General features: G+C 32.5%; 4 protein-coding genes across 22 annotated transcripts; 2 read left to right on the top strand and 2 right to left on the bottom strand.

Annotated features, from left to right (window-relative positions):
• The first annotated feature begins 19,620 nt into the window (after positions 1-19,620).
• LOC107405825 (pentatricopeptide repeat-containing protein At5g11310, mitochondrial) lies at positions 19,621-28,540 on the top strand. 14 transcript variants are annotated; one of them, XM_060815767.1, is made up of 7 exons: positions 19,631-19,770; positions 20,395-20,459; positions 20,547-20,654; positions 21,528-22,305; positions 22,735-24,565; positions 26,994-27,044; positions 28,207-28,540. In XM_060815767.1, exons 4-5 carry the CDS (start codon positions 21,672-21,674, stop codon positions 23,952-23,954), a joined length of 1,854 nt encoding a protein of 617 aa, XP_060671750.1. In that variant the 5' UTR covers positions 19,631-19,770; positions 20,395-20,459; positions 20,547-20,654; positions 21,528-21,671; the 3' UTR covers positions 23,955-24,565; positions 26,994-27,044; positions 28,207-28,540. The 14 variants fall into 14 exon arrangements, with proteins under 14 accessions (XP_060671756.1, XP_060671755.1, XP_060671750.1 ...); XM_060815774.1 differs by having other exon boundaries at positions 20,541-20,654; XM_060815771.1 differs by having other exon boundaries at positions 19,655-19,849.
• A 13,044-nt stretch (positions 28,541-41,584) lies between these two features.
• On the bottom strand, positions 41,585-42,778 carry LOC132803253 (uncharacterized). Its single transcript, XM_060815831.1, has 4 exons — positions 42,632-42,778; positions 42,264-42,345; positions 42,120-42,203; positions 41,585-42,024 (listed from the first exon to the last, which is right to left on the bottom strand). Exons 1-4 carry the CDS (start codon positions 42,776-42,778, stop codon positions 41,585-41,587), a joined length of 753 nt encoding a protein of 250 aa, XP_060671814.1.
• A 4,314-nt stretch (positions 42,779-47,092) lies between these two features.
• LOC107421836 (uncharacterized) lies at positions 47,093-58,079 on the top strand. Of its 6 annotated transcripts, none has more exons than XM_016031169.4 (11): positions 47,094-47,260; positions 47,594-47,827; positions 49,792-49,890; positions 52,265-52,368; positions 53,302-54,110; positions 54,220-54,342; positions 54,485-54,573; positions 54,650-54,850; positions 55,253-55,654; positions 56,544-56,627; positions 58,030-58,079. In XM_016031169.4, the coding sequence occupies exons 2-11, from the start codon at positions 47,684-47,686 to the stop codon at positions 58,069-58,071; spliced, it is 2,097 nt and encodes a 698-aa protein (XP_015886655.3). In that variant the 5' UTR covers positions 47,094-47,260; positions 47,594-47,683; the 3' UTR covers positions 58,072-58,079. The 6 variants fall into 6 exon arrangements, with proteins under 6 accessions (XP_048333447.2, XP_015886656.3, XP_015886655.3 ...); XM_048477489.2 differs by having other exon boundaries at positions 47,585-47,827; XM_048477490.2 differs by lacking the exon at positions 56,544-56,627 and having other exon boundaries at positions 47,093-47,260.
• A 1,378-nt stretch (positions 58,080-59,457) lies between these two features.
• On the bottom strand, positions 59,458-64,637 carry LOC107421837 (probable peroxidase 26). Its single transcript, XM_048477672.2, has 4 exons — positions 64,355-64,637; positions 62,105-62,284; positions 61,041-61,200; positions 59,458-60,358 (listed from the first exon to the last, which is right to left on the bottom strand). The coding sequence occupies exons 1-4, from the start codon at positions 64,610-64,612 to the stop codon at positions 59,928-59,930; spliced, it is 1,029 nt and encodes a 342-aa protein (XP_048333629.1). The 5' UTR covers positions 64,613-64,637; the 3' UTR covers positions 59,458-59,927.
• Between the last annotated feature and the right edge of the window lie 7,452 nt (positions 64,638-72,089).

The raw sequence follows: 72,089 nt of genomic DNA, 5'->3' as shown, positions 1-72,089 counted from the left end.
TGCGTGCTCGAGGTAAGTGACCCACCTTCAAAATTATTTTGGGATGTTAAAATATATATATTTTGTGTTAATTGGTTATTTGAAGAATATGTTTTATGTGTTGAATATTTAGTAAATTTATATTTGGAATTTTGATGCCAAAATTGAATGAATTATAATTATTTCTGCATCAAGAAATATTTTGATTTCAAGAATTTTATGGATATGGGATTTTGTTAATAATTGTTAAATTTTATTGTTGGAATATTGTGTAATTAGAAATGCTTTCATGTGAATTTTAATATATGTTTAATATTTGAAGAAATTTCCATTTAAGTTTACAATGCCGATTTATGACGGTTTTAATATATGTGTTGTTGCCAAAAATATATTTGGGATTTTAAAGGAATTATGGTTTAAGGTTTTTAATTAATTATTGCTGAGTTTGATGTTGATTTTATGATGCATAATAAATGCATTTACATAATTTTAAGAATATATGAATTTCATGTGGTTTTAATATTATTTTTGATATGATTTGATTTTAAAGATTTCAAGAAAAATATTGATTTAAGTTATGGTGCTTTCAAAATATATATTTATGTACTTGAAATATTACCTGGTGGATTTTATGATATGGAAAAAATTATATATTATCGATGGATTTATGCTGGTGATATTAAAGAAAAATGTGAGATTGTGAATTGGAAAAGTGGTATGATTCCCACGGTGAATTTTGGAAAATTTGATATTTTAATAATTAATATAGTAATTGATTTTAGATGCACTCATACAATACTGGTATTCTGTACTGTATATGTGGATAAGTGCGTAAGTTGTAATGTCTCCCGTGAGTTACCATCGGACCGAGGGCAAGCAAGTTTGATATTGGCCATAGCCGCTCTCCTCCATGGTCGGGATGACGGTTTAAGCAGCAGCACTGTCGGGACGCCAAAGCGACCGTATGTAAGTTTCTCCCGTTAACCTCCCGCTAAACGGTGCTCGAGACGCTGGATATCGTAGGGCATCACTGGTATATAGTGTGGTACGTCAAGTATTTTTCATATATAAATTTCAAATCCCAAAGTTTTAAAATCATATTTAAATTAAATATATTTAATTTGTTTTATCACCTATTTCCAATTAGTATTTTTCTAAAATGTGTTTATTCATATTTTATATCAATTATTTTAAAGCAATATTTATAAAATGCATTTTACCTTGATTTTTACTGTTTAAATGGATTTGGTGTTTTAAAATAAATTCTTTTATATTTTTACCCTTTATTTCAAATAGATGATTAATTTGATTTAAGTATTTCCTTTATTAATTAAATAATTTTTTCTACTTATTTTAGATTTATTGTTTAAATATATTTTACCACATTTTATTATTTGTTTTGATTCGAGGTTTTAACATGAATTTTATTTATATTTCATAATCTATTTTAAGTTGAAGTTTAAAATTAATTAAAAGGTTTCTTTGATTATTCCATGGATTTAACTACTAAATTTTATAATTTATATTTTGAGTTTATTTTTGTTTTATGCCAAATTCCTTCAATCCAAGTTTATTTATGATTTTATTTATTTTATCTAATGATATCTTATTCTCAATTTAATATTTGGTTTTTAAAGTGTTTCCAATGCAAACTTTTGAGTTCTACATTAATATTTGTATTTTATGTGCATTCTAAATTATTGCATTCCATTTAATTTAATATTTCCTTGATTATTTTTAATGTAAATTTATTATGATTTTGCTTATTTTATTTATGACATTTTGTGTACAATTTAATAATTGTTATTAAAATTATTCTTGTTTCTTATTATACATTCTAGATCTTTAATTTAATGTATTTTATTTATAATTTATTTAACTAATTATTCCTTGATTTTTGGAGTATAATTATTGGGTTTTGTGAAAATGTTTTAAAAAGGTGAACTTTTCCAATTGAGTGAACTGTGAGGGTTTTGAGAGAAAACAATATTTCAACTACTTATTATTTATTTGATTATTAATTATTATTAATTAATCAAGTTCATTTTATTGTATTATTATTATTATTATTATAAGTGTGTCATAGTTAGAGTCACTCACTGAGATGATTAGCATCTCGTGTTTTTAAATTTCATTCCCCTAGATCCACTGTAGTAGGCATTGATCGTCCGGAGGCAAGCTCGACGTCTTTGTTCGTTGCTGAAAGTCCAAGAAGCTTTCCCTTCTTTTGCTCCCTACCTTGTATTATTCATTTTATCTTTTGTTGTATTAAATTTCATATTTAACTATATCTTGGTAAAGCTCTGTATACTATCTTGGACATTTATTTATTAATTATGCACTGATTTACTGTTATTCTTTTGAAGTGCTGCAAATTTGTGAAATTAAATTGTAGTAAGGTGGGAGGAATAAAGTGGTATATATAGAAATGTATTTTCAGTGCAGGAAATTTGTGGTAAGTCCAATCCTAAAGGGAGGTTTTGCCGGATTTTCTATTGGAGGGTCTGGTAGGGTTTCCTTGGATCAGGGCTTATCTATGGTTCTGGTGAGGGATCTTGGACGGGTCCTGACATCATACCCATAATCAAAATGGTCGTGTAGAGAGAAAATATTGGCATATCACAGAAATTGCTTTGTCTCTTCTTGCTCAAAGTTCCATGGCTTTTCACCACTGGTGGAATGCATGTTCTACTGCCACTTTCTTAATAAACCGCCTACCAACCAAAGTTCTCAATTATCAATTATCAATCCCCTTTTACCAAATTATTTAATCAAACTTTTGATTACTCATTTTTAAAAAGTTTTGGATATGAGTGTTTCCCTTTTTTAAGGCCCTATCATTTTAAAAGTTTAGCTTTCATTCTGAACATTGTATCTTTATAGGCTATAGCTCCTCCCATAAAGGCTACAGGTGTCAAAGCCTCACTACTGGAAAAGTTTACATATCTCCAAATGTCATATTTAATGAGAATTATTATCCTTTTGCTACAAAGGCCGGGCTTCACCCTCATGAAACTATACAAACGTCTTCACCTAACCCATGTTTTATACCTCTGTCTTTTTCTTTTTTGCAGGACAAGAACCGTGTGCTCCCATTAGAGTCCTCTTTAACCTCCTTGAGTAGAACTTCTTCTGACTTGTCTGGGAGCAAAACTACTGATGTGATAGGTTCCTACTCCCACACTCCTTTTCACTTGTTATCACAACCAGTGGATACCCCATCTACACCACGATCCACCACACAATCTCCGGTTCCCAATACCATAGCTCACTCACCAACAAACTCCATAACTCGTGCCTTACGAATGCTTAAAAATACAGCACCCACAATTGACTCGGTTGACAGCCATGCTACTAGTTCTGAAGTCAAATCTAGCCATTCACCATTAGTTCCTTGTTCTGTGCAACCAACACACCCAATGGTCACTCGAGCAAAGGCAGGGATCTTTAAACCCAAGCTTTTTCGACTATAGTACAAGCAGCATCCCTTTTTGTTGAACCAATAACTGCTGCATCAACACTCCTCTACCCAGAATGGAAAACTACCATGGACAAGGAGTTCATGGCTTTACAAGACAATCGCACATGGACCTTAGTTCCTTCACAACCAAGTCAATGGTTAGTAGGAAACAAATGGATTTTCAAAATCAAACGGAATCCTGATGGCTCAATATTATGACATAAGGCTCGACTTGTGGCAAAGGGCTTCCATAAAAGACTAGGGTTGGACTTCAAAGAAACATTTGGTCCAGTGATAAAACCTTCTACTGTTCGGGTTGTGTTGACTATTGCTTTCTCTCGAAACTGGGATATTCGTCAAATTGATGTCAACAATGCATTTCTTAATGGCCTCATTACTGAAGATGTCTATATGAAACACCCTGACGGTTTCATTGATCCGACAAATCCTACCGCTGTTTGCAAGCTACATCGTTCCTTATATGGCCTTCGTTAAGCGCCACAGGCATGGTACGATCAGCTACGTCGCACATTAACTACATGGGGTTTCTCCAACTCCAAAATGGACTCTTCGTTATTTCTCCTTCACCGTTCTATTGGACTTCTGTGGGTGTTGGTGTACGTGGACGACATCATTGTCACAGGTAACAATAAGCAGCTTACCACTCAGTTTATCACTAAGTTGGACAACACCTTCTCTCTCAAAGATTTGGGTTCACTGAGTTATTTTTTGGGCATCGAAGTACATCGGACGAACCTTGGGTTACACCTTTCACAAGCAGCATATATCAATGAAGTGCTTACTCGGACCAACATGGCTAGCTGTAAGTCTAGTCCTTCCTCAGCCAGCTCTTCCACTCGTCTTGGTGCCACAATCGGTCAACCATTTTCTGATGTTTCTCTATATCGCAGTACCATGGCATGCTTTAATATCTAACCATCACAAGACACGAAATCTCCTTTATTGTTAATAAACTTAGTCAATACATGCATAAACCCACAGAGGCACATTGGACTGCCTGTAAAAAAATACTTCGCTATCTGCAGGGCACTAAGCATTTTGGACTTTTACTCCTCCCATCTAACCACTTGACAATATTAGGATTCACTTATGCTGATTGGGTTTCTAACATCGATGACAGGAAGTCAATAGGTGGTTACTGCATATATCTTGGTGACTCGCTCGTCTCTTAGTCATCCAAAAAACAGAATGTAGTTGCTCGATCCAGCACGGAGTCGAAGGATCGTGCCCTTGCCCATGGTGCGGCAGAAGTATCGTGGCTACAATAGCTCCTACATGAGCTCAACATGGTATCTTCAACAACGCCAGTTATTTGGTGTGATAATGTGAGTGTAGGTTCTTTGGCAGCCAATCCAATGTTCCTTAGAGAACAAAACATGTTGAAATCGATGTTCACTTTGTCCATGACAAGGTTCTTCAATGTAGTTTAGATGTTCGTTACGTTCCAACAATTGATCAAGTTGCTGACATTTTAACAAAGACTCTGCTAACTATCCGGTTTCAACAACTTCGAGCCAAGCTTAATGTGGTTCCACCCACGTTCAGCTTGCGAGGGGATGATAGATAAACACGTATCCTAGCTGATATGTCACTAGATAATACCAAAGTGTAACTCACATGTAATCTGGATAGATAAGTGACCCATCCTGTTGTACTTATCCTATGTTGATATTAGCTTAAAATAAGGATGAGTAGGGGTGTGGTGTTATCAGCTTTCCTGTATATATACTTACACTGCAAGTCAATAAAGCAAGGCCTTTAATATTTTATATCTTTAGTTAATAAAACTTTCACACCACCACCTCCAGCTCCACCATCGAAAAGGACTATTCATAGTAGCGAATATGATAGTGGTAATGGTAATGATAATAATACATTTAATTATGCCTACTTTTCATTTTTTAAGGGCGAATCAAGGTGGAGGAGTCATTATCTTTACTACAAAACATATCATATTTCCATTGCGTTTAATTATTCGAACGAAGAATTCGAAAGTGCATTAGAAACTGCAGCAGCAAAGTGGTCGGACAATTTGGTGTTCACACTTGATGCGTCTTCGCTTGGTGATCTGGCGGAGATCATGGCCGGTTTGCATGATGGTTTTCATGGTGATGATGTTCGATTTGACGGAAAATACGGGATTTTCAGACATGCTCATGCTCCATCTGATGGCAGCCTGCATATTGATGGGCCGAGGATTGGAGCAATAGGGACGACCTTGAGCATTATTAGTTCCACATGGAATCGATGATTTTGCATGAATTGGGACACATTCTTGGACTTGGCCATTCTACTGATTCATTTGTCGTCATGTATCCAATATTGAATCCAAGAATTGTACATAATATTTTGCAAAATGATGATCTTGATGCCATTGCATATTTATATCCTACTTATGCATAAGCATGTAGTTCTGATGTATATTACCCAAAATATATATATATATATATAGTTATGATGTTATTTTATTTTATTGTTATGGATGATGGTGAAATTGTAGTTTATTGGCTCTTTAAAATATATTTAAAATTCCTAAATAATTATTAATTAAATTTTGCAAAATTGAATATAATTAATACTTTTATTCTTATTTTTATTTAAAAGAAACATCAAACATATAGACAGGTATTATTTTTTCAAAAAAATCAGTTTATGGGTATATGAATATTTGTATTTTAAGACCCTATAGTTTTATATAGGACTTTAAATTTTCATACCTTGGTTTCAAAGTTCACAGTTACAAATCTTCAATTTCTGATTTGATGCAAGAGAAGTTATTTTAACAATTTTAAACCAACTCTTCATCGTCTCATAAATAATAAAAGGGTAAATATCATTATAATCCCTTTTTTTTAACTATTTTTTTAATATTACTTTTTTATTGTGAAAAATATCATCTCCCTCACTTTTTGTTTTCATTTCAATATAACATTATTTTTAAACTCATTTAGTGAAATTCTTTTATCCATTCTTATAGATAAGGAATAATGAAAATCAATTAATGAAAATAATATGATCAAACCCATAACTAACTTGTAAATTTTTGTCTTTTAATAAAAAAAAAGATAGTTTCAAATGTATTTAATGGGTTTGGAACATTCATAGTTGTTATATATAATTTAATACTTCTTCTTTTTTTCTTTTCTTTTTTTTGTTAAATTGAAAATTGAATAACGAAGAATCAAGCACAAGCATTTTGAAGGTTTAAAAATTTTAAAAGAAGTACGTGTATGTGTGATTAATGATTGAGTCAATACACAATTCCCCAAATAAATGCCAAAAACTTGGATTGTTTGAATCTAGCAAGTGCATAGATTTTTTCAAGTAACTAAAAGAAATGAGTAAGAGATCATTCTTACGAGGATTGATAAAATATTTCAAATTGGCCTATTTAAGACAAATATTAAAGCTTTTCACTAATTAACTTTATTTATGAAATCAACAAGACAATCGAAATTAAACTTTAAACTAAGTTAACAACTAGAATTTATGCAAAATAAAATCTACACCATGCAATGGTTATTGAAATCTATTAATAAAAACTATAGGATCGTGATTCTATGACTACTAATGTGAGTCGGTGCAAGACATTGGCAAGTTACCTATTATCCAATCTCACATCGATCGGATATAGACCAAGGAATAATTCAAATGTAATAATAATCACTCTTATAATATTGAGGCATTTTTAGAGTGGTTGGCTTTAGACTTTAAAAGAACATTAAAGTTAAGTATGTTCCAACGAAAGCAATCCTGGGAAGGTGAACGAGAACAATCGTAGGATATGTGACTTCTTGAAACGCTCTAAACAAAAGTCTCATAGTGAGTGTTGTTGCTAAATTGAGGATAATATCGACAGAGAGTGATAGATCCACTAATGGAGGTGGGGTGTTACAAATGGTAGTAAAGCATGTACCAGGCTTGAAATAAGCCAGCAAGGATACTGAGTACCAAGCGGGGTAGATTGTTACAACTAGTATAGTTCAGTATGGGGCACTAGCAGACTACCTGGTATGTAATCCCACATCGCATGGATATAGATTAAGAGATAATTCAAATATAATAATACTCACCCTTATAGTACTGATGCCTCTTTAGAGCAATTGGCTTTAGGGTTCAAAATAACTCGAAAGATAACCATGCTTAGGCGAGAGAAATAGTAGGATGGGTGACCTCTTCGGAAGCTCTGAACAAAAAATCTCATACTGAGTGTGATGGCTAAATTGATGAGGACAATATTGGCAGAAAGTGATAGGTTCACTACTAGAGGCGGAGTGTTACAAATGATATTAGAGTTTGTACCCGGTCGAAAATATGCCAACAAGGACGCAAGGCCCTAGGAGGGATGAATTGTGACAACCAGTGTAGGTAGGTGTGGAGCATTGGCAAGCTACTTTGTGTCCAATCTCACATTGTCTAGATGTAGAAGAGGAGATGATTCAAATATAATAATAGTCACTTTCATAACGCCAAGGTTTTTTTTAGAGCGGTTGGCCTCAGGGTTCGGAAGAACTCCAAAGTTAAGTGTACTTAGGCAAAAGTGATCCTACAATGGGTGACCTCCTAGAAAACTCTAAACAAAAAACCCACTACCGAGCATGGTGGCTAAATTGGAAACAAAGGCAGAGAGTGATAAGTCTACTGGTGGCTAAATTGGAAACAAAGGTAGAGAGTGATAGGCCTGCTAATGGAGGCGAGGTGTTACAATCTCACTTGGACTAAATATATGATTTCTTAATTTTGTTATTAATGACTAATTCATTCTCCAATTATCAACAAATGTATGATGACTAGTATGGGTGGGTACAGGGTACTAACAGACTACTTGATGTCCAATCCCATGTTGCTCGGGTATAGATTAAGGGATGATTCAAATGTAATAATAGTCACTCTTATAGCACCGATGTCTTTTTAGAGCGGTTGGCTCTAAAGTTCAAAAGAACTATGAAGTTCAGACTAATTCCTTCTCCAATTATCAACACTTGTGACGATCAATATGGGCAGGTGCAAAACATTAACACGCTATCTAATATCGAATCCCATATCATCCTGATATAGATCAAGGGGTGATTTGAATATAATAATAGTCACTCTTATGACACTGAGGCCTTTTCAAAGTGGTTGGCTTTACGATTCAAAAAAACTCCGAAATTAAGTATGCGTAAGGGAAAGCAATTGTAGGATGGATAACCTCCTGGGAAGTTCTATACAAAAAGCACCATATCTGGTACGGTGGCTAAACTAGGGACAATATCGACAGAGAGTGATAGGTTTGCTAGTGGAGGCGAAGATGTTACAAAATGGTTTCTAAATTTATTTACTTCATCTCTCAAGGCAAACAAAATATATGGAAAATTTACTCAAATTGGAATTTCTTTATAATTCTACCAATTAACTATGGAATCAATTCCTCTTCCAATTATCCAGAACTAGCAATATGTTGCATTGAGTGGTGTTCATATCGTGTTTATATTAAATTTAATAAACCCAAACACAACCTGCTAAGCTTTCATGTGGAAATTAATAAACATAAATGTTAAATTATACCCATTACCCGTTTAAATTTGCCGTAGGTTTTAAATGATAAAATGATTTATATTTTTTGAATTTTGCAAATATACTTGTTTGTTTTTAGATTTTAACAAAACAAATTAAAAATAACAAATCAATACATGTTTGAATAATAAATTAAATATTTTTAATATTATAAAACTTGTATACTTACAAAAATATCTCTGTTAAATGGGTTTACCGTGCATTATCATATTTCATCCATTAAGACCCATTAGCTTTCTAGATCTTATTGAATGACACTGATACAGATCTAACATGATATTATCAAGCTGAATCTGCAAATTGTCATGTGGATTCTTGTCGTTTATCATGTCATAAAAGATTTTAATAGGCTTGTAATGATCTAAGCTAAATTGGTTATGAAAAACTCAATTAAAATTAAGATTAAGGTTTTCAACGATCTAAATAGGCTTAGGGTTGTTTAAGATTTATATAGACTTTTTCAAGCTTATAACAGTTTTTAAGTTGTATTTCCTTTTCTCAATCTACCAAATTAAGCTCACCCAAGTACTAATTCTTTAGACAACACCCAATCAATTTCTCAATCTAATTAGATATATTCTTTAATTAATCTAGGGAAAATAAAAAATAATTGGAAAGAATTTATGTCATTAGTAAACCAAATCAATCAATCACCTACATAATCCAAGATCCATTAAAGCTATAGATCAAAGATCTAGCCTCTTATAAAAAGAAAAAACAAAAATAAAAACAAAATAGAATCCCATAGGTTTAATCATTGTCTCAACCAAATACAATAATTTTATTATGAAATATAAAGAAATTTAGAATAGAGATAAAGAGATTTTCAATAGGTCATGGCTCCTTCAACAAATCCTTGAACTCTTTAAGAACTCTAAACCTTATGGCTTAGGTCATGGCTCCTTTAACAAATCCTTGGGCTCTTTAAGAACTCTAAACCTTATTGCTTATGTCATGGCACCTTCAACAAATCCTTGGGCTCTGTAAGACTAAACCTTATGGCTTTTCTCTATAAGAAAATATTTCTCACTCTAAATTGAAGTGTTTATTTCTACAAAATCCTTCCTTTTCAAAACCTCTTTTTATCTAGCCTTTTTAGGTCAATATATAGTCATTTCTCAATAGCTTCTTTCAATCCATATCCTAAACAACTTAATCTTCATCCTTCGATCTTCATTACAAGGCTATTTTCTAAAATTAGTCATATGCAAATCACATGACACATTAATGATCTAGCATTGAGCTTCAAGAGTCATCACTTATTCTCCACAAGAGGCTCCTCATGTGTGGGATGGGATGAATTGGCATGGGCACTAGCTAGAATAGGTTGGCACACTATTCTCTTCCTACTTCCTTGACAAAGTTGGAGTGGGCATTAAATGAAGTGAGTGGTCATGACATAGTCGCTGAATTTTTCCCCTTAGAGACCTATTTATGGCATGTGCACCCCCTCAAATTAAGTGGGTAGGCTGAAATCACTTTCATTGGTTTTTGTGTTCATGCTTCTAATTTAACTCTCAAGAAATCACTTCAAATAAGCTTAAAAACTTCAATAATTAGCCAATAATCTTGAAAAACCATCGTTAAAGCTTTTCCTAAAGAAAGATAACAAAACATATAAAAAAAAAACCAAAAGCTTGGGAAATCAAATAAATAATTATGCTTAAACAGGCTAGATTTGTCAGAACCCATCCAAGATTCCTAAATAATCCCTGACTAGGGAAACCCTACCGGATCTCTGTATGTAAAATCCAGTGACATTTCCCCTAAAGATTGGATATGCTACAAAATTTGCTGCACAAAAAATACACTTCTAAAGAGTACCACATTATTTCTCTCATTTTACTACAAACGATTCCACAAATGCAATGCTCCAAAATAAAACAAAATAGGGAACAGACATAATACTAAATAAATAATAATCTAACACAGTATACAAAGCATACTAAGGTTTACAATAAGTATAGAATTTAATACAACACAGAGATAGAAAGAAGTATTCGAAGGAAAGAAAAAGGTTGGAATTCAGCAACGAAAGAAGATGTTAAGCCTGCCCTAGACAGTCAACACCTATTAACCTAAGCTTAAGGGAATAGATTTAAAAACAAAATAATAAAAGGCTTATCATCCGAGTAAGTGACCCAATTACTATATAAATTATAATAATATAATAACATAAAATAAAGGGGATTAATAATAAATAAACAAATAAATAGGTAGTTAAAATAATAAATAAGTAAAATTAAGAATTTTCTCTCGAAACCCTTACAATTTCACTCAGTTGGAAAAATTCCATTTTTTAAAACTATTTTCATAAAACCCATCATTTTTATGTCCCAAAAAATAAAAAATAAAAATAATTAATATTTAAAATAATTTGATAACAAATTATTAAATTGGAATAAAATATTAAAAGGTAAAACAAAGTCATAAATAAAATTTGTATTAGAAAAAATTTAGCATAAAAACAAAATTGACATAACATATAAAATTTTTATTAAATAAATAAATTAAATAATAAAAGTAATATTTTAATTAATTTAAAACATGAATTTGAAATAATTAATAAAAATAAAATATGATAAATACATTTTAAAACATTAATTTGAAATAAATAATAAAGATATAGTAAAATATATTTTAAAACATTTATTTTGAAAAATTCAACTTGATGCACCACCTTATATACGAAGTGATGTCAGGCGGTATCCCATGTCTTAAGTATCACTCTAATGAGAAGGTTAAAGATAAAAAGTGAAAAATATTTATCAACCCTTAAATCCATAACTTTTATAAGAAAACCACACATACTTGCATATAGAGAATACTAATATTGTATGGTGCATCTAAAATCATAAAATCGTAAATATCATAAATAATAAAAATTTCATAAAATGCCATTGGGTTTAGTACATCTTTTTAAGCCCTTAAAATTCCACATTTTCTTTTAAACCATTATCGTAAGTCCAACAGTTTAAATACATCAATTTTTACCATAATAAAACTAAATCTATAAATATTCAAACGCATAAATATATTTTTGAGCACAATAATTTAATACAAATATTTTTCTCAAATCCTTAAAATTAACTTATACAAAAATTACATAAAATTCACATATAATTAAATTCACATAAATACATTTTATTATGCATAATAAATTTAATAATACTTTAACACCATAATTCTTTAAGATCAAAGATATAAATTTCATGCAACATAGATTTAAATCAACATAAATTGGCATCATAAAATTTTAATGGCAATTTTTCTCAACTATTAAACATATAATATTTTTCAGAAATTCAAATAACACAATATATATATATATATATATATATTTTACCAGCCCCAAAATAGTTTTTGAAAAAGGATCACTCACCTCAAAAGCGTGGATCACTAGAGATCTTCCACAAGATTGGTCTTATGGTTCACACGAGTGCCTAAAATATCAATAATACACAATACCAATTAAAAAAAATATTTTAATCGGGTATAATATACATAGTTTACCTGGGGAAGCTAATACAAAAATTGTCCAAAATACACAAATTATATACAAAAATGAAGCTTGTAACACGAGGATTACAGATTCGGTCTCACCTTTTATACATCAAACCGATGGTAGTCAAAATCTAACTAAAACATTCGAGAACTAACTGTCCCTAAATCTCCTGATCCATTGAGATTTGGATGAAATAGTGTTAGGACCCGTTCAGAATTCTTTCCCCGGAACCCTAGACAAGCCCTGATCCCAGGGAAATACCACCGAAACTTCCAACGGAAAATCCGAAAGCACCTCCCCTAAGGGTAGGACTAACCAAAAATTACCTGCACTGAAACCACACTTCTAAAATTGTCCCCTTATTCCTCCCACAGTACTACAAGTTGGTTCCACAAATTTCAGCACTTCAAAATAAATACAGTAATCCAGTGCATAATAAATACAACAAGAGTGAAAGAAATAGTACAACTGCAATAAAAGAAGAACAGGGTACTTCACGAAGTAAAACAGCGAGGAAGGTCAAGTCCGCTCCGAATAAACACCGACAACCTGGTACCTAGAGGAACGGAATTTAAGAGTGTGAGATGCTAATCATCTCAGTGAGTGACCCTATCTACTATACAATATAATATCACAGTAATAAGTATATAAATAATAATTAATTGGAAATAATAATTTCTCTCAAATCCCTTACAATTCTCTCAGTTGGAAAAGTTCCCCTTTTAAAACCTTTTCACAAAACCCTTTGTTCGTATTCCCCGAAAACCAACACATCAATTAATTCACTAAATATCAAATAGAATATAATAAGTCAAGCATCCGACAATTTTAATTTAAAGGAAATTAATTTATTGAATAATTAAGTAAAGAGAAAATTAAACCAATTTAAGATCCCCAACCAAATAAATACCAGAACAGTAATAATTATATTTCTAGTTCCAATACAGCTTTAAAACATTTTATTTTTAAAACACTGTCCTGAAAATCATTTGATGCACCCACTATATACCAGTGGCGCCAACAGTACCCAGCGTCCCAAGGTACCGCCAGACAGGAGGTTATAGAGAGAAACCGGCATACGGTCGCGTGGCGTCCCACTGCGCCGCTGCTAACCAGGTGTCCCGGCCATGGGGGGTGGCCTACCCTCATCCGATGGCAACCACAGGACAACCTTATAATATCAACCGCGCGCTACTCACACCCACCTGCGCGCTAATCACAACCGCGCGCTACTCACACCCACCTGCGCGCTAATCACAACCGCGTGCACACTAACCATATCACATAAAATCAGAACACCAGTACGTGCACGGTGCATCCAAAAATCATAAAATCCACATATTTAAATTATATAACAAATTTCACATTTTGCATAAACACAGCGGGCATAGTCCATCCGCTTGAACCGGGAAATTCTCCACAATTTCTTTATAGTCAATACCATAAATTTCATGATTTTCAAATCCACCAACTCCCAAATCCATCAATTCAAATATCTACATTTTCCCAATAGCATAAATAATTCTCGAAATGTCATAATCAAATCTCATAATATTCCATGGGCATATTTTATAAAAATTGAAATCACCAACATAACCAAATATTTTCCTTGAAATATTTGAAAATCAAATCATGCCCAATTTAATGTTAAAACCACAAGAAATTTCAAAATTCTCAAACCATAAAATAATTTCACATGGCATAAATTTGTAAAATGCACCTTTTCTTAAATCCAATAAATTCACCAATAAATCCACAATAAATCACATAAATATTTGGCACATGGAAATTAAATTCCAAATATTTAAACCACACATAATATATTTACCAATTAAATTCCCAAATTTAATTTGAAGGTGGGTCACTCACCTGGAGCACGCAATTAAACCACGATCCACTACGGGATCAATTCTACGACTCACCGGTGCTCCTAGAACAAAATTCACGGATAGTCAAATAAATTAATATTTTATTCGGATAAATAATACCCGGTATCCGGGGGGTCAAACACAAACTTTAACCAAAATAGGGGAATGATGTACCGAATCGAAGCTCATGGGATGAGGATCACAAATCCGATCTCCATCGAACCCAATTCCGCCGGAGGTGGCCGGAATTTGGTCGGGAAGCTTCGGCCGGTTTTGATCTTGAGGGATCTTTCAAACGGTGGGGATTTTGGGCAATCTAACCCCGGAAATAGACTCAGAGGGGTCGAAAATGGTGGGATAGGGGTATAGGTCGGGCTGGGTTGGTCGGAAATGGCGAGAATCGCCGGAAAAATTTCACCTCGCCGCCGTGACTTAGCCGGCCCGATCTGGGCGCGTCCGGCGGCGGCTGGCCGGTAAATTTGGTGGCCGAGGTCACGAGGTGGTGGGCTTGGATGGTGGCCGGCGCGTGTACTGTATGGGTGGCCGGAAAAAGAAAACACGGGAGAGAGAGACGGCCGGTGGGAGAGAAAAAAAAAAACTACTGTGCGTGTTTTGGTTGAGCTCGGAGAAGAAGAAGGAAAAAAGGAAAAAAGAAAAGAAAAAGAAAAAAAAAGAAAGAAATGGTGTTTTCCCACGTGGGGAAAAGAAAAGAAAAAGAAAAAGAAAAAGAAAAAGAAAAGGGAAAATAAAACAAATAAATTCAATTTAATTAAATAAAAATATTATTATTTAAAATAATAATAAAAATAATTTGATTTTACACATGGTTGACATGTGGCTTCTCAACATGGTGACACATGGCCACCTTCATTGAGTCACACGTGGCACATCGTTATACGTGTAAAAAATAATATTAAAATAATACAGTATTTGAAAAACTTTACAGGTCCATAACTTTTAAACCACATGTCCAAATCGGACATGCCACTAGTCTACGGACTCGTATCGACGAACACTTCACAATCATGCATGAGTCAACGCTCAACCTTGCATGAATAAAAAGTCAACTCCGGCACCCCTTGGACAGTTTGGACCTCAACTTGTTTTGCTCATAACTTTCAAACCGTAGCTCCGATTTCGACGTGCTACTAGTCTACGAACTCGTGCCAACGTGTACTTTGTAACGGTACCTCAGTCAACCTAGAATTCCAACCGGATCAAAAAGTCAACTTTTGACCCCTGGTCAACGGTCAACAGTCAACCTCGGTCAACGTGCAAAAATTCCGACATGGTTCGGGACGGGGTGTTACAAATAGACCTTGAATTTGGTTTAGGAAGGTCAAAATAAGGAGGAAGGGTCAGTGGACACGTTAGAACCTCGTCGGAACTAAGGATTTTGGTGAACCGCCCCCGTCACTGATAAAATTGCCGATCCCAGTGCATCCAGCGGCCATCGGCAATGAAATTTAGTGGTAAAGTAGATCGGACGGTGAGCTTCATGGTGGTGCGGGCGATATAAAAAATGGGTGGTCAGATTGAGAGAAATCGACCGATAAATTAGGTAGCATCGCCTTCGGAAATCTAGCCAATCCCGATGCATTGCCGACCTATCGGCTATGAAATTTGGCCGACCAACTGGTCTCGAGGTAGCCAACTTGGTGGTCCACTGCGTGCACACCCGCGGTGGCCAAAGCACAGCAAACCAGCAATGGCCAATTCTCTCTCTTCTCTCCTCTTTCTCTCACCTCTCTCTACTCTTTCCCTCTCCTCTCTAACACTTCTCTCAACCAATCAAAAACCACTCGTGAGTACGACTGTCGCTCATAGGATTGGCTAGATTTTTTATACACAGTGTCTCCACACGCACAGATTGGTATACGATAACTTTTTAACCTAATGTCCAATATTAAGTGTGCCAATTCACGACGGATTGAGAGAATCGAAGAGTTGAATCCCGAAAGCTTTCCGGCAAGATTCTGGCCACCACCAGTCCGATCTCCAGGAAGTAAGACCGGATTTGTAATCCTCGTCGCTCAAGCTTCGATTCGGTATATTATTTGACAATTTTGGATAACGTTTGTGTTTGACCCCTCGGGTACCGGGTATTATTTACCCGAATAAAATATTAATTTATTTGACTGTGTGTGAATTGTGTTCTAGGAGCACGGGTGAGTCATGGAATTGATCCCGTGGTGGATCTTGAATTAATTGCGTGCTCCAGGTGAGTGACCCACCTTTAAAAATATTTTTGGGGTAATTAATTATATTTATGTCGTGTTAATTTGATATCTGGAATTTATGCTCATGTGGTGTATTTTAAATATAATCAGGAAAAAAATATTATTTTATATATACTTACCCATTGGTGCTAAATGGAATTTTTGGGTTATTAAGAAATTCCCGATTATTATTTTATTGTGATTAAATGGTATTCATTACACATGAGCAAGTATTTTCAGTAATTAATTGTGTCTGGATTTTATATTATTTTTGGGCATAATTGGTTTGAATATTTTAAGAAAATTATTTGTTTAAATTGGTGGTTTAATTTTATAATTATGCCCGTGGTATATTATTTGTTGAATCTCGTGTTACGAGAAAAATTATTGTTTTATCGTTATCGATGTTTTCGTACCGGGTTTGTTAAAGGAAAATATGTGGGATGGTGGAACTGAAATTTGGTATATTTTCCACGGTAATTTTGGAAAAACGGTACGGTTAAAATTAATTTAATAATTATTTTAGACGCACTCATACAGTATTGGTGTTCTGCTGTATGTATATGTGGTTTAGCGCGCAAGTATTATGTCTCCCGTGAGTTGCCATTGGACCGACGGTAGGCAAGTTTTATATATTGCTCATCAGCTGCCCCCCTCCTTGGCCGGGATGACGGTTTCAGCAGCGGTACTGTCGGGACGCCGAAGTGCCATTTGCGAGTTTCTCTCTTTAATCTCCCTGCCAGTTAGTGCTCGGGATGCTGGGTATCGGAGGACATCACTGGTATATGGTGTGGTGCGTCAAGTACAAATTTTTCGGATAGAAATTTCATACCCCAAGAGTACAAAAATTATTTATTATAATTTATTACATTTTATTTATACTTGGGGTATTTATTTATTTAATTATTGTTTATTAAATTAATTGATCCCTTGGTTTTCGGGAAGTATGAATATTAGGTTTTATGAAAATGTTTCAAAAGGGGAACATTTTCAACGGAGTGAATAGTGAGGGTTTTGAGAGAAAATATTACTTCAATTGTTTATTATTTATTTATCTATTTAATTGCTGGTATTAATTAAATCCCTTTATTTGTTATATTAATAATATTAAAGGTGTTCAGTAGATAGGGTCACTCACTGAGATGATTAGCATCTCATGTTTTTAAATTCCGTTCCCCTATATCCAGGTTGGGAGACGTTGATCGTCCGGGGCGAGCTCAATGTCTCAGTTCGTTGCCGAAAATCCAAGAAGTATTTCTTCCCTTTTTCCTCTTCATCTTGTATTGTTTCCGTATCTGTCATTGTATTAATTCCACATTTATTGTATAATGCTCTGTATACTGTATTGGACGTGTAGTTATTATATAAGCACCGGGTTGCTGTTATTCTTTGAAGTGCTGTAAATTTGTGGAATCAATTTGTAGTATTGTGGGAGGAATAAGGGGATGCTTTTAGAAGTGTGTTTTCAGTGCAGGAAATTTTTGGTAAGTCCTATCCTTAGGGGAGGTGCTGCCGGATTTTCCGTTAGAAGGTTCGGTGGTATTTCCCTGAGATCAGGACTTGTCTAGGGTTCCGGTAAGAAATTCTGAACGGGTCCTGACAATAGATCTTTATAGGCTTGTAATGAATAGAATAAAGGGAAAAAAGCTCAATAAAATAAAAAGAAAAGCAAATAAATTGAGAAAAAAATTTTGCATTAAAGATCAATGAAATGTGCTTAAATAATAAATACACCCTCACAAAGATAAATCACTCAAAACAAAAACATCATTCTAAAATTAACTTATAACCCCCCCCCCCCCCCCCCCCCCCCCCCCCAGCGCCCGCCAAAAAATAAATAAATAAATAAAAAGTTATCCACTAAGTCTCCAAACCAAACATCACTTTCTCGACACTTGTTGAAAACATTCCACCATATCATATATGCTTGAATAAATATAAAGAAATGCCCAAAAAACTTATTAGAAAAATATAATTTTCTTTTTCTAACACATTTTTATCTTTTTTTTATTTTTTAAAGAAATGTACACTCCTAAAATTATTTCTTATTAACATCTTTTCTTTAAAAAGGATGAATTCACTTCTTCTTTTCCTTTTTATAAAGCAAAATAATGAAATTTTTGCTTCATTTTTTTTTTTTTATTCTTGTAAAATGTTTTAAAACAAAGTTTTTGGAATTTATAAGCAACACATGAATGTGATCAATCAAATATTACTAATGCTCAAATTTTTAAACATTGTGTTCAATTATGTCCACAAATATTTAAATTAATTATTTTAGATTATATTCTATTTTTTAAAAAAAATATATGTACAATGATAAATAAATTAATTTTGTTTTGGTATGTCCTTTTCTAGTTTTTTAATCCCTTGCGAAACAAATTTAATTCTTTCTATTATTTTGTGAAAATGTTCACTAAATTTGTATAAAGATTTTTTTAAATTTTTCTTCTTTAAAACTTTTTTTATTTAAATTTCCCATTGCACCATATTTAAAATTTATAAAGTAGTTTTTTTTTTTTTGAGGGAAATTTATAAAGTAGTTAGTTTGGAACAAAAAGATCTATACAATATAAATAAAATTTGTACAAATATTATTTATTTTTTTAATAATTTATTTATTTATTGCAATAAATATTTCTTTTTTTCTTTTTCTAATATTTAAATAGATATTTTAAATAAAATTTAGTAACTAATGAAATCTTATTTAAGTCCCTGTAAATTTATCATTGCTACCTGACTGACATGCACCTACCGTTATCATTCACAAAATGGATGGAAAACAAGACTAATGTTTCATTTTGCAATGCATTTGAGGATGAGATTTAATATATATATATATATATATTAAATCCGAAAAGAAAAAAGAAAAAAGGAAAAGAGAGAGTATATTTTAACAACTATAACATTGATATTTATTACTCAACTATTAAGGAAACTAACACTTTTAAAACTTTTTTTTTTTGTTTTTTGGGGGGGGGGAAGATGAAGTGGGGGGTTTCTAGTGTTTTGGTCTGCCCTTTATTTAATATTTTACCCTTTTGCCCTTTCATTTCTTTTCATTTTGGACGAGCCGGCTTACTTTGAAGAGAGGGAGTGAAGTGTGAGCGGACGTCCCCTTCTTCAGTTCGCCATTTTCATTAATCCAGCTCCACCCGATAAGTATATTTTCACTTTCTTTCGTCTCGCTTCTACTCTTTCACGTCAATTACTTCTCTGGCAATGGTTGCATTTCTTGTTTGTATGTTTTTTTTTTTTTTTCATTTTCTTTTAGTTTATTCACTATCTTCCTCTTTTCTCCTAAGAATTTGAATCTGTGTTGTGAATGTTAGGGCTTCTTATTCATACTTAGATTGTAAATCCGATTTCCAATTATTATACCAATCAAATTTAACCCATCGTTACTTTATTTATTTATTTTTTTCTAGTGAATTTCGATTTCTTATGTCTTTTCAGTTTTAGTTTTCGTTTATCTTCTCTTATTAGCTTTTCATCTTTGTGTTTAAAGAATTTTTCATTCATAAGATAGTTGAAGTTTTCAAGTGCCGGTTTTAGCTTGAATTTGAATTTCTTTTGTTTTTTTGTGGCCGTTTACGTTCTCTTATTAGTAATTATCCTTCGTTGCAAGAGTTTAGCCATTGTGTCATGAATGTCTTTTGTAATGATGTGATATAGGCATCAATTATCTATGAAAAATATTTTATAATATTTTTGAGATATTCAACCTACTTTTACATTGTTTTTGTATGGCACTAATCGATTTCTCTGTAATTCAATTACATATAGATGTACATTGGGCATCGTTTCATGTTAGTATTCACTCATTAATTCTCTGGAGATCATTGTATGGGGTAAGATTATGTTAAAGATGATGCCCCGTAATTCAAATCTCACTAGCATATGTTTACTTTGTAATATCGATCCTTTATAAGGTGCAGCTAGCTAGCCAACCTATTTTTATTCGGAGAGGCCAATCCTCAGCCTAGAAAGCACAAGTTGCGTGGGGCAAAAACAGATTTTAATGATGAGCAAGCTAGCATACACGGGTATAATTGGATTGCTGTTCTTTATTTTCTCTTTCCTTTCAGCAAGTGTCAAGAAAGAATCGTCATACTATCTTGTTCTCATATATGATAGGTTGCTTTTACAATCTTTCTTAATTTTGGTGCACACTTTCTTCTTTTATCTTAAACCCCTGCCCTGGGAAAAGAAGGTTCTTTTTTGGGGGTGGGCCATTTTGTTCTCTATCGAACCAGTCATCCATTATGTGGATTTATGCTGGCACTTTGCTGTTTTATTTTGACACTGTTACTGTTGCACTTTCTTTTCTATAAACAGCGCAAGGAAATTAGGAAGTTTTTTGCATCTTCTTCTAGCCTTGTGCAAGCCTCACTTACTTGGTTTCATATCCAACTATAAGATGATTTTCTTAACAAAATATCTCCTTTTGAGTTTTGTTTCTGAATTTTGGATGTATTTGAAAGAAGAAACCATTTATCATCAGTAAAGCTAGAAGTTGTATTCTTTCTCTCCGCTCTAACTCTCCCCTCTCCCCTCTCCTCTCTTTACTGTTCTGAAGAATTTGAGTTACTCACTTCCATTGAACACAAAAAGAACCATGCTCAATTTGAGTGATATAACCTTGCTGTTTTTCTAAATCATGTTTTCCAGTTTCATTTTGTTTGCTTGTTGACTTGAGTTTTACTTTACCTGGTGTGACAATTTTGTCTTCCCTTTTTGTCAGTTTGAAGATACATTTATGGTTTTGCACTTTTAGTTGCATATTAAATGATTTGGTTATGCTAATCTAGAATTGTATATTTGTTGTGAGCTTATGCTATTTATGTTTAATTTTTTATTTCTTTGTTGGAAGTACCTTTTTTATTTTTTTTAATTATTTTTTATTATTGATACTTTAGTATGCTTTTTTGGTGAACGAAATGAAGGGAAGGCAAACCACTAAAGATAGAGGAAGTAAAAAGTTGTGAGGGACGAGCACCATGACAACCACCAGTACATCATGATTACTAATATATATATATATATATAATTTAAATCTATCTATGTATAAAACACAGCCTTCAATTCCTTTGTTCCTCAAAGTTTGCTCTCTCTTTCAAACCCGCTATTTTCCACCTCAAATCCTCCAACTCCTCAACTCAAACCCTAAGCCAATTTTTCAATTTCCTACCTTACGATTCTTATCAGCTTCTTCCAATCAGTCATGGCTTTCAGTACCTGGTAAACCTGTCATCAATTGGCCTCACCAGCCCTTCACTCCCCCACACCCAGAAACCACCTCGATCCCTAAACCTGACCCGATCCCCAGCTTCTCATACAATGAATTCTCCATCATTGGTGACTTGCTCAGAGACCCCAGCATATCCCCTGGTTCGTCATTCCATAGTGTGTTGGACCAGACTGGAATCGAGCCGGGTCCGGATATGTTACAAGCTGTGTTCGACCACTTTGATTCTTCTCCCAAGTTGCTGCATTCACTCTTTCTTTGGGCTAAAAGGAAACCTAGGTTTCAACCCACTGAGTTGCTCCTCAGCTCCATGATCAATGTCCTTGCTAAATCAAGGGAGTTTGACTCTGCATGGTCTCTAATTCTCGAACATGTCAATAAAGATGAGGAACCCAACTTGGTTTCTGGAGATGCATTTGTGATAATGATCAGGCGATATGCTCGTGCAGGTATATATCGATTGTGATTCTTAAGTATATTTTTCTTAGAGCTAATATTTTGATGTTGTGTAATATATTTTATTGTTTCATTTGAATAGATTTGTATGTAATTTGTGTTTAATTTAAACTCTTTAGTTTGAATATAACTCGACATGCAGATACTTGGGATGTACAGAAATATCGGTCCTGTTTGTTGGTTCAAAGTGAACATTTGAAACTGATGGTATACCAAATGCTATACCAAGTGCTAGAATAGTTGAATATGCTTGTATTTTAATTAGAGTTTCCATTTTTTGTGATTTCCGAATTAGGAGGATTGAATTGGCTTTCATTCCTATTGATGAAACTATGTACATGGTTGTCAAACTGGTTTTTATTTTTTTTTACTTTTTTTATTTTAAAAAATTTATAAATCTTTGATGGTACTTTTGAATGCAGGTATGCCCCAATCTGCAATTCGAACATTTGAATTTGCAAGTGGTTTAACTTCAATTCTCAGTCCCACTTCAGAAATGAGTTTACTAGAGATTTTGTTGGATTCCCTATGCAAGGAAGGCCATATTAGGGTAGCTTCAGAGTACTTAAATAGGAAAAGGGGGTTGGACTCAAACTGGATACCATCAGCGCGGGTCTATAATATACTGTTGAATGGCTGGTTTCGATCAAGGAAGCTCAAACAGGCAGAGCGGTTATGGATTGAGATGAAGAGGGAGAATGTGAGACCTTCAGTTGTAACATATGGTACCCTTGTGGAAGGTTATTGTCGGATGCATCGTGTTGAACGGGCTATTGAATTGGTGAATGAGATGAGAATGGAAGGAATTAAGCCTAATGAAATTGTATACAATCCAATAATTGATGCACTGGGGGAAGCAGGGAGGTTCAAGGAGGCAATGGGAATGATGGAGCGCTTTTTGGTTCTAGAATCAGGTCCTACTGTCTCAACATACAATTCTTTGGTGAAGGGCTATTGTAAGGCTGGAAATCTTGAAGGTGCTAGTAAGATCCTTAAGATGATGATAAGTAGGGGTTTTTTCCCAACTGCAACAACATATAACTACTTCTTTAGGTACTTTTCAAAGTTTGGGAAAATTGAGGAGGGAATGAACCTTTATACTAAGATGATTGAATCTGGGTATACTCCAGATCGGCTTACATACCATCTTTTGTTGAAGATGTTGTGTGAGGAGGAGAGACTTGACTTGGCAATTCAAGTTGGCAAAGAAATGAGATCCAGAGGATGTGATATGGACTTAGCGACAAGCACAATGTTGATCCATTTGCTTTGCAATATGCATGCACTGGAACAGGCTTATGCAGAGTTTCAGGATATGATAAGACGGGGTATAGTTCCTCAGTATCTTACTTTCAAGAGATTGCATCATGAATTAAAGAAAAGAGGAATGACTGAAATGGTTCGTAAACTATCTGATATGATGTCTTCTGTTCCTCATTCTACGAGGCTGCCAAACACATACCTTGGAGATGGAGATGTATCTCATGCTAGGAGAACCTCTATACTGCGGAAAGCTGAAGCAATGGCTGTTATGTTAAAAAATTGTAAAGATCCAAGGGAACTTGTGAAGTATAGAAGGCCATCTGAAAATGCTGTATCAATTGCAAACCAGTTGATAGGTGATATTAAGAAAAAAAGCTAGCACATGATTTATTTTTTCTTTTTTTCTTTTTTGGAATGTGAGGTTTAGTCAGCAAAAAAGTTTTGACTACTATATGCTACTGCCAGCATTGGGTTAAGGACTCAAGATGCATGTGCAAAGAGATAAGTTGATATCCATATGGACATCCTATTGAAAAGCTAGTTTAAAGGGCTTCTTTCTTCCTTAAGAGTTAGATTGTTAAATGTCAGAGGAGATTTTCAGTTTTGTTATATCCAACAACCTGCTGGAAGACGTCTCAAAGGCAGTCAAGAGGTCCAAAAGGAGGTGAATCGGCATGTGAAAATCAGTTACAGATTTACAAGGTGGAGAATCTATGGAATGCAAGTTGGATTTTGAGCTAAATGAATAATTTGTGAGACTATGCTTGGAGTCTAAAACTAGGACTGGGCTTGGAAGGGCTGTTTTTTTTTTTGTGGGTGGGGGGGAAGGAATTTCCTTCTGCTAATTTTTCACAAGGTGTATTGTGTACAAGGTTATTGCAAATGCTGGTATTTTTGAGTCTTGATTTCTGCATAATCAGATGATGTGGCTAATGTTCTTGATAGATGTGCAGCAACCAGCCCTTGAAAGGTGCATTAGTGAGATAAGAGGTATATTACAATTTTAACTGTTACTCCAGAATTTGTTTTATTATGTATGGTGTATCATGTTTGTATGTGTGTCTATGGTTCATATTTGCATAATATAGATGCATGTAAGTATATACATTTATATAATGTATTCTCATTTCTTCTCTCTTTCTGTCAAAATTTTTTGGGCCTGAATTGTTACCCTTTTCATTCAATATCTTGTGTGCATTATGTTCTTAAAGACTGTTAACATTAAAATTAAATAGATCTTGTTATTTAAGAGCTCATTTGGTTACTTATGTTCTTGGTTTTCTGTTTTCTGCTTTTTATTAATGCTTTTGTCTTAGTTGTGTAGAGTTGGTGTTTTCTTTGAGAGATTGTTTGCCAATAACCTAGTTACAAGCAGAGAGAAAACCAGAAACTCAAGATTGAAATGTTCAAACTGTTTATGAAATTTGGTTCATTTTGATAAGCAGTTTTTTTACCGCTACAGAGAATTATTATACTAGTCATTTGACATTAAGTATGCTTAATTCTTTAGGCTATAATTGTAAGTTAGTGTTTGAGGAGGAAAAAGTTAAAAAAAATGGAGTTAATTTGGATTCTGTTGTCTGGTTCTAAAAAAATGTCAAGGAAAAAAGTACAGGGACAATGCAAAAGAAAAATGCAAGGTAATAGGAATTTTAACTGTCCTTTATATTGCTGAGGAAAACTCAAATTCCAACTGGAAAATAAATCAGGCGATACTCTCATCCTCTCCCCAGCCATCTTACACTTTCAAAACTCCTTTGTTCTATTGCACATTGCATGTTTCCTTTTGTTGTCCATTTCCTTCCTTTGGTTTTTCCATGGTCCTCCATGGTTCCATGTTCTGGACAGATTTTTGTCCATTATCAAACTCAAAACACATTAATCAATCAGACATGTAAAACACTGCAAAATCGAGCATTTCTGTAAGACCCAAACAATCCGATCATAGTTTTGACCCCATCATAGTGTCGACCTTGATCATGTTGAGCCTCCAATTGGTTTACCCATTGCATTTTTAGAACTCTATCTTGCTAGATTTGAGGGTGAAGCTTTTTTAATTTATTTTTCCTTTTGTTTAAGTGTACATTATTTTATTTTTTTTATTGATATAATATATATATATATATATTTATATGTATATATATTGAGAGTTTTTTTTTTTTTTTTTTTTTTTTTTTTTTTTTTTTGGTGGAGGATTTCTTATCCTCACCTTTACCTTTTGTATTGATTTCCTTTCATACATTTTGTATTGATTTCCTATCTATGAAAGGTTGTCTCTTATCCCATCAAAAAAAAAAAAAAAAGGGGAAGAAAGAAAAGTAACATTAAGACAATATAAAAGACTTATAAACAGATCAACCACCTGTGACATCTTTGAATTAGACAATCAAGGGAAAAGGGTAATCTTTGAAATTTTTATTTGTAGAGGCCCACAAAGCTGCTAAGTACTTAACATTCCCAGTTTTTTTTTTTTTTTTTTTAAATATTATGTTAAGCACTTTTGTTTTCTTCCTGTTTCTCTCAAAAACCAAGCAAAAAATAATCATTTACTTAGGAATATGATTTTTTTTTTTTTTTTTTAAATATGCTTTCTTGTTTCCTTTGTTACCCAAACAAGATAAAACTTTTACCTTTTTTCCTTCACTTTTTTACCCTTCACACTTTTTTAAAACCAAACAGAGCCTTAATAAAAAAGGAAAACAGAAAAGCAAAAACATAAATGTATGCAAACAAGCGCCAACTTGTTTCTGTTTTTCTTTCTTACTCAAGGATTTTCTCTCTTATCTGACGTAAATGACAACTCTTTTACTTCTTTCAGGACTGCACTCATCTCTAGAATCATATATCTCTTACTTTTTCCTTTCTTTCTCTATATGTGTGTCACATGCCTTTCTTGTGGATACAGTAAATATATTCAATCTCTGTACCTGTATTTTTAGTCATCTTTCTTTCCACTGTTGTCACTTTATGATTGAAACTTTCTGCAAGACAAGGTTATGCTACCTTTTGATTCTTTTATTTTTGAACATTTTCTAAGATTTACAAAATGCATACATGTGTATGCATTTGCATGGTTGATGATTGAGAAAGTGGTGCTAAAGTTGAAACTTTATTGAGAAAATCACCTCAATAATGAGCTTTTTGCATTCTTCTGAATATAGACCTTCTGTTGGTTGTGGGTTGATTTACTTTTAAAAAAAATTAACTGTTTAGGAATTGTTTTAATTTGTAAACAAACATGTCAGACAACAGTTTATGTAATTTTCACATTCTGTATGCATTGTGACTTCAATTTTCTTAACTGTTTAGTATATCCTTCCTCCTTCTGTCTTCTTTTTCATTTCAAATTTGATTTCCATTCAAAGCATTTATTTTTCCTTTGATGATCATTGATTTCTGTTTCTCTTTTACACAACAGGTAGCTTTACAGTATAGCTATTTAGGACAAGGCAGTCTCTCTGGAATCCGGGTACTTATACATTCTTGCTTTATTATATATAGAACAACTGCCCATACTCCTATCATGGAATTATATTTTTTGGGTTTTTTCTACTTATAGAAGATGCTAATTGCTTGAGCGGACATTTGTATTCACCTTTTCTTTTTTTATTTCACTTTGCCATCAAGTAGCAACTAATGCATACTCAGTCTTCTTATCCAATCTTCATTCCTGTAAATAGGCAACCATGCCATACTGAAATCTTTTTCAGTCATTCTTTCATTGAGGATGAATTCAAATCTGTCCTTCTATTTGCTGTGTTGGGACAAAATAAAAAAATAAAAAAAAAAAAACGTGGAACGCTTCAGCCATCGTCTTATTACATGCCATTGGACTTTGAACTAGTTTTCTTTATGTTTAGATTATTATACAATATCCTCTTATTTATTTTTTTGGCGTAAAGATTAATATCTATGCTGCAGTCAATAGTTTCATGAATCATCAGCTCTGTATACTCGTGGTGTACATGATGTTGCATGGATAGGAGAAGGAATGTAGTTCAATGATAGACTTTGAAAAAACTATGGCCCACATGGGGTTATCTGTATTTGAGGGTGCAATAAGCAGCTACTTTATTTCTACTTATTTTTAGCCAGAAAAAAAAAGCTGCTTAATACTTTTAAATTTGTTCCTCATTTGAAGATTGATGGCTACTCGATATTCCTAATCTTTGTAGATAAATGGGGGATGTGTGCACTGAATAGTGTTAGATTAAGTATAAATAAGTTAAATCATGCAAATTTAACAGCTGAAGATGGTTTTCTTTCATAATTCCACCATGAGTTCCTTACGATGTCAGAATTGATAGATATATATATATATATTGTCTGAAACTTGGAATTTTAACTGTAATTTTTTTTTCTTTATTTGGTTTATATATATATATATATATATATACACATATATGTATATGTATATATAAAAACAAACCTATATTTGGCTTGCATACTTGCTTTATGGTGGGCGTCTCATGTCCCTCCATATCTGTTGAGATGTATAATTTCTGTTAATTTTTTTTTTTTTTTTTCTTAAACCATGTCCCACCGTAAGTTAAACATGCAAGTTTACCACAGCATAACTGTGTTAGTGGTTAGTGATGCATTGAATCTGACAGTCACTTTAATAATGACAGAGAACAATACTGCTGATGAAGAATAATGGGGAGATTCGTTGACGATATTGCTGGTAGGCACTGGCCTTTTGTGCATGGGACTAGTCTGTATTGGGCAAAATGCTGCTAGGATGTCTGGGGACTGACAAACTTTTATTACTATTTTTTAAAAAATGCTATTTCTTACTTCAAAATCTTTATAGGTTTTTTTATTATATTCCCTGATGTGGCTTCTTGGCTGTTGACGACATGTTAGGTGATGTAAAATTCTTAATATGTATAAAATATAAATTAATGAGAAAATTCTATGTATTACATTTTGTTATTAAACATTACTTGGTGATATTGCTCGGCAGTTTGAAGATTTGCATTGTCATTTTTTTTTAAAGCGCACTCTTATCATGGTCTATTTTTACATTAGTTGAATTAATGAAAAAATCTAGTTTTACAAGGATGCCTTGTGTTGTTATGGAATTGCAAATAGAAGTGATGTCATTCAATAGTTAGAATGTTGGACTGTAATCAGCATTTTTAATTCAAGTTAAGGTGTTTCCAATAGAGAAATTTCACAAGCTTACCTTGTAGGTGATAACTTTTGCATGTTTGCCCTTTTATTTTTATTATTATTATTTTTTTCTATTTTACACAGAAACTTCCATTGTAGTTTGAATTTTTTGCATACTTCACTTTCTTTACAATTTCTGTGTTAAATAAAATAAAATATAAAATTGGATAATTTTTTTTTTAAGTGGAAAAACATAATAAATTAAAGTAATAAAATTCTATATCCAACTTATAATATCTTTAAAAATTAAAATTTTGAGCCTATAGTTATTATTTTTATTAAATTGAAAATATATATTATACCTTAAATTATATTGTTGTTCCATATATAATCTTGGTTTAATTTCATATTTTTATATTTTATTATTTTAAAAAGGGAGAAATTGCAAAAATGTAAAATTTAAAGGGAAGTTTGTTAAATATGAAAATGCAGGTCCAAGTATGCCCAAAAAAAAGGATTTACTTGAAGGGAAGTTTGTTCAAAAAATGCAAATTGAAAGGTAAGTATGAAAAACTTGTAAATTTAAAGTGAAATCTGTGAAATTGTCCCTTTCAATAAATTGCAAAATATTAACCTCTCGTAGAGATATCCTGTAGCATCCGATTATAATATGGGATGTGATAAATCTAGTTATTCTGCAACTATTTTGTTTGGTGGTATTTCCCAATAGAAAAGACATGTGAATCGTTGATATGCTATTCTCTTTGAATATGCCTTTGACTTTGTATTTTTTAGTCTTTTCTAGCTTTTATGAGGTTCTCCAACATAAAAATTCAATCATCATAGAGTTTCTATGCTTTTCAAGTTCCATAAAATGAATTACTTGTGTTTATTTATTGATAGAATTAAAAAAAAAAAAAAAAGTTGAAAGGACGGTAGAAATTGATCTATTTTTATAATTATAAATGATGGATTCATTATATATATATATATATATATGTCCATAATTTAGTAGTTATCATTAAATTTCCAATCAAAACAATAATGGTATTTAAATTATTGTTCTTTTTGATCAAAATTCAAATTATTTGCCAACCTATCATATTAGTAGTATATAGGTCATGTTGCCACCCATATGTTATTAAAGTGCTTAATTTTTCTTCAGAGTCATCATTCATCACCATCTTCATGGATGTGTTACGGGTTTCTTTTGCTTGAGCATACTAATGCAACTTCTTCTAGCAAATGCGGTGCTGCCGTACTACAAGGTCCTTGATATACTCCATATCACCAACTTAATGGTGATCAATTACCACTGTGGTATACATTTTCTTTTTTTTTTTTCCTTCTTTTTTTGTTATTTTGAGCTGAAAAAATCCTAAGAAATCAGTCAACTCTCTATGTATCGACCCCCATTGATTTTTGTTTTTCTACAGAAAACATTATTTGTTTGGCATACATTCCATCATGGGCGAAACCATGTATAGGCTGGCACCCGCTGCCTGTTCCGATTCCTCAATTTTCTCTCTAAAAAGTATTTATTGTAAGTCTTAAAAGTTAATTGAAAATATATATTTGCCCCACCAATTATAAAATTTCAAATAATTTTTTATGTAATTTAATTCAAGCATTTATTGCATTTACCAATATAGGATGAATATAATTTATATCTTTCATATATAATAAACTCAATCAATAATTTCATATATATATATATATATATTGATAATAATAAAAAGTTATAGAGGAAGGTAAATAAATTTTGTATATATTTAAGTTTTATTTATTACGATTTGTTTGTTTTTTAATTAGAGTTTCAATTTATTAGTTTACTCATTTAGATATAAAATTTTGATTTAATTTAATTTACTTTTCTATTTGATAATAGATATCTTTATTGGTGTTGCTTAGTTAAATATATTCTTCATGATATATAGTTTCACATAATAATTAGTCTAAGAAATAATAAATGATTTTCTTCAACAATCATATGAAAATTTTCTTAAAATGGAACAAGTTTATCTACTATTAAATGTATAGTTTTATCCATTTTCTTTATGTCATATATTTTCTTGGTAATTTATAATTTTTTTTAGAGTTTCTTACTCTTTTTATCATATTAAAATGTTACTCATATAATAATAATTAACAAACCAAAAATTGTTACTCATTTAATATACGTTTCATAATTTGAATTATTATATATCATCTTGTATTTAAATATTATATATGGAAAAAAAATATATATATATATATATACAGAAATATATACTATACTTTATTATTTCACAAGATAAAAATTTCTGCATTAATGTGGCCTCCCAAACAAGGCTTCCTAGTTCCGCCCCTGCCTTCCGTGCTTTTCATTCCTTGTTTCATCTAAATTCATGATTTCACTGTTTACCGTTCTTTATCTAAATTTTTTTGAATGTCACTCCTTATTTGTGAATCTAGAGAGATCTTGGGTGATTTTCTTTTGGAATCACCTAAAATGTTCTAAAATCATAACTACTCATCATTAGTTCTTGAGATTTGTTACATGTTTTTATTGATTTTCCCAAATAAATCAAAGTCTTTCTTTTTTTATTGATTTTTTATGTTTTACTTGGGTTCACACTTGAAATATTTTGATTTGGGCTGAAAATATATATTTTTTTTTACAGAGTTTTTGAAAGTCAAAAATATCTTGAGTTGATTAAATTTGACTACTTTGACATATTGTTCGAATAACATGAGATGTTGTTTGAACATGTGCCACGTATCACAAAGGCACTAGTGGATTCATGGTGTTCACACAATGTGATATTCACTTGTCAATCAGACATTGGTGGACATATGTTGTTCGAATAAGGTTTGTATCTTGTTCGAACATTGTGCCACATGTCAATTTATGATTACTTGATTTGTTGTTGTTCGAACAACATATATATCTTGTTTGAACAACATTTGATATTTGAAAGTTGTTCATTTGATTTTTAACTATAGTTCAAAAAATCTCTTTATGTTGTTCGAACTACCTTTTTGTTTTTTTTGTTTTTTTATTTTTTTATTTTTATAATAAAATCTTGACTTGTCTTTAGCTTGATGAAGTGAGAAAGAGTTAAAAAATTTAAGAGCTATAGGAGACATTGTTAATAGATATTCATTGAGCTTAGAGAGTTAGTGGATTATAGAAAACATCATTTGCATACATTTTTGTGATCATGGATTGACTCTCTCATCGTTATTTTTATTTTTACTTCATATTTCACTACAATTCTCTGAGAGCTAAATCATTTTTACTTAAAGAGAGACTCTTGGGTAAAAGGGTGCGTTAGTTGGTTTCTATCAATTTGATCAATTTTTCACATCGGAAAAATATTGATCGGTAGGTCAATTAATGGACCGAAAGAGTTTTTTCAACCTTTATAACCAATCGGCCAGTTGGCCAATTTTCGATTTGGATGTGCCTTAAATATATGCTTTTAAAAAAAAATAAACAACTTCATGAAAGAAAAAGTTTATTTTTAGCCTGATTTATAATTTATTTACGATTGTATTGTCCAATCAATATCTTGAAAATTCCAATAACTTACATGATTAATTATTAATATAAGAATCCACAAGCTTTAAAAAAAAAATAATAAAAACATCTAGAAAAAATTAAAATAACATCTAACCTAATCAAAAGCCAAATTAAAACAAAAATTAAAACAAAAAACACTTAATTCTCACTAATGGTGAACCACCACCAAAGAACCCCAAAGAAAATGTTTTATAAAATAAAATAAACTAATAGAATTTAATGGGAAATTCATAAAGCAAGATATTGTGAGTGCTATTCCAAGTATAAGTGTTGATTTCATCCTTTTCGTGGCATATTTACACTCCATAATCTTCTTCCACACTGCTTTTCTTCTTCTTTTTTATAGCAACAATTTTTGGAGATGCTAACTCAACACTTACAAATGGGTGGTGGAGTTTTAGAGTCATCCCCTATTTTTTAACACACTTTATTCCAACCTCCATAACAAGTGAAGAGACAAAATTGATAGAAACGAGAGAGAAAGAGAGAGAAAGAGAGAGAGAGAGAGAGAGAGAGAGAGAGAGAAAGCAAATCTAAAAGAAAGATCAAAAGGCAGGGACTAGGAAGTGAGCAACAAGGAGAGAAAGATTGTGCATATCTGTGAACAAAAATGAGAAAGATAAATTTCAGAGGGAGAGGAGATGGGATCTGATGTATTCTTAGAACTAAACATATAAAACCAGTCAATTTCAATGATTGGCAATTTCCAAACAATGGAAACCATCATCGATCGAATCTTCTTGGTAGGCATTGGTTAACCGACTAATGGGATATAAGTCATTAGCAATAGTTGGTTGGTTGGCTCAAGTTAGATGGTTTTCTGCACATCCCTGCTCCCGAGGCTTTTACCTTCTCAAACATCTCAAAAACACATTTTCACATCATATTGGTTGTTACTCTGAGACTTGTTACAATAAAACTTGGAAGAGTGGATCCTTTGCAAGGGAGGTTTTGAAGACGGACCTGTGTGTGTCTTTGAGAGGAACAATGGTTGCAGTGATCGGGGCTTGAGATCATTATGTCTAGAGTTAGAAGTCTAGTCACTATTATAGGGGTGAGGAATTCTCCCAAAAATTTTCTTGCCTCTGTGCCGCCTAGAGCACCAACTCCAGTTAGCCTTCCCATGGGCACACCTTGCACGTCAACGCAGCGGATTGTCATAGCGGAATCAATGTGCAACACGTGCACACTCTGGACCCGAGGCTCCAACCTTGGGCTACCTCACAACACTCGTAGTTCGTCATGAGGTTTTAGTATGCCATTACCAAGCATACTCACACAACCACACAACCCGAGGGTCAAGTATACCTCACCGCACACTCACACGCACACACACAATGTAAAGGCAATCATAAGGGACTCACAGTTTACTGGGTGTCTACCTTACCCCAACCTTTTCATTCACATAAGAAAACAAAGATTACAAAGCCCTATCACACGGATCACCACATACTCTTTCTCTAATGGATTGAATTATGAAGTTGGTGTCTCATCCTCCCATTGGTACTCCTATACATACAAGTAAAGTGCAACTAACATCCCTAGTTAGATGGGATAACAATTAATCATTATCACTAGTTGCATGGGATCACAACTTACTCTCCTAGTTGTGCAGGACTCTTCAAACCAGTGACCTCGCACCACCCAGCTCTGGTAGTTATCCGCCCCATAACCACCTGCCACATGGCATGCATCCATGATGCCACGTGTCCTCTTTGGCCATATCCTTATCCTTTTGAATTTAAATTCATATCCGTTTGAACTTAAATCCATCTCTTTCAAATTCAAACTCACCTTCAAATTCGAACCAAAATAGGGTTGCAACAACCCTTCTTGATATCCACATATCAAAAATTGCAACCACTTTGTGAATTTCCACAAAATCCATATCTTAGGCACACTTCAAAAATGAAGCTTATCCAACAAACTTAATTAACCCTCCCGCATTTTGTGCTTGGCAAATCCTGAAAATCATTGCCCTTATGCCTTTTGCGTGCTCATGTCTTGCAACGTCACCCGTGCCCAACTCAAACAACCATGCGCCCCTTCTCATGTGTGCAACTAGTACCTCCTCTCACCCAGCAGCTTCATGTCTCGCCACGCTTGCCTTGGACCCATTCAAGCATGCCACTGCATGTTGCATCTCGACTCACTGCCTGCACAGTTGCCATTAAGCCATGCACCATGCCCTAACCCTCCTCGGCTTGTCATGCTTGCTTAGTGCACTTGCATGCATGCTCTGCCCATGCACTAGTCTTGGCCATCAGGCACATGTATCTCTGCGCACATGTGTTTGCTGCTCATCCAACCTTTGCCAATGTCCACACGGTCTTAGTCATGTTTTCCCATGATGCACAGTCCATCATGCATCTTCTTACCAACACCTCCTTGTGCCTTCGGTTCGTTTTGCCATGTCTATGCCAATGCCACTTGCCGTGCCACCCACACAGCCTTACACTTTTTGTAGCAATGCCATGTGCTAACCTCCTTAGCACACCAAGGACCTAACCATGTCTCATGGCTTCCATACTTGGTCCCCCATCCGATACTTAAAGGGCTAACAAACCTCCCCCACCTAAGCTTGACGACACCCTCATCGTCAGGTGAAGCTCCAGATGTCCACTCGTCCTGTCTTCGCAAGACCTTCTTTTGGTATTTGGCTCCTAAGATCCCCCAGCCTTAGGAGTAGAAAGTAATTCTTCTGCTACACATCCTTTCCTTCTCTCGCTTTGTCCGTTGAGCAAGCTAGCACCTGCAAATACAAAAGGAATTCTAGACCACCATCTTGGTCCGATCCAAGAACATCACCCATTGGATTAGGAAGTGTCCCATCCACCACCTCCTCCATTGAGTCGATTTCGTCAACTAGTTCTTCCATTAATCGGTCCGATCTCACATCTTCCATAAGCGAAGCCAGGAACAACTCCATTCCATTCCCCAACCCATTCTTAGGTTGCATAGAACTCACCTTCTGTGGCTTCATGAGATGCTCTCCCCTTGTCAAGATGTATCCCACAATATAAGAACATCTCAGCCCATCAGTCACAATGGTTTTATTACGATAAGGGATCAAACTTACCTGAGTTTCGAGGCAGAATTCCAACACAAGTATCATGTCATAGTCTTGCATGGGAACCACCAAGAAACTACTCTCTCCCTCCAACATTTCGACTTTCACATGAGCCTTGGCCAAGCCATCCACCGGCTATGCTTCGGCATTGAAAGGTTTGATGTAGCAAGAGTGAGGCCTAACTCAAGCCCAAATCTTCCACCTTTCTCTGCGCCACTAGTTCTGTATATAATCTGTATCGAGCAAAGCAATCACATCTCTGCCATTTACCCACACTTCAACATAGAACAACCCATGCCGCAAGTCTAGCTTCTTCGCGGTCGCAATGTTCACGAACTGTAATGGTGCCACTTGTAATGGTATATCATCATCTTTCACATTGTCACTCTCCATAGTAGCCAATGTGTTAACATTCTCCCTCCTAGGGCAATTACTAGCAAAATGAGATCCTTTACAAATAAAACACCTTACCCTGGTGTTTTGGCCTTCCATCTTGGGTTTCGAAGACTCCCCTGTCTTGCTTACATTTTTGCCGCCCCTCTTCTTGTTTCCTTTAGATTTCTTGCCATTTTCGATCTTCCCAGAAGACGATCACACTGTCATGTACTTGAAATCCAACAAGCTATCAACAGCACTAATGGCAACCAGCAAGGTTTGCACTTCCTGGCTCTTGAATTCAGCCTGCTCCCCACCTTTGCAGACCTGACATAAAATTCAAAAATTTATCCTCTTCAGACATGTTCTTGATGTCTAACATCAAAGAGCTGAACTATTTCACATACTTTCGGATTGAGCCAGTATGTTTCAACTTCTTCAAGGCCTCTCTTGCCACCCAAGCTATATTGCCTGACCAGAACTGATCTCTCAATTCTTTCTTCAACCTGTCCCACATCTCTATCCTCGAACGGTTAGAGTTCTCATCATCCTGTAGTCAAGTCCTCCACCACAATTTAGCATCATCCACCGAGTACATGCTGGTGACTGTCACTTTCTCATGCTCCAAGCAATGTGCAGCAGCAAAATACTGTTCCATGTCCCATAAGAAATTCTCTAGCTCGTTTGCATTCCTAGCACCATTAAAAAGCTTCAAATCCGGGACTTCGATTTTAGATGGGATTATCTCAATTGATGATGAAAATCCACCTATAGTCGACCTTAGGACAGCCATTAATGTCTCCAAGGATTTTATCTTAGCCTTCATGTTATCGCTAAAGGACATCAAATCCTCGATAACCTTCACAAACTTGTTATTTGCCTCTGCCACAAATGACTCAAGGTTACGTGCTAGAGAGTTCAAACTGTTTGCAGCCACATCTATACGTTCCGATAGACTCACGATTGAATCTGAAGAAGTAGCACCCACCAATTCTTCTAGACGGGTCACACGCTCATGTAGGGCCTCCATTGTTGTACCACCAGCCATATCTACGCAACAAATGTCCAAAAATCTTTCCAAGTATAAACTATTGGTGTTAGTAAGGAAACTATGAACCTACCTTTGGTGCAAAACAGGTTTAAACACCAACTTTGTTGTCTCAATGAGGCTTTGATCACAACTCCTTGGTATCAACCTGGCTCTGATACCAACTATCACGGGGGTGAGAAATTCTCCCAAAATTTTTCTCACCTCCATGCAGCCTAGAGCACAAACTCCAGTCAGCCTTCCCATGTGCACACCTTGCACGTCAATGCAACGGATTGTCACAGCGGAATGAATGTGTAACACATGCACACTCTCAACCTAAGGTCCCAACCTTAGACTACCTCACAACACTCGTAGTCTGTCATAAGGTTTTAGTGTACCACCACCAAGCATACTCACACAACCACACAACTCGAGGGTCAAGTATGCCTCATCGCACACTCACACACACACACACAGAGTGTATAGGCAATCACAAGGGACTCACAGTTTACGGGGTTACTACCTTCCCCAACCTTTTTTCATTCACATAAGAAAACAAGGATTACAAAGCCCTATCACACGGATCACCACAATCTCCTTCTATACTGGGTTGAATTATGAGGTTGATGTCTCATGCTCCCATTTTTACTCTTATACATACAAGTAGAGTTCAACTAACATCCCTATTTGCATGGGATAACAACTAATCATTATCCCTAGTTGTATGGGATCATAACTTACTCTCCTAGTTGTGCAAAACTCTTCAAATCAGTGACCTCGTGCCACCCAGCTTTGGTAGTTATCCACCCCATAACCACCTGCCACATGTCATGTGTCCATCTATGCCACGTGTCCATCAAACTCACCTTCAAATTCGAACCAGGATAGGTTGCAACAACCCTCCTTGATCTCCACATATCAAGGCTTGCAACCACCTTTTGAATTTCAACCAAATCCATATCTTAGGCACATTTAAAAAATGAAGCTTATCCAACAAACTTAACTAACCTTCCCGCATTTTGTGCTTAGCAAATCTCAAAAATCATGGCCCTCGTGCCCCTTGCGTGCTCATGTCCTACAGCCCTAACCCGTGCCTAACTCAAATAACCATGCGCCCCCTCGGATGTGTGCAACTATGCCTCCTTGCACCCAACAGCTTCATGTTTCACCATGCTTGCCTTGGATCCATTTAGGCATGCTGCATGTTGCATCTCGACTCGCTGCCTGCACGGTTGCCACTAAGCCATGCACCATGACCTAACCCTCCTCGGCTTGTCATGCTTGCTTAGTGCACTTGCATGCATGCTCCGCCCATGCACACTAGTCTCGGCCATCTAGCACATGTACCTCGGCGCACATATGTTTGCGCTCATCTAGCATTTGCCAATGTCCACACAGTCTTAGTCATGTTTACCCAAGATTCACAGTCCGTGATGCATCTGCCTACCAACACCTTCTTGTGCCTTAAGTCCGTTTGTCGTGTCTAAGCCAATGCCGTATGCCATGCCACCCACACAACCTCATACTTATTGCAGCAATGCCGTGTGTCAATCTCTTAGGCACACCAAGGACCCAAGTATGTCTCATGGCCTCCATGCTTGGTTCCCCATCCGATGCTTAAGGGGCTAACAGTCACCCATTATCTTGATGACTAGGAATGTTAGTAATATTTCTGTGTGACTATTTATTTGAATACTGACTTAGTAGATTTTTAGATTAGAGGTGGCGAGTGTCACCCATGATTTTCCCATCTAGATTTCCACATAAAAACATGTGTACCTCATTTTTATTTTTCTGTATTTTATATTATTGCATTTTAGTTTTATACTATCTGCTCTAGAAGGACTGAGTCCTCACCTGTTTACTTTTTCTGCAAATTTATTTTTTACTTGTGGAAAGATTGAGTCCTTATTGTTTATCTTATTGGATTTATATTTTAGGTTTATGGGACAATCGAGTCTTGACTACTAAGATATATACAAACTGTGGATATGTAGCTTTAGGTTTAGAGATGCTATGGCATATGACTTTGCAGGTTCCTTTTATTTCAGTCATAAAAAAGAAGCTAAAGTTTTTGAAAAGTTTATTCAACCCCCCTTTTGGTTTCTTTTGGATTTTCAAAGATTGATTTAGTTGGTACAAACTTTGCGATATATATTTAATTTATTTTATTTTATTTTATTTAAAAAAAATCATTTAAAGGTCTTTATCCCAACAATGAGAAAATAAACTAAATGAAACCAAAAGTAGCTTATCAGAAACTATGCCAAATGTTTTTTTGGGAATAACCCAATTAGTAATGACCACTAATGATAATCCTAAGTTCTAGGTTCAAAACTTGATGCTAAAATCTCTCATATTTAATTTATCACAAAAAAAGAAAGGGGGTTGTACTAGATAAGGTCATATTCTTTTTCTTCTTTTATCCTTCATGCGATAGAGGTGTTGATAGGAGTAGTGGCAAAAACCTTTTGGTTGTGTTTGGTACGCAGGATAGGTTCGGATCGGACAGGATTGGACAGGACAGGTCCGGATCGGACAGGATAGAATAGTGCAGTCCTATATTTGGTATAGTTCCGGACTAAATGGTGGACTGGTTGTTCCATATTTGGTGCAGGATTAGACTGGATTGGACTATTTTATAATTTTTTTTAATGAAAATTTATAAAATTCGATTTATAATTATAATAAAAAATAATATATTTAATTAATATTGTAAATTGATATATTTGTATTTACATATAAAATTTCAATTTTTATTACATCCACAAACTATATTAATTTATAATTTTAAAAATAAATTATAATTAAATTATAACATAATATTTTATAAATAATAATTAATAAAAAATAAAGATAATTAATGAAATTTTGTAATTGTAATTGTTTATTTACATTGGAATTAAATTGTAATTTTTTTTTATACCCACAAATTACTTTTAATATATGGTTTTAAAAACCAATTAAATTGATATTATAATATATTAAATCATATGTACAAATAAAAAAACATAACATCATATTTAATTAAGAACTTGTTAATAACTACGATTTCACATACTTGTTTGCATACAAATGTATATATTTGAGTTTACACCGATAATTAGTTATATGCGAAATAAATAAAAACACCCATTGATAATAATCCAAACAAATAGCTGATTATACAACCATTACGCCACTCATTGTTCAAGTTGGCACGTGTATGTGCGGTGATATGTTGTATTGGATTTGCCTCATTTAGATTCCTCATCATTTGTTTTACATACTTAGCATATGCTATTTTAGCTTCTTCGGTTGTATTATAGGTTTGATATAAATTATCCTTAAATCCTTGGACTTGTTGATGACATTCAGGCTAAGAATTATATATCCCTAGTTGTCTACCTTTAAATACAACATAAATTCTTCTCCTTGCCATTGAATATTCCTGCATATTATATTAAATTATAACATAATATAATAATATAATTAAACAAAATGACAATGCATTAAATCAATCAAGTGCATATTAATACACTAAAACATAGCACATGCTTCATAAAAGTGTCTTTACATGCATAATTAGATACCAACATCCATTACCATACCACATATGTCCATAAACAACCATACAACATATGTCCATAAAGTTCAAATATAAGTGTTCCTAATTATCATCCCCTCATACATAGGCTTAAATATATGATCCACAACGATACTTAGTAATTTAAAAATTTCCTAGCAAATTCAATCTTGCCTGCATCCGTCCTAATAATCTTAAACACCTTAACATTCGATGGATCCAATCTCATTGGCTTAGAGATATCGAGATTGTCATCAGCAGAGAAGCCTAACCTGTCAAGCTCCATAGCTAAGTATTGTGGATAATCGGCTTCAGATTTATCTAACTTTGCAGCCAATTTATCAAACAATTTCTCTGCTACATCGCCAAACCCGCTCACAATATCATCATCCTTCAATCCAGATTTTCTCTTACCTTTTGATTTAGGTCGGGTGGACGGTTCACTATGTATTTCATTCATAGACATAGGAGAACACACATCATTAAATTGTTTATTCCCACTATCAAAATTCCAATCATTGACCATATCAATTGGAGTTTGTGCTCCATGTCCTGTTGCCCGATCCTTTCCAAAAATTGTAGCAAACCTCTCATACATCGGAAACGATTTACCTCTCCATGCCTTTGCACTTGGATTACTCTAAAATAAAAAAAAATAATAATAAAAACAAACTTTTAATTGTAAACAATAGAAAAACATACTTCAAGTTAAAAAATTCAATGAAAGAAGATGTCCAATGTTTCAAAACCTGCACATATGCTTTCCAAACTTCGTCACTCTCAACTTCCACAAATTTAAGAGAGTCATTCCATCCAAACCCACTTTTGTTTAGCATATCGTATATTATACCGTATTGCTTCTTCCACTTTTTCAATTTTGACTCAATGTGTGGATTTGCTCGCAACCCTGAATTAGGACATATCTCAGCTAATTGCCTCTCAATCATAGCACTTGTGCCAGGCTTGAATGACCTGTGTCACACCGCTGCCCACTAGCTACAACCTCATCTAAAATAAGCAGCAAAGCATCTTCTTCCCTTTTACTCTATATTCGTCTAGATTCGACCCCTCGGATATCATGACTGCTACCTCCAACCTCCATTTCTATCGAAAATTCACATTTTTATGATTTCAACAATACAATCATAGCAAGCAAATAAGCAACAATCATTGACGGTTGACAACAATGGCACAAAATATATATTGGTTTTCATACAAATGATCCAAGATGTTTAACAAAAAATATAAAATAAAACAATTAGAGAAGCATTAAAGACAACAATCGACCACTAATGACCACGACGACATCTCCACTCATCAAACATTTGCTTAGCTAAATCATCTCTCCAGTGGGTCCATTGGTCCGATGAAGAAATCGATCCTATAAAGTCATCCTCGATATTAACGTCAACATCATCACTCCTATCAAACTCAACTTCCCCAGGATCAATTATCATTTCTCTTCTAATACGATTATGTATAAGGCAACATGCGGTAATTATCTTGATTTGTGTTGCAATAGGATAGAAAGATGGACTTCTTAAAATTGCCCACCACTTTTTAAGAACCCCAAAACATCTTTCAATGACATTCCTAGCAGATGCATGCTTCATGTTGAAATACTCTTCATGATTTATGGGTGCACAACTATCTCTCCACTCAGAAAGGTGATATCTTGTTTCTCTATATGGTGCAAGAAACCCTTCACTATTAGTGTAACCAGCATCCACTAAGTAATAACAACTTAAAAAAAGAAAAAACATATCTCCTATTAGTGTATGCAATGTTGACTACTACAATGTAAAACTTGAGAATTAGTCTTACCGGTTTGTACCCTTAACCCATTTGGCCTACTTAATGCATCTCGGAGTACTAGTGAATCCGAAGCAGAACCTTCCCAACTAGGTACTACAAATATAAATTTCATATTTGGATTACATACACCTAAAACATTTGTGGCTATCTTACCCTTTCTTGTTCGATATCTTGGTTTATCGTTTTCTGGGATATTCACTTTAATATATGTTCCATCTAAAGCTCCCAAACAATTCTACGTCATTAACAAAGTTACTAACATCAGATAATGTTACAAATAATTCAACTATAATATAAATAACCAAACAATTCCACAAACATACCATAAATACTTTCCATCTATCATCCAAACAATTATCTAATACAGGTTCTGGTTGTCTCAATAAAGTCTTATGTAAGCGTAGTACTCCATGCAACACAGAATTAAAATATCTACTAATCATCTCTCCCGATCTAAAAAATCTAGTGATAACTGTACGATTCTTTGTATGATGAGCAATTATGTGTAGAAATATACACACTTGCTCTTCCAATGTAACAATGCCATCACTTTTAACATATCCATCCTCGCATAATAACTGACACAAAGTATCAAATGTTCTCCTATCCATCCTAAGCTGACTAATACAATTAACATCATTGTCTAACAGACTATTTAGAAATGACATACGCAATTTTGCATTTCTAGGTAGTTGATTCCTATAACCTCTAACATGTCACCTTATATACGCCTAGTACATATACATAAACAAAAGCAACATAAATGCCGTACAAAAAGACTCTAATTGTGAATCATTTGGAAGCAAAAAGAATGCAGCAACTTTTCTTCGATCCATATGTACTACAAAAAAAAAAAAAAAAAAAGAACAAATATATCAAAAGCACATTATATTTAAGACACATAATTTATTTTGGATGAAATAGAAACAATTATTTATGGAACTAAGAAAAGATAAAAGAAACATAATCATTCCCAAACTTTTTTGTTTCATTGATTATAGCAATGAGGTAGGATTAAAGATTAAAAAAAAAGAAAAATATGAACTGCATATTTAATATTTATTTACATTTATGTTCTACTAATATTTTTTTTTAACATTTGTTAATTTGTAATCAAATAATATACTTCATAATTGTTATATTTAATACGTATTTTATATATTTTTATTTGTTTATAACATGTTTTAAATAAATAAGGCATCAATTTCATAACCTCATTTCAATAAAATGGATCGGCTCAATAGGGTGTGTTTGATTGTGCCAAAGATATATTTTTAGGTGACATGGAATTAGTTTTATTATGGCAATATATATAGATAGTATATTAATATATAAGGAATTTAATAAGAGTGTTATACAAGGTACAAACAACTAAATCCAATTTCAAATTAATGGCTCGGATAGCATGCCAATGGAAAACTTCAACTGTAGCTAAACATCATCAATAGCAATCCAATGGAAAATACCAAATGAGCAAACATCAGAGATTTTCCTAAACATAAACTGTAGTCAAACATCATCTCAATGAAACGTATAAATGGAATTATTTTCCACATCCAAGAACACGAGATAGATTTTCTTCAACCAAATACAAAGAAAAAAGACCTAGCAGAAAACCAACAAAGAGAAAATTAAAACATTTGATCAACACCACTTTAAATATGCATTTTTCGGCTAACCAAGCTTTTTTGGCTGTCAGGGATCGAAGTTTCTCAACCACTCGTAAGCTGCACTGCCTCGTTGTCCAACCGATCCAAATCACAAGATAAGTCTAAACTACAGAAAAAGAAAGGCATTATTAATAACAGATAAGGTCTAAAGTACACAAAAGAGAAAGGTCCTATGTAACACCAGAAATTTGTCCTAAATAGAACGTGGAACCCATGGAATTAGATTGTGTTGCCTTTGAAATTCTTACATTTACTCATTAAAATTAGTTTTCTTTTGTTTTCTTTTTTGGTTTTTTGTTTTAAATACTTTTATCATTAGCTAATAATTATATTTCTGGGGGCCATGATTAATAAAAATGTTTCTTTCTTCCCTTTTTTTTTGGCAAGCGTTATCACTGCTTTTTTTTTTTTGGAATAGATTTTAAATGTTAACACTATAATATTAATATGATTTGAAGGCGCATAAATGAAAGACATGATATTATGCTACAATGTGTCATGAATACGGTAATTTATATGAATAAATATTGATATAGCATCTGTGTGAAATCTATTGAGTACAACCCGAAAGTATACAACACATACAACAAACCAAAAAAAAAAAAAAAATTCAGTATCAGATACATTATTTTATTATCTATAAATGAAACTGAAACGCAAACGAATTAAAATTCACAAAAAATGTAATTGAGTTCTGAATAGCTACGACAGACAGATATTGCAATTATGCTTTTTCAAAATTCACATACTCAACCTCATGTGACCCAAATATACAACAAATGGAATCATTTTTACACTCCAAGTGATACTACATGATGGTGCCCCTGCAAAAATTTCCTCAATCCACAACTATATATATATATATATATCGAATGGCACAAAATTGTTTTCCACACGGCTTTTGACATGTTAGACATTGTTGGGGTACGTTTACATTTAATAATAATAACAGCAATGACTATTCCATGATATTGGATATAAATTTGTGAAAGCTTAGTACCAGTGTCTTCAACACCATATGCTGATCTATCTATTAGAAGCCTAAAACATAGACACAATGAAGAATGGAAATCTGTGTTGTTATTAAACTGCTACTAACAAAACATATTTTCATATTCCAATCATGTGCATCAATTGGTTCATCATTTTCTTCTTCTTTCTCTAAACCGAAGAACAAAACAGATATGTTAGCACTGCTGGCCTTGAAATCCAAAATTTGGTTGCCTCCAAATAGCCATATACTTAGTAGCTAGAACACCAACACCAGTTTATGCATATTTTCATATAGATTTGTTACCACTGCTACTAGCAATACATATTTTCAAAGTATCATCACAAACAGATTGAAGATCTAATTCTTTGCACAAAGACATGAACCAAATTAGATATAATTCTCAAACCAACATCACAAACAGAATTAGATATGCTAATTCTTAAAGTATCATCTGAACCGACACAAGCAAGTAAAAAATGGTTTATATTAATCTAGCCAACACATCATAAGCAACACATCAACAATAGGCAAAAACAGAACACTTACCTTCCAAATTTGATGCTTTAGCTCTAGTTTAAGCCTCCAAATTAAGCCTTCTTCCTCGTGAATATCAAGCCCTAATTTTGCAGATCAACAAATGACATGAAAACAAAATATAAGCCCTAATTTTGCAGGTAAAAAATGACTTGCAAAAACGAAGAAGAAGATGATGATGGAAGATTGAAGAAGCAGAAGAAGAAGAAGAAGAAAAATGCAGAAGAAGAAGAAGAAGAAGAAGAAAGCAGAAGATGGAAGATCAAAGAAAAACGCAGAAGAAGCGGATGGAAGGTCGAAGAAGAATAGATCGAAGACTATTAGATTGAAGACTGAGAAGAAGAAGAAGAAGAAGAAGAAGAAGAAGAAGTAAAACGAACGGATTGTAGAAGAAGAACTGTACTCACCGGGAGTTTCCACTCCTACGAGAGACGTGAACAGTCCGGCAAAAATGATCTAGCCAGAGACACCAGCGGGAGACACCAGCGAGAGAGACCACAGCCTTCGATGAGCTTGGGACAAATATGACCCGGGGGGGGGGGGGAGGCGACGGGTCAATTGAGTCCCAGTCATTTGGTATTAAATCACTGTTTGGGTTAATTTGTCCCAAACTCAAAATTGCAAACCAAACACCACACTTGGGACACAATCCCATCCAGTCCTGGCCGATCCCATCAACCAAACACACCCTTTGTTGCTGGTTAGAGTGTGCTTATAGTTGAACTTGTGGTGATTAGTGTTTATGCTTTGATTAGTCTGATCTATACACACCCATAGCATCATACTTCCAAGTAAACCAATCCGCACAACCTTTTCCCCTCATCGGAATGTTCTCAAGAATATTAGTTTCCTTAACATAAAAGACAAACCTTACAAAAGACAAGTTCTATTCATCGAAAGCAGACAATAGATCAGCAACACAAGCATTTTCTGCTAAAATTTGATGATACAAACATTGAGAAAACTCCATGCCTAGTAATCATGCATCCTTGTATATTTGAATTGATTCCCCATCAACTGCATGCCAAATTGCACCATTTTCTAGTACTTTACGATCTCAATAGATACTTCACTATGAATGAGATAGTTACCTCCCAACCTCTAAAAAAGAAGTAATACAAGATTTGAGCACCTTTTAATTGATCTTAAAAAAATTATATGTATTTCATGGATTGAGCCTTTGTACTGGAATTGTTATAAGTTTTTCAAGAAAACTCATAATCATGAACTGTAAAATTCTTTGAAAAGATAACTTATGTACATTTCCAATTATATGTATCTGTTTGCCCCAAAGGTTAGAAAAACCTTGGTTGGCCAATGATCATATCAACCCTTAAATTAGGTTTCAATTGATAAAGGGCAAAAAAAGGAAAAAAAAAAAATGAAAACTGAAGTTTCAGGGTTTATTTTGAAAATGAGAATAAAATAGAAGGTTCAAGTATTGCGTAATTGTCCTTGGTTAAAAAATGAAAAGAAAATTTACTTACCCTAATTATTTAATATAGATAATCCAAAAGTATTTTATTGATGCCTTTTTACAATAATATGCAATAACTATTAAATATAATAATCAGGTTTTATGTTCAAGATTTAGTAATGAATTTTGTTCCTTTTTTTTTTTTTTCCCATATATTGTAACTCTTTTTGATGATCAGTAGTAAAATATTTTCATTTTTGATTTTTTTTTTCCGATAAAATTAGGAAGTGCAATTTCGATATAACACGACACTATTTTGTAATTTTGCTTTCTAATTTTTATTTACTTTTTTTTTTTAAATTGAAAAAAAGTTGGGGAAAAGAAAAAACGGTTCGTCGTGTTAGAGTCATGCGACTTTGTTGAGTAAACGGCGACGGAGCGAAGAAGCTCCTCTCTTCCCCTCTCTCTCACATTCTCATTCTCATTCTCTCTCTCTCTACAATCCCAGAGATCTCTGCTCTCTCTCTTCCTCTAGGTAAGCTTCTTTTCATCTTTCTTTCTCTCTATCTCTCTATATCTTTCTTATATATTAAGATTACACATTGGTTCTATCAACGATCCGATCACCTTTCGATCATCGATCACTTCTCCGACTCCGATACAAATTGAAAATTCAATTCTTTGTAAATTTTCCTTTTTTTTCTTCAACTGTGATCATTTCGCATTTTTTTCTTCGTTTTATTAATATTTTTTTAAGAAATAATTATTCATGTGTGCGAGATCAAATTCTTATTCTTTTGCAAATTGAATTAAACAAATAATAATTTGCCTGAAATATATGGTTTTTGATATTTGATAGTTTTGGTAGGTAATTGGGATTGCGGGATTGGAATTTTTGACCCGGTCATGGTAATAGTAGAGGGTGAGGAGAAAAGGAGGACGAGAAGAGAGGGGGGTAATGGTGGGCTATGATATGACTTGTGGAGGTGGAGAAGACAAGCTATGGATTTGTGGGAAAACTGGGGCTGCCGTGAATCTCCAGAGGGTGGGTTCTATTGTCCGCGACATTGGCGAGCCGTGCCTTTCGCAATCGCCTATAAAGGTTGTGAATAGCTGTAAGATTCTCATTCACTGTATTAGCTCCTCTATTTGATTTTTCTTGTGGAGGTTTTCTTCAAATTATTATTATTTTTTTTATTTTATCTTCAATTTTTAGGTGCATTTGACCTAAATTGTTTGAATTGGTGCGCCTAACTATTTACTATTTTGTACAAAAGCACACATACACATATCATTTTAGGGATGCATGCAGGCACACATATCTGAACTGTAAGAATGTTAATCTAAATGATGTACGTATAATTATGTGAATTAATTTTTTTTTTTTTTTTTTGCAAGAATAAAAAAAAAATTGTTTCTTTTTCTTTTTTTTTCTTTTTTTTTTTTTTTGGTGAGATTAGCAAGCAGTGGAAAATCTAACTGAAGAGATTGAATCAATGGATAATGAATACGTTCTATTTTGAAAGAGCATCAAACATTGGAATTGAAGATTTTTTTTTTTTTAATTTTCATATACTGATGACATACTCTATTCTCGTTAATAATATGAGAAATGCAACGATCATGATATATTAAAATCAGATGTATTTTGTCTATATTATCAAATGTTTTTGACCAACGAGGGAAAACAGGGAACTTGAAAATCAAGGTATGTGGAAGTTTGTCAACTAGCAAATGGGAAAAAATGAAATACTGTGAGTGACCTAAATAATGCACAAACTTCTTGAAGAAACTTTGTTGGATAGGTTATGAAAAGGTTGAGTTTTCTTAGCTTAATAAAATTAACTTGAAATTGTGAGAGTGTGTGGCAGTGTGCAATGTTTGCTTAGTCTCTATTTGTGTTGTTGTTGGTATGAAAATCCAAGCCACATAACCCCAAGTGTATGGAGCTTAATTGGGTCTTTCATGGGATTTTTGTTGTCTGACTCTTGACTCTTTCTCTCTTTCTCCCTCTCCCTCTCACTCTCTCACTCTTTCCACTACTTTGTTTGTAAGGCTTCTTTATACCAAAAAAAAAAAAAAAGGTAGTGTGAATAATACTCCTTTTAGGTTCTTGCTTCAAAAATTATGAACAAAGCCTAGTTAACTTACATGCAGCCACTGCCTTTACATTTTACTTCTTTTATAGATTCCTATTGTCTAATGTTTTAACATTTGTTTGATTATAATTATAATCTTTGTGTGATTGTAATTATATAACGCTGACAGAAAAATTAGGTGACTTAAAATACATAATCCAACTTTATAGAAACTTCATACTGTTAGTACAAAAGTCTCTAGTATAATGGTTATCATATTTTATACACAGGATCTATATTAAAACGTCAAAGGGACTGCACATATATCTCCAACTTTGAACCACATTATGTTTGATGGAAACTGCTAGTTCCAGTTTAGTTTAATGATCAAGGATTTTGCGTAGCCAGAGATGTTTTACTTATGCTAAGGGCTTGATGCTGTTGTGTTTGGCAGAGGGCTTCATGTGGTTGTGGAGGCTGTGACACATCTAGGAAATGAGCCCTAGCTTTGATACCATGTTAAAGAAGTGAGATAAAGAGAGGAAAAACCAAACTGTATCATTAAGAATTATTAGTTAACACTCAAGATAGATTACTTAAGCTACCCTCATCAGAATATTTATTTTATCATATGTCAACAAATAGGAGGAAAGTTCTTGTAATCTTTCAAATATTTATGGAGTCATGAAGCAGCAATTTTGAATTTCTTTTCGCTGAATTGTTTTTAATGTGAAAATATTCAAGTTTAATTTAGTTATGAAGAAAGGTGTTTATGTTATATGTATATGTGTGTGTGTGTGTGTGTGTGTGTGTGTATTGTTTAATTTAGTTATGAAGAAAGGTGTTAATGTTATATGTATATATGTGTGTGTGTGTGTGTGTGTGTGTGTGTGTGTGTGTCTTCTTCGAGTCTTCATCTTATTCTTAAATGGAGCTAACAAACCTTTTTGCTAACGAACTTTATTTTGTCCCTACTCCTGTCATGCAGGTACACAAAATGCTTAAGCCAGAGAAGTGGCAGGCAACATTTGACAGTGATGGAAAGATTTTTGGTTTTCAGAAGGCACTTAAGTTAATAGTTCTGGGGGTATGTTTTATTCACTGAAAAAAAACAAAAAATTGTGCCTTTTATGTAGTTATTTTCTATCTTTGTAGTTCTCTTTTTAAATTTTCTAATCTTACCTTTTATTTTTTTTCAAAAAAAGAAACTTTTAACAATTTATTATTTTAAGCGACTAGAGCTATCATAATTTTTAAGTTTATTGATAATGATGACCTATGTCAACAATGAAAAATATTGATATTTCTTTCATATTAAGAGTTTTACTAGTCATGACAACCAACTATCCCAATGATGAGAAAACGTTGATGTCTTTATTAATGTATTCATATCAATGACCTGAGGGTACCGTTATGTAATGGAAATACTTATAGGTGGAAATTGGTTAGAAGATGAAGAAATTTGTTGATGTTTATGAATTTACCCTCAAATCTGAGTGGAGATATAAGAAAGTTTGGTAAAAGATAGTTTTAAAAACTAGCCATTGCATCTCCATTGTTATTGTTTTGTTTTGATCAATATTTACCTAGATGGTATTAATACCAACACCAATATCCCTACTGACATAATAGATAGATAGTTTTGTAAATTTGGACGACTGAAATATTAAATCCAATATCCATTGCCATCCGAATTTCTATGGTTGCTTTATCTACTAAAGGTGTCTGTATAATTTCCACCTACCCATATGAAGCACGGATACTGTTTTAAATTTGTTTAAAAATCTTGCATCTAGTTACTGCATTAGTTAGATTTTTGATTGTTGAGAGTTGTTCTTGCCTGAACTATCATTTGACTAATTGGGAGATTCTAAAGGCTGAGAATTGGATTGTTTAATTCTGGCTTATATACAGGAGTTTTCTACTGGGCTTCGTCAGCCAGCTTATGTTAGCGACAAACTCATCCAAGTGTTGGTGGGATGTAAAATAAGAATTTGAACATCCCATCAAAGTTGGTGGTATGTGTCACCCACCTTACTTTGGGGACATTATCCAGTAGAAAAAAATTAGGCATATATATTTACTGCTAGGGTATGATTTTGTGAAGAGACTGTTAATGAACTGAGAAATCATGTCACCTTAGGCGCAGATATATTGTTATTGAAGAAGGTTTAACTTGAATAATGCTATTTTATTCGTCGGAGTGCTAATGACCCATTAAGGGAATAACCGATGGTTGAGTTAGAATGAGGGCAGTGGGGGCAACTGCCTTGATGCTAGTTTCAAAATGTTCTTTTAAGATCTCAGGTTTTTGTACTTTTTCTAGATTTTTATTATCTTCACCCAACAGATTTGGTTTTAAGGAGTAAAAAAAAAGTGTTCTCTACATTAGGTTTTCTATAATTTGATTATATTTATATTTTGAAAGTGCTTATTCCAAATTGTAAATATAATTTGTTAGATCTTAAATTTTATATTTAATTTGGTGTATACCTAATATGTTTTATTTTCCACTTTTTAAATTAAATGATTTAGAATGTAGAAACCATATTTCTGCAGTCAAAATTTTTATTGTCATATAAACAACATACTTAAAAGTAGTATGATTTATCTGAAAAATAAAAAAAGAAAAAGGATATAATTATTAAATTTATTTGATATTAAAAAATTTAAAGGAAAAAAACTTAGATGGGCATTGAAAGAAATAATGTGAGTAACAATATTGATAATCAGTTTATTCACTTTAATTTTGTTTATTGCTTTAGTACGGATGAAACCACTTATTAGGTTGAAGGGACTCAACCTTTTAATGTTTGGATTCGTCACAACTTTCATTTTTCTATCATACATTTTTTCTGGATTTTCTGACTAATTTGTGGAAAAGTATTTTATAATTGTTAGTAAATTAGATACTTTATATTAATGTGAAAATATAAAACATTTACTCTAAGTTATGTGATGTAAAACATTTATGTTAAGTAATAAATTTATTTATATACAAGAAGAGTAATAATTCTACTAATTTTACTAATGCCATGAAATACTAATATAGAGATGGATAATATCATTTATTAATCTTTTTGGGTGGAATCATAATAGGCATGGTTTACTTAATGCCTTGAACATTTTGTAGTCTAGAGAATCTATATATGTTTTAACATATATCTAGAAACATTATCTTTCGTTAAATAAGTATGCTGTATTACAAAATTTGATTTATATAAATCTTATGCATCTCTACAATTGCCCATTTAAATGAAATTCTGGCTCTATTCCTGGGAATAACAAAGGAAAAGAAGAAAATAAAATTTTATAGATATTACCTTTAGCAAAGAAAAAAATACTTGTATCTGATCTCTCAGGAAGATTATTGCTTTCCGATTCATTTTTTTGCTAAATTGCGCATTCAATTGAGGGTTTCTTACTTGTGATTATAATATCTTCTATTTACTTCATGATAGGGCATTGATCCATCTATCAGGGCAGAAGTCTGGGAATTTCTCCTTGGTTGTTATGCTCTTGGAAGCACTTCAGAGTATAGAAAGCAATTAAGGACAGCCCGAAGGTCTATTCATTTCATGCATTTCTATTATATTCTCATGATATTCTCTAACTTGGAAATACTTTCTTGTCTATGCGTACCTTTTTAAGCGTGTAATGCGTGTAGACAATATGGACACCCCAAATCCCATACTATTTGTACTGTTCAGCTTGCTGTTGTTTTTTCTTTTTCATTTTTTCTATTATATTCATGCTTTTTATGTCAAATTGCAATTTTGCAGGGTTTTCTTTGTGGCAAAATTAACTGTATCTGGTTTGCACAACTGCTTTTTTTTTTTTTCCATTTTTTTTTTGTTTTTCATTTGTATGGTGGGGTCCATTCTAAGAACATCACATATTACCACTGATGTGGAATCTTTACAAGGTGATACCTTTAATTGATAGTTGTACTCTTTCTTTCCTGAAAAGGAAACTACTAAATTTTTTAATTAATATCGTAATATGAAAATGATTTAACTGGTAAGATTGTCATATTTAGTATGTTGGTGACTGTACACCATAGTTTTTCAGTCATTGTAAATTGAGGTCCTGTATTATAATGGTTTGGTTCCTAGCCATGGTTTTCGGTGTTATTAGACTACCTATAAGTCTGTATAGTTATGGTTTCTATAAAAGAGCTCTGTCATAGAGAAATGAGAGAAAGTGGAAAAAGGCTAGTAATTGTTCTCAAGCTCCATTTTAGGGAAATGATACACCATGGCTGTAGAAAAAGATAGTAATGCTTCCTGAAGGCAAGTCATGGTTTATTTTCATGACACGTTAGTTTTTTTTCTGGCTACTTTTTTTTTTTTTAATTTTTTTAAATTTTTTTTAAGTTTGAATTGTTATTCGCTTGTGGTTATTCAGTTGTTGAAAATACAAATATTTATAAAAGTGTAGTGAAAATAAAGTTTATGAGTTGTGATATTTAAACAGTAATTTTACACTTATAATGCAGGGAACGATATGAGAACCTGGTTAAGCATTGTCAGATGATGCATTCAAGCATTGGAACTGGTTCACTTGCTTACGTTGTGGGTTCTAGAATTATGGATATGAGAGCATCATCAAAAAATAATGGAAAATGGGAATCTCAGTTGGAAAGTAGACAAGCTTCTGTTTATAATACTAACAGAGTAGAGAATAATTGTGATAGGGGAAATGATTGTACAGATACTTCATATGCACACAAAAGTGAAAGTTCTAGTGATTCAGCCGACCTTATCAGTGCAAGGGGATGCACGGACAGTGCAGCATACGATTCTCCTTGTTTTGTACCTACTTCTAGTTCACACACTGTCAGTACCATTAATCTGGAGAGAGAAGCAGATGGGTCACAATGTGTAACTGAAAGTTTTTTTGATTTTCCTTCTTTACCTGTCACTGATTTGTTTCGAAAGAGTGAAGAAGATAACAGTGAAGGTGACTTGCATAGTGATAAGCTTTCTACTCAACAAAACTTGAGATTTAAAGATGACAAAGTGCATAGTTTTCGAATCAATAATAATGTAGATTTAGTTATGGAATCAATTCGCTCACAATCTAATCAAGTCTCAGATCCCGTCAACTCTGAAATTGAAACAGTTCATACTGATGTACATGAACCAATATTGCAATCCAATAATTTGGATAGCAGAACAGAATTAGTAAACCGATTGAGAATATCAGATGTACCAGGAAAAGAAATTCTAGACAGATCCTCACCTCAAAGAGCGGTTGCGAGTGAAAACAGAGTAGCTGAATGGCGTTGGACTCTCCACCAAATAGGTAATTCAACTTTTCCAGGATTGTCTTTTTCCAACTTTTGTAAAAGGTGATATACTTCTATTGGTTTCATTGTTGGATTTTCATCTTAAACCATTCTTGTTATTCTCAGTTGTGGATGTGGTGAGAACGGATAGTCATCTTGAATTCTATGAGGACACAAGAAATTTGGCAAGGATGTCAGATATTCTTGCTGTTTATGCATGGGTTGATCCGGCAACTGGTTACTGTCAAGGTTGTGCCTTTTTCTTTTCCCCCTTTTAGTAAGTTTCAATCTGAATCTTTTTCCAGGCACATGACCAGTAATACTTAACAATTTTTTTGAAAAAAATTAAGCTGCAACCTTATGATACTTCTTGGATTGAATATGTAATTAGGTATGAGTGACTTGTTGTCTCCTTTTGTTGTTCTCTTTGAGGATGATGCTGATGCATTCTGGTGCTTTGAGATGCTTCTTAGAAGAATGGTATGTCTAAACTTGAAAAGTATCCTTTTCTATGTATTATATTCTTTCTGTGATATTTGCTTTTCAAATTTTCCAGCGTGAAAATTTTCAAATGGAAGGACTAACTGGAGTGATGAAGCAGTTGCAAGCATTGTGGAATATCTTGGAACTGACAGACAGGGAAATGTTTGCTCATTTGTCCCGCATAGGTGCCGAGAGCCTGCATTTTGCCTTTCGAATGTTGTTAGTACTCTTCCGCAGGGAGTTATCATTTAGCGAGGCTCTTTGTATGTGGGAGGTATGTATTCTTCAGTTATTTTCGTACTCTGAATTTGATAGAAGTCCATGTATGGACTGCTATATGGACCAGAAAAACCATTTGCATTAGAGAATTACATAATAAATGGTCTTGATATGATGCTACATTTTCTGTACTCAAATCCTTCAAATGCCTCTGGTTGCATCTTAAGCGCATTTTCAGAGTCTCAAGTAGTATATGGACTAGGACTACACCCAGTACATAAACCAGCTGGGAACTAAAATACCTTCAACTAGCACTTTGGGATGAGGCTTAATTGGAAGTTACAAATTTACAATAATATTCATAATTATATTGAATATTATGTTTCTAAACATATCCAAAATTGTTGGATATGATATTTATTTATCAGTTTTTACAGTACTTGTAGTTTCATTTCAGATGATGTGGGCTGCTGATTTTAATGAATCCTTAGCCTATGATTTGGAGGAGAATTGTCTTGAAGCTTTGATGGTACAACTTCCGAGTGATTCTGGAGCTGGAATGAGGGATGAAAGTGCAGATAGTGGTAGTGGTGAAATAAAGGGTGGCCTACAACAAATTCATGGAAATTTAGATCGCTCCATATCTGACAATGTTGGAATGAAATCAGCATCAAGCCATCACTTTTGTGGGTTGACCCGCAGTTTTTGGTCAAGGAATGATCAGATGCAAAACTGTGCTGCAGTGTCATCAACTAAGAAAGGGGTTGATGAATTACCTGTCTTTTGTGTGGCAGCAGTTCTTATCATGAATCGTCATAAAATCATTCGAGAGACACATTCAATAGATGATATGATAAAGGCAAGTGCATTATGTTTTCATATTCATGCATGGATAGTAATCAAGCTTAATTTGTTGCTTGCATTTCATTTTGTTTTTGTTTTTTGTTTCTTTTCTGATTTTCATTTGCACTTTTACCTAACCTCGTAAAATTATTTAGTCAGCAGAGCGAAACTGGTTGCTTGGATGAAATTAATTCTTATTTCGTATGTTTTGACAATCATTTTGGTTGATAAATGCAATAGATTTTGTTCTGCATGTTTCCTTCGCATAGATGTCTGGATGTACACGGCTAATGTAGGCTATTTCTCATAATTCAGGGTAGGAAAATGTTAAGAAGGCCATCATTCCACCTCAGCCTTACCTTGATTTTGATTACAACTTTGTCTAGACTCAAATATCTTAGTCCTGTTTGAAGACGTTGGGATCTTCTTTTATCATGTTCAAGGATCATATCTAATTTTCAATTTGGTATAAATGTATTTGCATAAAAGATAATGACCTTGCCTCATGCCTAATGGTAGGTTGCAATTTATTGTGTATACTTGCTATGGTTATGAGAACTCTGAGGACCACTTATCTTCCATAAAATTCCTTAATTTCTATGCTCGTTCACTTGCAAGTTATTATCTTTTTGTTTTCTTTCATGAACCACCAAGGATATCTGGATTCTTTCGGACGCATTTGAGATGTCACATGTTTATGTTTTTGCAGTTTGTCTTAGTTGGTTTGCACCTCTAAATAAACTTTTCAAGACCTTTTTCTTTTTTTTGTTGGTTGTGTGTGTGTGTGTGTGTGTGTGTGTGTGTGTGTGTGTGTGTGTGTGCAAGTGCACAGGCATGTGTTTGGAGTGGGGAAAGGCAATATTGGACTTCTTAAAATAGTCTGACACATGTTCGATACATTGTAGATTTTCAATGATAATATGTTGAAGTTTAAGGTAAGGAGATGCATCCGCACTGCAATTAAGCTTCGGAAAAAATACTTCTACAAGGTTTGTTAAGTTTTCTTTAATTTTCGTTTCTCACTTAGTATTAGTGATCAATGGTACTCTAGTTGATTTGGCACTTATTTTAATTTATTTTTTTTGTTAAGTTGATGTGAAATTTTAGCACCAGTCTTTAAAATGGTGAATGCCATTATCGTTTAAATAAAGAATAAAGCATCTTAAATACAGATGCAGTAGATGCTGTTAGAACATTGTTTAAGTTTCTAGTCAGTGTGGCTAACATTATTGTTTTTTAATCCAGAAATTAATTCTAAGAAAATAAATATATTCTTTTCATTAATCAGTTTAGGTATGCTCGTGATCATGGAATTTTCCATGTTAGCATCTAGTTTACCTCATTTAATTGAAAGTGTAAGTTACCCAAACGCCCCTGGTAATTTAACTTTTCATATATATACCATTGATTTTCAGGCAATTAAAGATTCATCCTAGTCCTTGTGGATTGTATTTTATTGTTGCGACTGCCCATTCATAACAGAGGCTAATGACATGAAACCTAACATGTAAAATGACCAGAATTCCCCATATGGCCAATTTTGTTGTCACCACCTTACCCCACATTCCTGATTACACCACGACCCCAACCTGCAGTACCACCAAGCCTGGTCAAATCCCATAGTGCTTAAGATGCTCCTCTTTGCTGATGTACCTTGGGCAAAACATCATAGCTTCCAAGCAATTCTCATTTTCTTCCTCAGATTTTGCGAACCAGACATATGGTGGTGTCCCTCAATTCTTCTCTGAAGTTCCATCTCCTTTGAACTCTCTCTCTCTCTCTCTCTCTCTCTCTCTCTCTCTCTCTCTCTGTGTTGGCTGTACAATTTAATAACTGCTATGTGCTTGTCTCTTGAGCAAATAAAGGAAACAAAAGAAGAAAAGAGATATTATTTAAAAGCTTGAGCTTAGTTATTTTTGAGTTTAGCATGCTAGTGGACTTTGTCATTTGAAGTAATTTTTTATGTGGTTTATTTTAATTAGTTTTGATACATAATAATCATCAAGTCAAATTAGAAAATTTGCCTTTGCAATATAAGTGGAATATCTCTATTTTATTTTATTTATTTTGTTGTAAAAATAAGGTATTTTTGTTGGTTAGAAAAAATTTCACCCCCATTGGTTTGCAAGGTTTAATTGATGGAAGGGTAGTTACAACCAAAACGAAATCTACATCCAACAGGGTGTATTTGTTATTCGAAAATCAATGGTATATATATACAAAAAGGCTAAAATATGAGGGATGTTCTTGTAATTTGACTTTACTGAAATAGTTTAATGATAACCATGCCTAATAACCTAAACAATATGGAAATTAATCTATACTTTTGCTGTGACCAGTCTTTGTTTTATGAAGATGTCTTTTATGAAGCTTAAATTCTGTCTAAACCAGGTTATCAAGAAAAACAGCCATGGGACCACAGATGGTGTCTAAAGTTATCATTCCCGAGTACTATAATGCGGAAAGCATCGTCTATGCACTCAGGAGTTGTAGTAGTATGAAGTTTTTGATCATTTCAGTGCAAATGGAAGAGTTAAAGCTGTAGTGCTGTTGCTGTTTGCATTTCGCTATCCCCTTCATATCTTTCACAAGGTAATTATTTCATGCTTTATGCTCCTTTTAGCTGTATAGACAGATAGGAAAACTGTATGGAATACACAAAAGAGTTATGAGTTCCAATTTTAGCTGAATTGGGAATGCTTTCCATCCATGGGTTTTTTCCTCTTTCTGTTTTGTTTTGTTGGTTTATGTTCGTCCCTTTTACATTTTTTTGTTCCGTCCAATAAATGTATGTGTGCATTACAGATTCCAGTTAAACGGTAAAACATGATTTGAATGAATTTCTATGATCTCTAATAATGTTTCTGTAATTTAAGTCATATGTAGTAATTGTTTAAATGCTTATGTTAATTTAGAAGATTAGTGTTTCAAATTATATACTATCTGATTCAAATGTGAGAGAGCTTGATGATTTTGTGTAGACATCTGGGAGGTTTATCTTTTTCTTACCCGAGTGCAGTGGTTGTAGCTATTGTAAATGGGTTGCAATTTGTGTGCACATTCTTGAATGTGAGGTGCCTTTTTTTTTTTTTTTTTCCTTTTTTAAATAAATAATTTGTATATGAGATATATAATTCAACCGTGGAGGAAAGTATATTCTTAAAATTCTAGGTTAGTATCATTTACCTACCTTAAAATTTAACTGGACTCCATGTTTTTTTGGGAAAAATCTTCATGTACCTTCTCTATTTTTATTTTCACATCCCCTGGTTTTGTATCATTTTTTATCATTTATGCCCCTTATGGGGGTATCATAAATTGACATTTTTAAAGGGAAAACCTCAAGGGGTGTGGGAGTAATTATCCCTAAATTTCTTAATAATGTGATAAAGGCTAACGAATACATAAGATAAACTGTATAATGATGCAACTATTGATCATAATATTTCTATTTAACTTGGTTTTGATTGAAAGTATATATGTTTCGACAAAATGAAGAAGATAATTGCCTAAGATAAAGCATGTTATGTAACAAATGCTTAATATAATTCTCTTATGAAACAAGCCCCCTCAAAATATTTTCTTTTTCCTTGTGCGTTAGTTGTGTGACAGTTAAGGTCGAAATTCTCTTTTTCTTCTAAGTCACTCAATTTTTGATTTGATTCAATTTTTGATTTGCAATGACTTTTTCCTAAGAAGATGATGGTGTATATTGAAGAATGGGTAAAGGGATTAAAATTATGCTCTCTTTCACTTCTGTGACATTATGCATGTGACAGCTAATGGTGTTTTCTCTTTTTCTCTTTTTCTTGAAGCCAGTGGCAAGCATGTAGGCTGGGAAAAGCTTTCCTTTTTATTTTATTTTCAGTGCATCAGGGTGTGATTCGCCGTCATGGATGCCTCACAGGTTTGGCAAACATGATTATTTTCTACTTTGCAATCGTTATTGCATTATATATATTGGAGAGCAATTAGGTATTTCAGAATTTTGGTAACACAGAGGGAGAGGGGGGGAGAGAGAGAGAGAGAGAGATATGTCAAAATATGTGGAAGTTGTGGGAACTTTCATTAATCTAATAGCGATTACTGGAGCCACAATTATTTGAAACTTTGTTAAGATTCCTTATTTTGTGAATAAAACAGCGAACATTTTTTTCCCCCAAATTTTTGTCATTATGGGTTACTTATCTTTATATAGCACAAAACAACACCATCTGAATGATTATATTACCTTGATCTTTTCACTATGAAACCAAACCATCAATGAACAGATGAAATCCCATCTATTTCTAGTATTTCTTATTCACCATGCTGCATTTTCCCCGTATCTCTCCTTGATCTCCAGTTAAAACATTGATATTGCCCATTCGGTTCATCGAAAGAGCAAATGACTTGCGGAAATCTTCGAAGCCATTAGCAAACTCTTCTGTAATTTCCCTGGTGTCATCACCATATGATAGCTGCTGATCGACTCCAAGAACAGCTTGATGTTTTATGATTCTTTGATAGTAAGTTTCTGTGAACATGAAATTACTGCCTGATTCTGGGTTTAGGTATATAAGTGGGTCTCCTTGGCCTTTCTTTGTTCTTGGCGGGCATTGATTTCTCATATCATTTAGGAAGGACTTTTCCATGGTTGGATCTGGCTTTTTGGTTCCATTGAAATTGTATAGCCTGTCTTCTATGAATCTACAGTGTGTTTTTCCCATGCCATGTGTGCCTGAAACAAAGTAGGCGATTTTTTCTTTAGAAAAGTAAGAAAACCAAAGAACATAGCCAATATAAGAGTTTAATAGTTAAGAATCATTTTTGACTCTACAAAGATATAAAAACTTTTTTTATTCAAATTGTGTAAATATTTTAAAATATATATATATATATATATATTGTTAATTAAAAGAACTTTTTATTCTTTAAAAAAGGAAAATAAAAAGTTATCAATTATTTTTTTTATATAAAAATTAAAAAAAAAAAAAGCTAAAAACTTAAAAAACAAAAACCAAAAACATAGGAAAACTTATGTAACAACTTAATCCACTATCAAATGAGAGCTAAGCTATAACTAGTAATTAATATAACTATTAACTTTCCTTTTATCCAAAAAAAATAAAAAATAAAAAAATTGAAGATTAAGTTTTGCTATTTGTTATTATCAGTGACTATTAATTTGTTTGGCAAATGTTAAGCAACATTTAATTTTATTATTTTTTATATCAAAAATTTATAAATGAACTTTTTAATAGTAATGATTTAAATTGATATCTATCATATAGGTTATTACCTATATTGATAATTGTTATTAATAACAACAAATAACATTTTTCATGAGGATTACATTGATAATTCATAATTATTTTATTCAGTAAAACTAATCCTAGTACATTGAGATTGACCGTGTTTACCTAGTAGTGTTGCCATGTCCAGCACATCTAAGCCTTTGGATTTAAAGTATCTGAGAGCTTCTTCCCATGAAATGGATGGTGACGGAAGATCCACAGATGCAGCTGTTGATGTAAAACCGTCCTTTCTTCCAGTCAGAATAGGATAAGATGGTGCACCTGCCTGCAGTTGGTTCATCCCCCCATTATAATTACTATAATTTAAATGACCTACTTAATTTTTAATTTTTAATTTTAATTTTTTTTGGGGATAAACTGGGGAGAATGACCTACTTAATTAGGATCCAAGGTACATTCGGGTTTGAATTGAAATCAACAAAATGAGAAAAAAAATATTCATCTTATCAGTAAATATATATATATATATATATATATATATTAAGAGAACACTTTATTACAAGGATGAAAATGCACGGTTTGTTAGCAAGTAATGTGGCAAATATTGTGTAAATGCATATAATTTAATAGCATTTCCAATATGAATATGAATGATAATCTATGTGTGACATATAAGTTCAAAGAGCATTTATGTGGAAAAGACTTATATTTAATAAACGGTCAAATTGAAAATTAGTTTCTAATAGTTCTCTATGATACTAATGTGTCTATCTAATTTCCTTTTTTTCTTTTAAAAAGATAATATTCTAGTATATGGTTGTAATTGTTTTTATTTTTAATAAAGATTGTTTTTAGTAACATTGAGTCATTTAGTAACATTGAGTCATTTAGTATCATTGAGTCATACTGTTTAGGAGACTTATATCATCTTGACTAAGTCCTCTTACAAATATCTTGGAGAGTATATTTTCAAATGGCTGTTTATATTTTTAAATGTAATTGAAGAATTTGATCATTAAGGGCACTTAAAAAAAAAAAAAAAAAAAAAAAAAGAAAATTCTTGGTTAAAGGTTAAAAAAAAGGGGGAAAAAAAAAAAAGTTCGAGCGTATTAGCTATACATGGTGAATTTGTTAATTTATTTTGGGTGTCGAGCAGAAAAAGAAGAATAAATAAATAAAAAGGGTTGCATATGGTTTGAAAGAAAGAAAAAGTGAAAGCAGAAGGGTACCAAATGAACGGCATCCCTGGTAGCAAGGTTTAGGATATCAGCACAGGAGACGACACCAGGGCAGCGTTTCTCAAGGACCGTCTTGATTCTTTCGATGATCACAAACCCTGCTAGCCCCCGATTCTGTGGTGCCTCTCTTTCTGAATTTGAAACATTCAGCAGAATTGATGCATCACAGCCCTTCATTTTTCACCAAATGTAATTAAACACCATCATTATCACTTTTGTTGTACATAATTACAATAAGCCATTCCTTACAAAATTCTTAATATTCACAATAAATAAATAAATAAAATATGTAGCAAATAGATGGAAATATATTAAATATAGTATGTTTCCTCCTAAAAAAACATTTTGTGCATGTGTATATATAAATATATAGAGTTTTCTTATAATGCGGAAGTTTGGATCTTTTTATTGTGGACACTAATAAAAACAATTGTTTTCATCAATACTATTATATAAAAAATGATGATTTTTTTAAAAATTGTTATTTTTATGAACGTTAGCACAATAAAAAAAAATACAGATGTTCATACCATATAATTGTTCTATATATATATATATATATATACACAGTTATGTAGGTGTGCACCATTAAAAAAACTTATATATATATACATATATAGTTTAAACCACATAGAAAAACTATATATATATATATATATATTAAAACAAATTATATACATATATAATGCATCTTCAATGCACGAATTTTCAATTTTTTTTTTTAAATGTGGATATAATTTTAGATTACGTTTTTTACCACCACATTTGACCAGAGACTCTTCCTGTATGTATATTTCTGTTATGGTTGATTTATACACTTATCTCATTGTGTAATATAAAAAAAAAGGAATTATAAAAATTATACATCTGACCTATTCTATCCTACTAGGTGTGAGGAAAAAAAAGAAAAAAAGAAAATTATGGAAATGATATGTTTCACCAGTTCTATCCCACCATAAGGTAAGCTTGTTTGTGTATGATATATATATATATATATATATATATATAATTGATATGGTAAGGGATTTATAAAAATGGATTGTAAGATACAGCATCTACAATCATTGTCTTTATAATTTTTAAGATTTAATAGTTTTGAATGACTGTTTCTCATAATTATTTTCATAATTTTCATGTCATATCAAAACTATATATTTATATTATTTATAAGTACTTTTTTTTTTTTTAATGGTCAAAATTTATATAAGTACTTGCCTTCAACGCCAAGGCCCTTCGATATTAATGAAAGTTTGGGAAGTGGGAAGTTGAGAGGGTAATAATGTTGGGGATGAAACTCACGCTACACAACTGTTTCGTTGATGCCATACTACCTTTTTTTTGGTGAACTGATGCCATACTACCTCACTAATGAGTAGCGCCTCTCTTTATATATATATATATATATATACGAGTAGTGCCTCTTTCTATATATATATATATATATATATATGTATGTATATGCTTATGTGTGTGTGTATATATATATATATATTTAAATTTCTATCTTTAGGCTTAAACTAGGATATTTAATGTTAAATATCTTTCTAGTTGTATATATCTTTTTAACTATATATATACATATATATATATATATATATATAAGCATATGATATTCGGACCAACTTCTAAAAAACTGATAGATTAAGTTGACTTCATTGATGCATTAATTACCAAATAAAATAAAAAAGATAAGAAGCACTATCTCGCCCAAATAAGAATACAAAACCACATTTTGAATGTATACATATAAAGATTGAGAATCAGTTTCCCACGGATCGAGTTCCCAATCGGAGCTAGAACTCCAAAACTTTTAAAATATATAGTAGCTTTGTGAGACCAATATATTTTTAGTTAAAGCTTTTAGGTTGTCCATAGGGATCATCATAGTACATTTTACTTCTAAAGTAGATATAGAAAGTCATAAAATCTATTTTCATAAAAATTATAACTCATTTTAGTTTGTTCAGGGAAAAAAAAAAAATAACAAAAAGATACTTTGTAGTGCGAAATATGAGAAAACATTAGAAAAAAAAAAGAAAAAAAAACTTATTAATTAGATATTATCAAGGATTAAACTGTCATAAAAAATAAATACTTTGGAACTTGTATACAAAAACTAATTTATATATGTGCATGCAATTGTGTTATGTATAATAATATTATATATAGCAGCTGTAGAAACACTTTCAAGAAATTAATACAGAAAGAGTACATAGGGGCTGAAAAAAAAAAAACACTTACTGTAACAAAACAATCTGAATAAAGCAAACGGAGGAGCTTTGGAGTGATGCTCTTATCCTTATCCCACATCAACTTCACTTGGTAACGGATGTAAGCCTCAGCATCATGACAAGTATTGTGAACCTTGTAATAATTCCGAATCAAATTCGCCGGCTTGGGCAATATTGATGTCGCCGCATCAACAAACCCTAGACAAAAGCTCAGCAGCGCTAGAGCCACCAAAGGGAGGAGCACAACTACTCTTCGCTCTGTCCTCATTTTCTTCTCCACCTTGTGTACTTGCTTGCCCTAACTTCACCAAGCTTGTTTTTCAAGGAGTGATTTAGGGCTTTATATATATAGACTACGTTTTCAGGTTTTGTACACGTGGGATGTGGGCATGACCGACAATGCCAAGCTGGATAAATATTAATATATTGTTTATTTAATGGGAAAACTTTGTTTTATTCAACTTTAATGCTAGTATTACGGTGGGTTTCTTGTGACTGAAGAAAGAGGGAAATTAGGTTGTACACATGCAAACACGGTGTATCTACATTCTTATACGCCATATTACATATATATATTTGTAAAGCAAGTCTTCGTTGGGAAAAGATGTGCACGCATGTGAGCTCTACCTTGGTTTTAGGGTTCTGAATTTAGTCTTACTACGAAAAATTTTGAGATCCAATAATTTTTGGATGATCAATGTACATAATTTTATATAATGGAATATGGTTACTCGATATGTCCAAAATTTAATTAATACCTCGAAATTTAAAAAAGTTTGTTAACAAATAATGAATAATTATATAATCGATTTTGATAATAAAATAATATTTTTCGTTAGACAATGTTAGTTTAATTGCACCTTACACTAACCATTATGGAGGACCATGCTATGGTGCACATATATATATATATATATATATATTTTAAGAATTAGAGAAACAATGCAGTAAAAAAAAAAAAAAAAAGAAAGAATCAGAAAAATAATGTATTATTTCTTATGATTATTATTTCGAACTCCTTAGAGTTGAAAAAGCTAGTTAATTTGACGTGACATTTCGCCTAAGGTGGCTAATATATGGAGTTATTGGCTATGCAAATTGGCTGTTCGTTTCTATCACATTTTTAGCACATAAAGTGCATAAAATTGTAATAAAGTATGGTTTTGGTCTACAATCTTCAATAAGAATACTCAACAAGTTGATGCTAATTTATCGGTGTCAAAAGCATGCTAAGACTTTTGACCCTCAGTTTAATTACCAAAGCCAGCTACTACATGTATAATTCCCACATTGTTAAGTTTGGAGTTTGACAAAATCTTTATTCTGATCAGTTTTGGATAACTAAAATATATATGATCGACAATATTACTTTCTTCTCTCTTCATTTTGCAAATCTCAACTCGCCAAACTTTTTTTGGGAAAAAAAAAAAAAGGTCTAAAATTAACAAAAGGTCAAAATGTCATTTTTCTTTCTTTCTTTTTCCTTTTTTTTTTTTTTTCCAAGTTGAAATAAGTTTGACCCAAAAGGAAGAAATTATTTTTCTTTATAAAATATATAATTTTAGATTTTATTTGTTTGGTCTTGTTGTCATATCTGTATATGACAATTATTATATTTTTATTTAACAGGATTACAGGCAAATTGTCAACCATGCAGATGTGAGACGCATATCACTGGACACATTTTACTTGTCGGTAGTTTAAATAATTAGATTTAAACACATTTTGTGTTTAGTGGTTTTGAAGGATAAGTATAATTAATAATTATTTCAACTAAGTTTGCCAAGACAGCTATAATACAAAGGAAAAAGAGTGGATTCACATTATAGCTTAACGTTCCAATCAGCATAAGCCTTTTTATAAAAATCCCACTTAGGCGAGTGCTTTTCCCTTTTAGCAAAGATTTTAAAATTACTATTATTTTATTATTATTATATTTGGAAGGGTTTGGGTTTGAGTAATAGATGTGACAACCAGTTTCTAATTAATTAATGTCTATGTTGGGTTTTTGTCTTTAGTTTTTCTATTTAACTATGTATAATTTGTTTTAAATATTTGTTAAAGTTAGCAATAATTAAGATTTAATGGAGGGAAAAAAAATAGTAAATGTTGTGGTAAAATTAGCTCAAGGGTACATCCAGCGCAATCATGATCGTTTTTTCTTAATATCTCTACATTTGGTGGTGGAGACTAAAAAATATTGTTTATAACCTATGACTAATATATTTTATGGTGATTACGGATACAATAAGTCAAGTACGGTCAATCGGTTGAGATAGTATCACAATGACTAAGCTATGGTCTCAACTATTAGCACCACGATGATTAAGAATTGGTCACAACTACTACTATCACAATGACTTGGTTTTAGCTACTATAATTGACAAGGAACTGGTCTTAACTATTAGAATCAACCGGGAACCGGTCTTAGTTACTACTATCATAATGACTAGTATATGATTTAGTTATTAATATTATGAATGTCATGGAGCAAAGTTTTCATACGTTTGAAATTCAAATGATAATAAAATCTACACTTGAATTGACTATCGCCTATTTGAAGCAAATGATATCCACGAGATATTAAATAAAATCCCATAATTTTATCATGGTTTAAACAAGATCTAATAAGATCAAATTTAAATGGCATTGTCATCTTCAAAGCCTAGATACTCGTTATAAATAGACATCAGTTCTCCTACAACCATATGGGTGTAATGATTTGAAATTCTTTCTACTATTTGTACTATTTAAACTCATAAAATCAACTACTGATTTAAGCACTACTAGATTGCTTTTGGTTGACAGTTCACTGATATCCCAAAGGACCAGCTCTGTTTTTATTCACACGCTAGCTGTTGATGAGTTGACTAGTGGTCGCTCAGTTGACTAGTAGTCAATGGACATTTGACTAAACATGTAGTCAACTTGACAAAAAGATTATGTCGATCGTTGAACATGATAGAGTTCTAGTCCACGAAGGATTTGTTCGAAGGAGTTCCAATCAAGCATAAGGAGATATCGATGAGAAAATTTTGTTGCATCAACAGAGACATCAAATCAAATAGAATTTGATAAAATGGTTTTTGGTTGAATTCTTATGTTCTTTTTTTTTTTTTTTTTAAATAATTTATGGTTATTTAAAATGTGTAACTAACAGTAATAAATATTTAAATAAGAAAATTACATATATTTGGACAAAAGCAACCAAAAACCAATGCTTTACTAGAGGACACATAAATTATATATTTTCTTTTCACCATAAAATGATCATATGCATGCTTCGTGAGATGTATTTGGACATTCTTAGAATTATATTTTTTATTAAGACTCATCAACATGATTCTATTAACTCATTATTATTGTTGTTGTGTTGCCCTCTTAAAAATATGTTTTATATATAGATATATAGATATATATATATTGGGTTGATATCAAACACAAAAGAAAGAAACCTAAACTAAGGTGTATTAATGTTTAGTTAATTTGTTTAGTGTCAAGTTCAAGTTAAAAATGAGGTTATATTGTAGTTTGGCGTCCTCTAATTTAGCCAGTTATGTAAAGATGATTTTATTTACACTACGAAATTAAATAACCACATTACATTTTTAGTTATTTTTTTATATTCCAAAATTATTATATACTAAATTGTCATAAATATCCGTAAGTATATAAATAGAATAAAATTTAAACATTAAGTACACCACAATGAAGTTTTGGGAAAAACAATAAACCATAACAATAGAGACAATGAAATTTAGCTATAAAGAGGAAAATGTAAAAAAAATGATTGACAAATCATTCTCTTCAACCTTGAAAAAATAAGTATTTAGTTATTTTTTTTTTTTAACAATTTATTGTTTTCCTTGCATTTTTTAATCTAGTTTTTCTTTCTTTCTTTTTCTTTAACCAAAAAAAAAAAAAAAGGTTCTATTTTCTCTTCGGATAAATTGTTTTAATTTTGTAGTATAGTCTAAAATTGTTCAACATATGTAATCCGGACGATTTCAAATTATGTATACTAAAGAACGTAATTGCTTCTGATTATATACATATTGAATGAAAATGTATAAAACCCAAAGGCTTGAACTTATTTGAGTTATGTATATCAGATGATTCTAATTCTATTCGGATTATATAAGCTGAACAGAAATGTAATGATAGATAACGTCGTCGAGTACATAACCTAGACGATTTGAACCCATCTAGGTTATGTATACAGACAACTCTAATTCTATTCACATTATATAAATTGAATGAAAAAGTAATGATATGCGAACTCATTTGTTTATATACCTATTTTCATTTCTATTCACCTCAAAAGTTCTTTAGAGATTACCAACAGGAACAAAGGCTTTCTCACATCTTAATATATATATAGAGGGCTTATATATATAGTGCGGACAGCCTGCATGCAGGCGCATCCATTCATCCAAAAAAGAGTCGGATTTAGGTGCGATCCATATCATAGAATTCTCCTATATATATATATATATATATATATATATATATATATACAGAGAGAGAGAGAGAGATTTTGTTGAAAGAAATAAAACTTGAACTCAAGCTTTCTCACATCTCGAAATTTTTGTTTTTTATTTAGATGAACTAGTTAGAATATTGTTTGTTACTCTACTTACAAATGGTTGAAGATGAAGTAAGAAAGATTTAGGAATTAGAGAATTTAGAGGGCATCTTTAAATTTGAAAGTGAATTTGGCTTAAAGATATGTAGTATATGTATTTACTTATATAGAAGGGTAAATTAATTATAATTAATTGGTATAAGTAGTAAAAATTGGATTACAAACTAATGTGTGTAAAATCTAGTGTGTTTATTAAATTTTGTAATGTGAATAGAACTATCTTTTACACTTCGTCTGTTTAAAACACACCACAATACAATAAGCAATCAATTTTTTATTTCTTGCAAATTCATTTAGTTTGACTTTCAATTAATGGACCATTAATTGTTTTTATTAATGTGATGATCATATGACTGATCATATATTAAAATGCATTAAATTTCAAACTAGAAAATATTAAAATGTAAAACTTAAAAATTAAAAGGTATTTGAATACATTTGGCACATCTATTATAAAATACAAACAAACATATATATATATATATACAATTTTTGGTTATTACTTAATCTTTTCACAACTTTTTCTCATATTTAAAAAACTTATTTACGATGCATTAATGGATTTTTATAGAGATTATTTTTTTATTAATATATTAATTATATATTTTATATATATTTAATAATGTAAACATTATAATAATAAAAAGGCTAATTGCACTTTAGTAACTTCAATTTTCATGATTTTAGAATTTAGGCACTTAAATTTTTTTTTTTTTTTGGTAGATTGGTCTATTCCTCATTTGATCAAACAAATTAATAACAAATTTGCTCATGCGACTGCTTTCTTCTCTTTCCTCACAAACTCTACTACTTTTAATCACAATGGAAGCAAGTTCGTAAATGGAATAGTTACCCATTTATTTGTCCAAATTGAGAATTGAACCAGTTCGTAATAAATTGAAAAATTGAATGCCTGTATTGCTATTTTTGAAATTGAAACCTTAAATTATATAACTCTCAAGTTAAAAATACCAATGTTAAAAAATCAAAATGTAATTAACCCTAACAAGAAAATGAAAACATAAAAGGAAGTAAGGATTCCATTTTTAGTCTTTATATCTATATATATTTATTATAAGAAAAAAAAATGAAATGAACAGTGAATGATAATGTCATTATGATATCACCTTATCAAAATTTTTCTCTATATGTCTTTGAGCACCAGTTTTAGTACGTTTAAAAAATTAGTTTTAATCAATATGTATAATTTAAAAAAAAAAAATAGAGGATAGGAAATGGATCACTTTTTTATTATTATTTTACTTTTTAATAATGTAAAAATATTATTAAAAATTAAACTAAAAAATGGACCAAGAAAAAAGGATTCTCTTTATAATTTTATATTTTCCATTTTATAAAAAAATTTAATATTTTTTCAACGGATGAGTATTAACGTTTTATTACTCTATAGTTTTAAAATTTGCACTTTAATACCCTTAAAAAACAAACAAAAAAAAAGAAGAAGAGGCATTTTGTTAATCACATGCAACTCATAGGATGATTATCTCCCGTTAGTCACAAGTCTAATCTAATCTAATTTGCAATAAGCAGATATATAATTTAGAGCTCAAGTGGTGATACAAAAACATGTATTAAGTGTCCATTTGTTACATCTGATAAAAAAAAGAAAAGATATTTTGTAAACCACATGCAACTCATAGGATGATTATTTCCTTTTGGTCAAAAGGCTAATCTAATCTAATTTGCAATAAGTAGATATATAATTTAGAGCTCAATGTATGAGCAACTAATTTACCAAAACACATGCTAAACGTCTGTTTGGTATAGTCGATAAAAGTAGAATTTTTGCTTGAAGTACTTTGTATAATACTTTTTTTTGAAAAAAAAAAATTATTAAAAAATTAATAAGTATTTTGTTGTAAATAAAAAAAATACACTAAATTTCCATTGGGTTTTTCACATAAATTAAAAAAAGGGTTTTCGTAAAGAAGTTCAAAATTTGAACTTCTCTATAATAGCTTAAAAATTATTTTCTAGGTCAACATGTGCTTGTTAAATTTTGTCAAACACTCTTATTTTTTGACCAAAAAATTTTTAACCATCAAGTAGAGCTTTCAAGTATTTAAAAAAAAAAAAAAAAAAGGCTTTGCCAAATGGACTTTAAATGCTAAAATAAAGGGGACATAAAATTCAAAATCTTCAAAGTGGAGGATATAAAATGCAAATAACTTAAAAGAATGATATGTAATAATATATATATATATATATATGATACAATGATTACAAATTTAAAGCATATAGATATTTTATGATCCAATTCAACTGGCACATTAGCAGTTGGGCAACTGCCTCATGCAAGTATCTAATTTCTACCATTATATAATTCAATTTTAAAATAATTACTTTCAATTGGTTTTTCATTTTATTTATATATATATTTTTTCTCTTTTAAATTTATAATTAATTGAAATATCTGACGAACTTTAACTAGTATATACTAATATTTGAAATAATTAAGGATTGGAAAAAAGAAAATTATTGAATAGATGGCTTGGTTGTCTAATTTTTAAAGGATTTTTAGGTAAACAAGAAAATTGTTAGATATTTTATAGGTGAACTGTCTAAAATCATGTAATTCACTTACAAAATTTATTTGTGCTAGTAATAAAATTGGTTTGTTTGCTGACTTTTACAATGAAGCCCTTAGGTACACATCTATTGCAATATTTCAGATGATTCATTGGATCGAAGGATAAGTTCTCTTTAGAAGCTCAATCAGTCATTCCCAATTATCATTATTATAATTATCATTTAATAATTAGTGTAGGTGTGCTAAAAAATGGAGAGTAAGACATCTGACTTGCATATGACTTCAATCTATCAAACTGAAGTGTTTTTGCTATGCTTGTTACAATATAGTTGCGATACATACTAATATTTATAGTGTGAGCTTGAGAAGATTCATTTGTTTGTTTAGGAAAGCATGATGGAGAAAGGTTAGAAAAGAGTGCATTGTTAGGCACTAGAATTTTTTATATTGTTTTCTCTTGAAGAGGTAGAAAGGATTTAAGGATTGAAAGGATTAACGACTGCACTTAAAGATTGGTAAAATCTTATCTTTTATGTTACTAAAATACAG

This window comes from Ziziphus jujuba, chromosome 3, assembly GCF_031755915.1.
Source record: "Ziziphus jujuba cultivar Dongzao chromosome 3, ASM3175591v1".
Taxonomy (NCBI): domain Eukaryota; kingdom Viridiplantae; phylum Streptophyta; class Magnoliopsida; order Rosales; family Rhamnaceae; genus Ziziphus; species Ziziphus jujuba.
Note: the sequence above shows the minus strand (reverse complement) of the source record. Positions and strands in the feature narration are given on the sequence as shown.

Bases quoted from the DNA above. Each gene is read 5' to 3' on its own strand.
- LOC107405825 (XM_060815773.1), top strand. From the start codon at position 21,672: ATGTATAAAACACAGCCTTCAATTCCTTTGTTCCTCAAAGTTTGCTCT. The intron at 22,306-22,734 runs GTATATATCGAT...TTTTGAATGCAG, and splicing joins CAGGCGATATGCTCGTGCAG to GTATGCCCCAATCTGCAATT.
- LOC132803253 (XM_060815831.1), bottom strand. From the start codon at position 42,778: ATGTCATTTCTAAATAGTCTGTTAGACAATGATGTTAATTGTATTAGT. The intron at 42,346-42,631 runs GTGTGTATATTT...TTAATGACGTAG, and splicing joins TTGTTACATTGGAAGAGCAA to AATTGTTTGGGAGCTTTAGA. The intron at 42,204-42,263 runs GTAAGATAGCCA...TTATATTTGTAG, and splicing joins AAGATATCGAACAAGAAAGG to TACCTAGTTGGGAAGGTTCT.
- LOC107421836 (XM_016031169.4), top strand. From the start codon at position 47,684: ATGGTGGGCTATGATATGACTTGTGGAGGTGGAGAAGACAAGCTATGG. The intron at 54,574-54,649 runs GTATGTCTAAAC...CAAATTTTCCAG, and splicing joins AGATGCTTCTTAGAAGAATG to CGTGAAAATTTTCAAATGGA. The intron at 54,851-55,252 runs GTATGTATTCTT...GTTTCATTTCAG, and splicing joins AGGCTCTTTGTATGTGGGAG to ATGATGTGGGCTGCTGATTT.
- LOC107421837 (XM_048477672.2), bottom strand. From the start codon at position 64,612: ATGAGGACAGAGCGAAGAGTAGTTGTGCTCCTCCCTTTGGTGGCTCTA. The intron at 62,285-64,354 runs GTAAGTGTTTTT...TGAAAAATGAAG, and splicing joins ATTCAGATTGTTTTGTTACA to GGCTGTGATGCATCAATTCT. The intron at 60,359-61,040 runs GTAAACACGGTC...ACTTTGTTTCAG, and splicing joins GGACATGGCAACACTACTAG to GCACACATGGCATGGGAAAA.